Source organism: Gopherus flavomarginatus, chromosome 21 (genome assembly GCF_025201925.1).
Source record: "Gopherus flavomarginatus isolate rGopFla2 chromosome 21, rGopFla2.mat.asm, whole genome shotgun sequence".
NCBI classification, from domain to species: Eukaryota; Metazoa; Chordata; order Testudines; family Testudinidae; genus Gopherus; species Gopherus flavomarginatus.
The window spans coordinates 19927681-19998974 of NC_066637.1; the positions used below are offsets into that span (position 1 = coordinate 19927681).

General features: G+C 49.2%; 1 protein-coding gene across 1 annotated transcript; it reads left to right on the top strand.

The window, feature by feature from the left end:
• The first annotated feature begins 19417 nt into the window (after positions 1-19417).
• On the top strand, positions 19418-46242 carry WNT4 (Wnt family member 4). Its single transcript, XM_050931258.1, has 5 exons — positions 19418-19494; positions 38245-38480; positions 43622-43753; positions 44952-45094; positions 45369-46242. Exons 1-5 carry the CDS (start codon positions 19418-19420, stop codon positions 45834-45836), a joined length of 1056 nt encoding a protein of 351 aa, XP_050787215.1. The 3' UTR covers positions 45837-46242.
• Positions 46243-71294: the final 25052 nt, after the last annotated feature.

The window sequence follows — 71294 nt, forward strand, 5'->3', positions numbered from 1 at the left end:
GGACTTCATGAATTAAATTTGGGGACAGCCTGAGCCAGAGATCAGCCCTCTCCTAAACCCATCTCCAGGCAGCCTTGCAAAGGGACCTCCCTCACTGACAGCTGGGCCCCATCCCTGTACCGAGCAGCTTGTGAAGGGAGCTCCCAACTGCCAGCAGGGTCCCAAGTAGGAAGAATGTGGAACATCTGGGGTTTGCTGTACTTTGTGCCCTGAGCAATACATTATCATGGGTTTTTCAAGGATGTTTCCTCACTGGATGAGTTAAACAACCAGCCTTGCGAGCTATTCCAGGCTGTCATACCCCTGACATACGCAGAGCCCTAACACATCTCACCACACAATGCCGTGTAGCCGAGAGGAATGTTCACCAAACTGGAGGGCCTAACTTCTCATCCCAGCTTCTCCAATGACGGTTAATATTTCTGTGTCCTTCACAGCCCTTATTAGGAGCCAAAGTCTCACACTACTAAGTGGGAATAACTGTCATCCACCCATTTCACAGCTAAGATCACTGAGAGCTCACTGCCGGCAGAGCTAGGACTGGAGCTCTGGTCTCTCAGGTAACAGCCATTTTACCAGAGAGCTGTCAGAAGGATTGTGCCAAATGAGGTGTCCATCTACTGCACAGTGACAATGTGGCTTTGTGTTACCCTGCTGCAGCCAGACCACATTCAGAGGTTAATGGACTCCGACACTGCTTCTCCGCTAAGAGAGCGGGTTCCTTAGCTCCCGTGCTGGAGGCGCAGGCTTTTTCATCCTGAGGTCCCAGGTTCTGTCACCTCAGATGACCCAGCCAGGGACACTGTTGTACTTGGCTCTGCTGGCTGTAACCACTTGACCACAATTAGCTCCCAGAGCTGGGAAGAGAAACCCAGACTCCTGATACCCAGTGTCCCCCTGCCATTGCACAAGTACTTGCAGGGCCGGTGCAAGGATGTTTCGCGCCCTAGGCGAAACTTCCACCTTGCGCCCCCCTGCCCCGCATCCCCACCCTGAGGCGTGCCCACCCCTCATGGTAGCTTCCCCCCTACGCCCTGAGGCACCCCCCTTGTGGCAGCTTCCCACTCCCCACCCTCCGCCCTGAGGCACTCCCCCCACCCCAGCTCACCCCTGCTCTGTCACAAGCATGAGCACCCTGAGCACACCATCACTGCTTCACTTCTCCCACCTCCCAGGCTTGCGACACCTAAGCTGATTGATGCTGCAAGCCTGGGAGGCGGGAGAAATGAAGCAGCCACGGTGTGCTCGGGGAGGAGGCGGGGCAGGGGTGAGCTGGGGCGGGAGTTCTCCTGCGTGCCACCCCCCCCACACTTGCTGCAGGCAGACCTCCCCGCGCTCCCCTGCCCCAACTCCCTCCGCCTAAATGCCGGCGGCGACCAGGGCAGCCGAAGATCCGGCTGCCGTGTCGCTGCTGAAGAAAATGGCGCCCTCCAAATCCCAGCGCCCTAGGCGACTGCCTAGGTCGCCTAAATGGTTGCACCGGCCCTGAGTACTTGTGTAACCCACTGGCACTGTGTGTGCTGGCTCCCTGAATGGGCTACTCCACCAGCAGGACCCTCACGCACCCCCAGCCCAACATTATCCCTGGAGCAGAGGTCTGTGCTGCAGAGCTGAAGATTGTTAGTTGATGGCCCGTGGTGTTGCTGGTGGGGGGAATGACAAGAAAACATCTAGTGTGAGGACCCCGGAGGGAGTGTACCTTGCAAACCATTGTATTTAGATATGAACATGGCTGGTGTGTTGATGTCTAGGTTACTGCTGCATTTTAGTATTTGGTTAATGGGCACTGTCCCTTGAAGAGCCCAGGGTGGTAGATGGAGAGAGTGTTTGAGTGGGCGGGAGATGCTGCCTGTGGCCGAGGAGGGAGAACGGGGCCTGTGACAGCACCACAAAGGGCAGAGTACGATTTCATAAATATATCATTGCACAAAGCAGCCTCACAGGTGTAACATTAGTGCTCCAGGGCACCGCTCATCAGCTACACAGCCTCTCACCTGTAGGTCACACCTGTGAATCCTGCCCAGCTCAGCAAGGGTTAAAAGCTGTTCCCATCTAAGGGATGTTTGGAGTGGCACAGCACCCTCTAGTGCTGCGGGGTCAGCACTGACTCAGAGATGAGAGCACCTCCTACTGAGTAAACCATGCTGCTCCCTACAGAATAGCACCTCCTGGTACCACTGACTGCAAAGAGACAGGGCCCCCTACTGAGGCCCTCACCTACGCTTCCCATCTTTATACTTTCCCAAGGAGCTCAGGAGAGCAGGGAGGAACACAGCCCAGGTCAGAGCCGCAGGCCACCCACAGTACAAAGTTAGCCTTAGAAATAGTCTGAATGAGGCCTAAAGTATTTTCTGAGATGCAGCTGCACCACTTTCAGTGGCTTTATTTTACCCTGCTAAGGCTGGATAAAATCCATATCCTTCCAGTCCTTCACTTCCACACTGTACAGCCTGCTCCAGACAAGAGCAACAGTAATAAATGCAGAGCCCACCATCTGGCTTGTGGCCAGCATTGCCACCCATCTCAGTGCTAATCCCAGCTTGGAGTATGACACATACCCAGATGGAAAGGAGTGATAAGGAGCAAAGAATAACCCCTCTGATTCCCCACTGTCCTGTGGCGTGAGCTCATTCCCAGCTGTGCAGTGAGAGTAGAAATTCTACCCTGGGTGTGAGTGAACAATTCTGGCTGGCTAGCATTTCATACCCACGCTGCACTCGCTTTCCAGTGTGCGAACAGCAAGCTGTGAGGCAATGGCAAACCAGCCCCCAGGCTTGCATCAGTTAGGTCGGGGCAGAAGGATTCCCCATGGAGGAGCTGTAGCACCAGGCTGTGGCACAGGGAGGGCGTGTTCATCCACAGAGATACCCTGCACCCAGCCCACTGCTCAGGCTAGATGCTGGCACACGTGTCCAACTACGAGTGATCATGTCTCCCTCTAGTGGCTGGTCCTAGCAACTGTATAGCCTACTGCCTGAAACACGAGTTAAAGAAATTCTCCTTTTGCTTAAGTGATAGAGAATTGTTGATTTGGCCTCTGAATGTCTTGTTCAATCCTATTAGTGTGATAGAGGAGCTGTTACACTGGCTCCCTAGTGTTGACCATTAGAATCCAGTCCTGCTATCTCCTAACTTCAACAGAAGCAGGATCCCCTGGCTAGCAAAGGCACTGGCCCTCAAGGTGGATTATGGCCATTCTAAGTTACATCCTTTGGTGCTGTGTTTGCGTAAGAAGTATGGGGCTGGAATGTTTTTTCTGTAAGGCCACAAAAATGCATTTTTCCTCACTTTCCAATAACTCAAAAATGGATGAAGGGATTTTCCAGAAGGTCACCATGTGGCCATGCCTGAGCTTGAGAAATATCAGCCCAAAAGGCAAAAAGTTTTACTTTTTCCCAGGAAAATCATTAATCTGGAAAACAGAGGGTTAAACTCAGAATGGAAACTATTTTGCCATTTTAAGTAAAACAGTCACTACTGTCCCGGGCTATCTTATAACAGTTGCCAGGGGGACAAAACTTAGTTAAGGGAGAGCTACAATTGTAAATATTTATTAAAAACTTGAGAAAACACCTTTAAATGTCCCTCACTCCCCACCTCCGTGTGTGCTCTCTATTTCTCAAACGTACGTCGCAGCTAGTTGACATCTCACCTGCAGACATTCACATCTGAATCCACACTCGCCATGATTTACTCATAAGGTGGCTAAGCCAACAGAGGGTACCTAGACATATGGGGCTTAAGGTGACCAGGTTGGGATAATAATGGGTTGAAATGGTTGTAAAACTTCCAGTGGCCAGCATGAGGGAAGTGTATTAGGAAGGTGGGATGGGAGGGTGAACTGGAACCTGTTTTCTGGTGGAGAAGTAGGTCAGTGGTGCCTGCCTTTAGTCCAGTACAGTGCTGTTGGATATGACATGATGCTTTTTCTCCACATACACTGCCTATGTGTTCTGTTCATGACATTAAAGCAACCTAGTATTATGCATCACTATTAATGTATTCTTTTTAAATGAAGGCTTGGTTGTTATTTATTTTCTCCTTTACTTATCATACATATAGGGCACAGTTAAGGTTGTTTGTGTGTTGCATTTCTGTTTAAATATTATGTTTATCTCATATGAGTTGTATGATTTGGCTAAAGAGTGCGTGCTCTATAAGTTGCTGTGGATTGCTTGCTTTGTGTGTGCTAAATGGGGCTTACCTGTTAATTTCATAGATATGTAATGTTTGTTGTGCTGGTTGTTTATCTTGAGCAATCTTAACTGTTACCCAGTGCAGCATTTTTGTGCATGAATATATATTGGAGCAGAGTGCAATTTAATCACAGCAAGAATATTCAAAAGATTAGCAACCATCCAATCTTAATATAAGAACTTTGTTTCGTATAGCAGACACAATATGAATCAGTGTGGCACAGTCACCCTGACATGACAATGTAAGGATATCCACCATTCAGATTCTGAAATAGCAAAATAGGAAGTTCCATGTGTGTTTGTGTTAATGAGCAAATGCAGATAACAGGTGTACAATAGGGTGCAACAGACATTCTTAAAGAATCTGATGAGGTGTTGAACAGACTGGGATGGATTAAGGATATCAAGCATCACGCTGATATATATCCTAGTGTGCTACCAAAAATGTGTGCACTATGTGAAGTCTCATTAGCCCTGAGAGATAAAATATGAGAACTTGATCAGATGATAAAATTAGCTGTTATTTAGTTCATTAAGACAGCAGTTGACTGAGTCAACAATATGGACACAATAATAAAACTAAGCAAGCTAAAGATTTGCTGACATCCAAAAGATCTCAATAAGGCAAGCGAGGCTGCAAAGCGAGGATGCAAACTGAGGCTGAGAAATGTTTTTTGTTCCCATGGAAACTTTTGATAAAAATGAAAAAGATTTTGGTTTTGTTAAAAAATTTCTCCAAACATTTTCAAGTTTTCATCAAAAAACTGGAAACCCCCAAACAAAAAAATAAAAAAATTAAAAAAAAATTGATTTTGGTAACCAAAAATTGAATCAGAAATGGACATTTCCCACAAAAAAATCCATATTGGCTTTTTTTAATTAAAAAAACTGAGCGAACTTTTTTGAGCAGCTCTAGTTTTGGCTGGTCTGATTCAATACAGGAAGAGCAACACTCTGTACCTACATCCCCTCCTTTACTAGCAACTTCCCTTTGTCATTGTCTCTGCACCTGACATGCACCAAGGCATCACATCCTGGATCTTTCAGAATGGGGCTGGGACAGAAGTAACAGTTGGTGACCATGAGAGGAACCTCTACTGCCTCCATTCTCAAGGTACTTGTATGGTTCCCGGCTAGAGGAAGGATGCTACATCTTCCCTCAGTAATTTCTTGTGCAAAGTATGAGGCACGGCTTGGAACTGCCTGTACAGCCTCATCTGAATGTTCCTGGGTCCATTGCTCTCAGATGATTCCACTATGTGCTATGAAAGATAAACTGCCAGATTGCACTAAAACAGAGTACAGAACAGGAAGGCTGTATCTGGGGCTCTCCAGCAGACCCCAGACTTGCTGCTTGTCTCCACATGCACCAGGAGACACATGCATCACTGAGCTAGAGGATACTGAAGAAATCCTCTTTGGGAAGAAACATGGCTTTTCCTTGAGATACTTAGGTGGTCCGTGGTGTGGCCTCTGGGCTGGTTTCTGCCAGGAGGGTCCTGGCACTCGAAGGAGGATGTTCCCCTTCTGCGGGAGTGTACAGATGCAGAGAGCTGAGAATGGCCCTAGAATCATTCCCATTACCAAGGGGAGGCAATAGAAAGTATCACTGCCCTACATCTGCCCTGCAGCCCCCAGCACTCAGCAGCCATGGGAGTAAAAGTGCAGCTCTGTCTGTCTGTCCTGCTGCAGTTGCTCAGCCACTCTCTGCTGGCCCCCTGCTGTATGGACAATGGGGAACAGAGGGGGAAATAGGAGCTCCAGCTGCTCCCCACCTCTGAAAGCCCCAGAGTGAGCAGAATAGGTGCTTCCCTGGCCTTGCCTGATCTGTGGGGAGAGTGCATAGCACAGCATGGCTCCCTCCCCAACACAGGCACTCCTGACAGCATGAGAGAGGGGCACAGTGGTGCTGCCAGTACTAATGACCCCCCTCCCCTGAGGTTCTTTGTAAGTTAATTGTGGGGCTGAGAATCAATTGTCTGGGAGGGGAACGGGATGGGAGAGGTGAGGGAGTGTCATAAACAGAGTGTTAAGGGTTAATGTCTCTTATACCTGTAAAGGGTTACAAGCAGGAAACTGGACACCTGACCAGAAGACCAATCAGAAGATAAGATACTTTTAAATTCAGGTGGAGGGAAGTTTGGGTGTGAGTTCTTTGTTCTTTCTTCTTCTCTCGGAGGGTCTGAGAGAGACCAGATATTACTACAGGCTCTCTAAGTCTCTTTTCAAGTAGTGAGTAAAAAACAGGCGGTTTAGGTTGGTTATTTTTTTGCCACTTCCATCCATTTGGCTCCAATCTCCCCCGCCTCGATTACCGTTTTGGGTTTCCCATCTAGGATGTACCTCTCTATTTCCTCAGGAATACCATCGAAGAACTGCTCCATTTGTATCAGGAGATGCAGCTCGTACAGATTGTTAACCTTTGTTCATGATATCCAGGCTTCATAATTCTTTGCAATGTGGTAAGCGTGTCGGGGGAATGACACATCTAGTTTCCATTTTTGGTTTCTGAACCGCCGACAGGCATGTTCAGGTGTTATCCCCATTCTGTATTTGGCCTTGGTTTGAAAAAGTTTATAATTATTCATGTTCTCCTTAGGCATTTCAGCCGCCACCTCTGCTAAGGGTCCACTGAGCTGTGGCCTCAGTTCTACCATGTACTGGTCTTCAGAGATGCTGTACCCAAGGCAGGCCCTTTCAAAATTTTCTAAGAAGGCCTCAGTGTCATCACCTGCCTTGTAGGTGGGAAATTTCTTGTGATGTGGAACAATCATTGGCGCAGGGTTGTTAGGACTGGCGGGAGCATCCTGCCTGGCCCGCGCCAAGTCCATTTCATTCTTTCTCTCTTTTTCCCTCTCTTCACTTTGTTTTTGTTGTTTTTCCATTTCTTGTTGGTGTTTCTCCCTCTCTCGTTGGTGGGCTGCATTTTTGGCTGCTTGCTCTCTTTTGTAGGTTTCCTCTTTGGCTGCTTGCTCTCTTTTGTAGGATTCCTCTTTGATTTTTTCTTCTCTTTCTCTCAGCGCCATCTCTTTTTGTTTTATTTCTAGTTCTTGTAGTTTCTTTTCCATGTCTCGCTTGTGGTCTGCGTTTCTGATTTGTGCCTCTGCCTCCAGTCTTGCCAGTTCCTGTTTCAGGCCCTTGGTAGTCATGGTTCCTGTTTTCTTGTGCTGAGGCGCCCTCTGGTGTTTACTGCCTGAAATGCAGGTTCTCTGTTGGCTTCCTGGGGTTGCTTAGCAACAGAGTTCTTTTAACTTCCTAGCCTCTCCCGAAAGAGTTAAAAAGCAAAAGAAACTGTCTTTCATTTACAAATGTGTTCTGGCTGGAGTGCGTTGCTGACCACTTAAGGCTGCTTTGTTTAACAAACAACCATCGTTAAACCTTAATAGCCCACCCTATGCACAGCTAGACGGAGCAAGAAAAAAAATTCTCTAGCTGCAGTTTAAAAAAAAAAAAAAACCCTTTCCCTCTGCTTATAACCAGCTAGCAGAGAAGCAAATTAACAATCTTACTGGCTTTTGGATTCTTATCTTTCCCACACGCTGCACACCATGTCATAGCATTCTTTCTCAGATCTGAACCTTAGAGTTCAGAAAATGAGATACTAGCATGAATTTCCCTAAGCTTAATTACCAGCTTAGATCTGATAGGCTGCCACCACCCAAAAATATAGTGTTTTGGGGCACTCTGACCTCCCCAACCTGCCCTGGGGACCCCAAGAACCCAGACCCCTTGGGTTCTTAAAACAAGGAGAAATAAAACATTCCCCCACCTTCCCCCTCTCAGGACTTCCCTCCCTGGGCTATCCTGAGGTACTGATCTAACCTCTTAAATCACCATACAGAGAAGCATCTCCCTTCCCTTCCACAAAGAGGCAAACAGATTCAAGGAAAACAGAGAGAGATTTTATCTCTCCCCCTCCTGTCTCCCCACCCGTCCTGGTAAATTATCCCAATCCCCTGGGATAAAACAAGGGAAACAGAGAAAAAACAATCAATCAGGTTCTCTAAAAAGAAATCTTTTAATAAAAGAAAGGAAAAAGTAAAGAATTATCTCTGTAACTTCAATATGTCAATATACAGGGTCCTATAGCTTACAGATACCAGAAAGAGACTTTCCCCCCAGTACCAATACAAATCAAAATATTCCCAGCAACTACACATATAAAAGTTAACCAGCCAGATCCACAATTGCAAATAGAGTAAAACAATTTTAAAAAAACCCTAAACCGCCTGTTTTTTACTCACTACTTGAAAAGAGACTTAGAAAGCCTGTAGTAATGTCTGGTCTCTCTCAGACCCTCCAAGAGAAGAAGAAAGAACAAAGAACTCACACCCAAACTTCCCTCCACCCGAATTTAAAAGTATCTTGTCTTCTGATTGGTCTTCTGGTCAGGTGTCCAGTTTCCTGCTTGTAACCCTTTACAGGTATAAGAGACATTAACCCTTAACACTCCGTTTATGACAGGGAGGAACTGAGAATCAGTTTTAACAAGGGTTTCCTCAAAACTGTTCTACCACTATTGGTGATACAAGTGCCGTTCCCTGGGTAATACGCTCTCCACATGCAACCCCCCCTCCCCATTCCAAACTCCTCCAGGCCCTCAAAAGTGCTTCAGCCAGGCACACTGAGAGCTTTCCCTGCCGCCCACCCAGACCCTGGCTTGCAAATCTAGACAGATCAAGGAATCGATGCTCTTGGCAGGTATGAAAAATGTAGCAAGACTGTTGGCCCCTTACTGAAACTGAGTGGTGTTTGGTTGGCCCTCCCCCAGTACCAAAAGAAAGGGGAAGGGCCAATGAGAAATCAGGACCCTGAGACTGACAATTCTCAGAGCGCAAGGGAAGAGCCTAATGCTACAGGTCAGCCTGATGTCAGGGCAGGCAGGCCAATGAGGGAGCCAGGAGGCTGCGGGGGTCCCATCCTCCGTGTGAGCTGGAGCTGCCTGGGCCAGAGCAGGGCAGACCTAAGGAGAGAGCAGGGGCCCAAGCTGAGCTGGGTAGCTGAGCCGGGCCAGAGCCAGAGAGGCTAGAGAAGCAGCCCAGGGAGCCGGAGGCAGAGCAGCAGCAGCAGCAGCGCTGAGGCACAGCGGTGGGGTTGGGGCTGGAGCTGGGGCTGAGACTGGAACAGTCCAGAGCTGGGTATGGTGATCAGCTGGGAACAGCGAGGGGGACCCTGGGCAGCGGGCCCAGCACAGGGAGATGCCCCCAGCCAAGAGACCTTGCAGGCCAGACCTGGAGGGGGATCATAACGCCGACGGGGTACGGGTGATGCTGGGAAGAAGTGTCCTGCCACTTAGAGCCTGAGAGCGTGTGGCCACCGCCAGAGCAAGTGTCCGACTCACAGAGTCTCTGAAGCACAGCCAGGGCCTGTGAAGGAGGCCTGCGACGTGCGAGGAACAGACTGAACTTTCCTGACATGCCAGAGACACTGGTTGTGACGGCCCTGTGCCACAGAGCAGGGTTATGTGTTTTCCTTTGACTTTTCCCATTTTTCTTTATTTTTTTAAATTAGTTGGTGTTTAATAAATGTTATTTGCTTTGAACTCTATGCAATTATCAGGGGATCAAGGAAGTGTCCAGAGGGGAGACAGCATCCCGGAGCTGGGACAACCTAGCCCCTGTGCTAAGTGCCCACGACAAGATTGGGGGTCAAGTCCCACAGAAATGCTGGGCCCAGTCTTGTCGGGGTTACAAGGACTCTGCCATCCACGAGTCCTCAAGGTCAGGCAGGCCTCTGGGTAAAGGGAGTGGGAGCAAGGACTAAGATCCTTTTGCTGTCCAGTCCAGTTCCACCAGGGTAGTGTATAAGCCAAGAAAGTTCCCCACAATAGCAGGACCATTCCCCTCTTACATATAACAAGGTAGGTATGAAAAGTAATGAGAATCCTCAACAAAATTTACACCACTGACTCTAAGGGCAGAGATTCAGCTTTCTGATAAATTACAAGTAAATCTGTTAATCGCGTTAGGAGTTAGGGGTGATGCAAATTGCTCCTTTCTGAAATGGAAACTTGCAAGGTGGCACACTCAGCTGCTAACAAAATCTCCCATGGACAATAGTTTGGCTTTTCATCTTTGATTAAAATTTAGAAAGCATTGTCCACCTTAGCTGTTTTATTTATTTTAATGCATCTGTCATACAGATAAGTAAGAGTTAATAGAACAGAAGTACTTCATATCTCTTTTGCCTGGAAAGGGTTAACAAGATCAGTGAGCCTGGCTGTCACCTGACCAGAGGACAAATCAGGGGACAGGATACTTTCAAATCTTGAAGGAGGGAAGTTTTTGTGTGTGCTGTTAGATTTTAGTGGTTGTTCTCTCTGGGTTCTGAGAGTGACCAGACCTGCAACCAGGTTTCTCTCCAATCTCTTTGATACAGTCTCTTATATGTCCAGAATAGTGAGTACTAGGTAGATAAGGTGAGTTAAGCTTATGTTTGTTTTCTTTATTTGCAAATGTGTATTTGGCTGGAAGGAGTTCAAATTTGTATTTTGCTGAAAAGATTTTAATTTGTACTTGTATACTTAGGCTGGGAGGGTGTTCCCAGTGTCTATAGCTGAAAGACCCTGTAGCATATTCCATCTTAAATTTACAAAGATAATTTTTACTGTTTTTTCTTTCTTTAATTAAAAGCTTTTCTTGTTTAAGAACCTGATTGTTTTTTTTCTGGTGTGAGACCCCAGGGGACGGGGTCTGGATTCACCAGGGAATTGGTGGGGAGAAAGGAGGGAAGGGGGAGAGAAAGGTTAATTTCTCTCTGTGTTAGGATTACTTTCTCAGGGAGAGTCTGGGAGGGGGAGAGAGAAGGAAGGGGGAAGGTGAATTTTCCTCTCTGTTTTAAGATTCAAGGAGTTTGAATCACAGTAATCTTCCAGGGTAACCCAGGGAGGGGAAGCCTGGGAGAGGCAATGGTGAGGGAAAGGGTTTACTTTCCTTGTGTTAAGATCCAGGGGGACTGGGTCTTGGGGGTCCCCGGGCAAGGTTTTGGGGGGACCAGAGTGAACAACAACCAAAAACTAACAGCGCACACACACAAACTTCCCTTCCTCAAGATTTGAAATTATCCTGTCCCCTGATTGGTCCTCTGGTCAGGTGACAGCCAGGCTCACTGATCTTGTTAACCCTTTCCAGGCAAAAGAGTGATAAAGTACTTCTGTTCTGTTAACTCTTACTTATCTGTTTATGACAGTGACGAAGTTCATGTAAGAGCTCCGATTGCTGAGAAGGGATCTTTAGTTTCTCCACAGTTAATGCCTGAAAATCTGTGGTACACACTGAAAATCTTTCATGCTAAGCCACCTGCTACCGGGTCAGAGGCAGTGTCTGGAAAAAGAAAAGGTCTCAAAGCATCAGCAACATTACTTTGTCCTTTGATGTGGTTCCTAGTAAACTTATATGGGTGAATTTTCCATCTTAGAAGTTGGATTTTAGGTGATAGGTGGTAGCATGATAGATTAGCTACGATTTAATATTTGAATTAAGGGTTTATGATGAGTCATGTAAACAAATGTACATCCCCAAACACACACATTAAAGTGTCCTATGACCTACACAAAACCAGGGGGCTTCCTGTTCAGTCTGAAAAATAGCCTCTTCACATTTATAGTAATGACTGGAGTAGACCACAGCTTTCCTGGAATCATCATTTTGCACTTGGAACACACCTACGTCAATTGGGCTAACGTCACTTACAGCAAATATTGATTTCATTTGGTTTATAATGTACCAGACACAGTTTATTTGTTAAAGCATTTTGAATCCTTGCAAAGCTGTTGCTGTATGTGAATTCCACTGTCATACAGCACCTTCGCTGACTGGTCATCAGAGTGGCTCTAAAATGTTTGGATAGTTTGAAATAAATTTCATAAGAAAACCACAGTTTACTCTAAAGGAGTGCAATTGTCCTGGCCTCAAGGCTTTAAGAACAGCTTCCCCTTTCTTTGGGACAGACTCAATACTATCTGCTGTGATGAAACCTTCTAATGTTTGTGTTTCATTCAATTTAAAACAACATGTATTTCCACTTTCAATCTCCTTTCTTGAAATTGATCAAAAAGATCTCAACCTTCCCTCCAGCTGTTACTCACTGTCACAAAGATGACACCATCATCCATATGACAGACAACTCCAGGTAAACTACATAGCATTGAATCCATAGCCATCTGATAAGCCTTACGAGCACTGGGAAGTCCACAAGAAATGTTAGAGTACTTGTAAGAGCTACAGCAAGTAATAAACAGCGTCAGATTCCAGGAATCAAGCAATGTTAGACACTTTTTCTTAGCATTAAGTTTACTGAAAACTTTTAAGCACTGCGAAGTGTGGAGAATATTATCACTTGTAGCTAGAAGGTGATGTTCTCTAACTACAGCTTTATCTACTTCTCTTAGTCACCTTATTTTTTGTGCTATCTATTTTATATTCATTTTGGCCTCTCCTGCTCTTCAATAATTCTGTCACCCAGCATGTTATCCACTTGTTGGTTCACAACTTCTGTCCTGGATTGTGGAACACATCAATCTTTGAGCTACTAGTGCAACTTTGTCATCTCCTTGAATTTCTACAAAGCCTTTGAATAATAAATCCTATACCTGGACATACTTATCAAACTGTTCTCTGGGATTTACTGTTTCATTCTCCCACTTCCTGCTGGAGAATTTATACATCAAATCTGGTTTTCTGACCTAAAAGGGCTCTGATGTTCCCTTCAGTAATATACATGTCATCTCTCACACTAATGCACTGATTCAGCAAAGCTTTATGTCAATCGAGCGAGTGGTGTGGGTATGGTTATTATTAATGATGTTTATTACATTAATACCTAAGTCAGGAGCATGGTCTAGAGGCCTGAGCAGTAAACTACCACTATACAGACCTATGTTTTAGCCCTGGATCTAGGGAAATCATGTCACGGCCCCGTGCCTCAATTTCCCCATTGGTAAAATGGGAATAACAATAATGAAATGCTTTAAGATGTGTGGTCACAAAGCACTATGAAATGCCTATGTATAACCATTTATTATACAGGCCAGCCCAGAATGGGCTTTGTGATGCACAGACTGTGCTTCAAAGCATTTACAGTCTAAATCAGTGGTCCCCAAAGCGGTGCCCACAGGCGCCATGGCACACACCAGGGCATCTATGTGCTCACATGTACTGACCGGCGGACAAGCATCCGCCAAAAAGCGACGTCTTGAAGAGGCGTCGCCGCTGAAATTCCGCCGAAAAGCGGCGTCACCAAGAGGCATCGCCACCGAAATGCCGCTGATTTTCAGCGGTGACACCCCTTGACATTGCCGCTTCTCGGCGGCACTTCAGCAGATGCTTGTCCGCCAGCCACGGTCCTCGGTGGCTCGTTGTCTGGTGCCCGCCACCCGAAAAAGGTTGGGGACCACTGGTCTAAATAATAATAATACAATTAAGCCTATATGGTTTCCAACTGATCTGCACTTTGAAATATTCCATACAATGAACTGGTATTATCCAAATATAGAGAATATATTTCTTACTGGATAATAATGTACCAATATACAGACTGGGTTATTTACAGAGACAAAGCTATGAAAGCTTCACTCCCCAGATCAATGACCATTTCCAGCTTTTGTCTGTTAACAGTTATAGTTTCTCTTCTGAGTTTGTAAAATAAACAAACTCCTCTGCCTCTGACTCAGTGTTGTTATCTCCTCAGACAGCTCCCGCTCTCCTATTTCCTTCAGGGACGGCTTTCATTCAAAACTTCTGTGCCCAACCTTTTCGCTATTCACTTTCTTTCAGCAATCTCTAGCCTAGTGCCTCAGCAGCTCTGCTTTCTTCTAGAACAGACAGTTGGCATGACTAGTCCCACATTTATCTTGTGGTTATGCAGACAGTCCCCAACACCAGCAAATGCTGTGATCATTTACAGCAGTAAAATCCATATGCTGTGCATACGCTGAAACATCTTTTGGATGGAAACAATTGGTAGCTATACAGTGAGACTGCACTCTGTAAACGCTCACGGCTGCAGGCACAGCACAGAGGAAGCTAAATTCGGCCCTGCTAAACCACATGGTCACAGATGGGAAATTCAACCAGGGATTTCACTATTAGAATGGCTGCCCTTCCCCTTGTTGGTGGGCAGGCCCAGTCCTTCAACATGTGAAACAGGAGGAGCTCCTACCACCTACCTCCAGTTGGACAAAGGCCTAGGAGCAGGCGGAGGAGTGTGGATTGCAGTAGCAAGGCTGGGTCACACAAGTCAGCAGGGCCCAGTTCAGGGGAGTTGGCGGGAGGGGAGGATTAACAAAACTTTATTTACAAAAACAAAAGATGCCTTTCCATATCCTAGCATTAGCCCATTTACCCATCCAAATCACTCCATACATGTTGCAACAGACCCGGAGTTCTCCATGGGATCTTTCCGCACTAGCCCTACAACTGACTCCCTAGCTTCAAGGGACTCGGAAACCAGGTGCTTTACAGAGGGATTTTATAATGGCTCTGATATCATTACTGCCGCTCACCCTCACCAATTGGGAAGATGAGGAGGGTGAAGATCTTGGTACTGACTTTCACTCACAACCTGGGAGAGTGAAGGGTGAAGATCCCAGATTAGCTCTCCTGCTGCTCAGGGTAGGAAGATGCTGCATTGTAGGTTCCAGGTCTGTTTCACTTGCTCCACCTGGGAGCAGCAGCCCTACCCAGGAAGGGGGGAGAAACCAGGACCAACCCTGCCCCAGTCAAGCCAGCAGGCCTCCCAGGCTAAGGTAAAGGGAGTAGGGGCAGAATGAAATGCTGCGGGAGGAAGATGTGGTTGTAAGGAAGAATGAGATGGGGAGAGAGCATCTCATTGCTTGTTTCAGGCAAGCCACTGGCAGCCTCCCTGGAGGAGTCCAGCTGCACCTTCTATTCTGCTTAGAGGTTGGTTGTATTTAAGCTGGAAGGCAGAGCAGTGATACAGGGGGACTTGCCGTCTTTCTCAAACTTCTTCACCAAACCACTGCTCATTGCCAAACTGCAGTATCAGCGATGATGCAAGGAGTCTCAGGACTCAGCACAATGCCTCTATCACGTCAGCACTGTGATGGATATAGGGTGACCAGATGTCCTGATTTTGAGGTCTTTTTCTTACATAGGATCCTATTACCCCACCCCCTGTCCTGATTTTTCACATTTGCTGTCTGGTCACCCTAGATGGATAAAACCAGATTCAGAGTTGTACTCTGAGAATGCCTAAAGTCCGAAGGTTTGCACTCCAAGTCTCTCCCCTCTACTTCCTCTGGCCTCTGCACTTCCTGACAAATGCAGGCAGTGGCCACAAGATGGCACTGTGTAACATGCTCAGGGAACCCATTGGTCTTCCTGTGCAACACCCCAGGATGTCAGGGGAGATCAGTCATTACCTCCCAGGGCCCAGCTGGCACCCATGAAGCACAGTGGGCAGCTAAGGAGGAAGGAAAACGGCTGGGACTGCTAGGCCAGCTCCCAGTGGTCTGTACCCAGCCCTGCACCTCCTGTAGAGCCACTGGGGTTTCTCTTACTATAGGGACTGTGTGCTTTTGGTTTGGTTTGGTGGACCCCATGAATCCCACAGTCATCCTTGTAGCTCCCTCTTCCTTCCTTTTCGCCCTTAAAATAGGTCTCACCTTCACAATGATGCTACTCAACGCTGAAAAACAGCCACAAGTTGTAGTAACCCTGTATTTCTTTAATCTTGTCTTGAATGAAGAGAGGGATTAAGCATCTCTGATTGCAACCGGCAGGGAACTATATAGCTGGGGCACCTAGTTACAAAATGTCCTACTTCGCATGTATTAGCAGAGCAAACCAGATAAGCTGCTAGTTCAGATCCAGAAATATAAAGACAGAAAGTGGCTGGGCAGAATCAGGTAAAACTGTTCAGGATCTTGAATATAAATCATAGACTCATAGAAGATTAGAGTTGGAAGAGACCTCAGGAGAATTTTGAACCTCTTTGAAAATTAACCAGTTTTGAACTCAAATACTTGATTTGACAGGGAATTAATTCAAAGACTTTGAAATAGGAGTAATATGCTCTGACAAACACGTGCCTAGAAGGATGTAAGTTGCTGTATTTCGAATAAGTGCATCCTGCTGCTATACTGCAAGCAGGCGCTCCTGAAAATTGAGTTGGAAAGACAAAAGAGGGTGTTCCCCCCCCCGCCCCCCAGTAGCTCCACACCAGCTTGGCAAGGTTTTCTCGGTGGTACAAAGAGGTTTCTGCAATGGACCTAAGTAATGTGTTCTCTTTGAATGCTCTTGCCATACCAGATGATATTGGCCACTCTGGATCTTGGATTTCATGTTAAGCAGACAAGGTTGCTTTGTGGTGATCTAACATCCCTACCACCACCTCCAATAACAGGCCGCTTATATCTGTGCTGTATGTAAGTGATGTGGAAGGACATAATGAATGGACAGGGGGCTTCTGCAGATGAGACCCAGTCAAACCAGGTTGTTGGGGATTCCTAGCTGGATTTTGAACCATTCCCTTCCCCAGACAAGTTCAGACTCAGATTTAATTCTTGATACCTGATTGACAATCATCTTCCTAATCTCCCTGGGAGCAGCACTCCCTGTACAAATGGGACAACTCAAACCTAACAGAGCATTCTAACACAAGAATTTTAACCGGTTGTTGGACATAGTGATAATTCTACAGAAACACCTGGGTCATTGGTGGTACTGTGCAAACAGCCAGCTTGTATAGTTCTTCCCTGCTGCTAAAAACACCAGAGTTAGCTAATTTTTCCCAACTCCATTTGGTTGTGAACTTCTAAGCCTATTCAAATACAGAAGATGAAAAACTGACATTTGATTGGCGGCTGTAACTAGATGTGAATTGCCCGCAAATGTCCCAGGGGCTGCCATTAATTTATTCCCTCTACTTCAATGACAATGAAAACTTTCTATACTCAAATATTCTAAGGACAAGTTCCACCTTCCTGCTCCAATAATCTCACACTATTCTTCCCCTCCTTTCTTCCAGGATCTGCCTTTAACATTAGTTGAGAGGCAGTCTTGTTGTCATACTTAAGATTTAGTCCCTGGGTGCACCATAAACCCCTGTTATTGGAAGCTTAGAATATAGCTATAAAACTGTCAAAAAGAGGAGAGTCTTATCCTTGAACAACTGTCAACTGTATTGCTAACAATCTCTAGCTACTGGCACTTGGCAATTTACAAACCCTACAAAGGTAAAAGCACAAGTTGGGAGTTCTAAACGTAGTTTTGGAAATTTCTGAAAACAGTGGGGTTAAACTGCTTTAAGGCCTCTTCATAACAGTCCTTGGAAACAAAAAGGGAATTATTAGACTAAAAACCAAGCATTACAATTTTTCACAGATACATAAGAATTGTTTTTACATCCAGAAATATGGCTATTGTCTGTCTCCCTTCCCTTAAGAATTCTCTGCACTTATTCTCCCTACAGTCAAGGTCTGTCCAAAGCCCATTCAAGTCAGTGGAAAGTCTCCCATTGATTTTCATAGTCACCCCAAAGCCCAGAATATTCCCACATTTTCTTCACTTTCAGGGCTAAACAGAGATTCTAAACCCCCTGACACCAGAAATCATCAGAGCAGCAGAAGAAAGCCATCATGATCTGGGGGTTGAATTGGGGAAGAAGGTAATGGTGTTTTCCAAGGTCCACCCACAACATATGCTCTGCCCACTTGACACAAAAAGTGGTAGCATGTGCGAGTGTTCAAAACTGATAATAGGGGATCTCTGGAGTCCTTGATTTTAGCTCTCCCACATTCAAGTGTGAATATACCATGGCTGAGCTTCTTGACAAGCGGGGCAAGAGGCTCAGAAAGAGAAAAATAAAGGGCCATATCTCCCAAGCTCACCAACTCAGGGTGCCAAAGTGAACTGCCACCATAGAACGTGTAGCTCTGGAAGCAATGGGGTCTAGTGGTTAAGAAACTGGATTGAGGGATTGTCTACACAGGGAAATTTACTGGTATTATTTCTGTGTAAACTCCCCCTGTGGGCACCCTTATTCCAGAATAAGAGTGTGCATACAGGGGGTTATACTGGTATAAACACAGTCGTATAATTATGCTGGTAAATTCCCCACCAGTCCTGGCAGTGAGAAGACCTGGGTTGTAATTTTGTCTCTGCCACTGACCTGCTGGGTGACCTTAGGTAAATCCCTTCATCTTTGTGCCCCTATTTGTTCCCATCCTCTGTCTGTCTTGTCTACTCAGCTTATTGTCTCCTTGGGGCAGGGTCTGTCCCTGACTGGGTGCATGCAGCGCCCAGCACAAAACGGTCCTGATTGCACTTAGTGCCAATAGGTGCTACTGGAATGCAAATAATACTGCATAAGATCCTCATGGTGCGATTGTCCATTTTCTCACCTGCTTTGAGCAGTGACAGTGTTACAGGGGTGGCATGTGCAGGCTCCTCACTGGTGTCTCACTCAGTCTCCCTCGTGAAATGACTGGGGCAACTCAGAGCTGCTGTTTCAGGCTCTCTGCAAACTCAGGCAGATATCTCCCCTTCAGCTGCACCAGCTCACATTTTCAACATTTGCAGCTAGCCAGTGACTTTGAATGCAGCTGAGATGCGAGAGCAAGAAGCCAGTTTAGGAGAGGTCCCGGAACAAGGTACCAGGGCACTGGTCCAGGTCGAGCCCCGCCAAGAACCATGCAGCGCTAACCCTCCTCCCAGCCTTCCCGCTGGCAGGGCTCTGGCTCTCTCACTCCCCGCAGGATGAGGACTGGGGCTCTGGCCTGAACCCCGCAAGGGTGGAGAGACCCGCCGAGGAGCAGGGCTGGGAGCAGACGCAGCCGATGCACCGGCCCAGCGCGTCCCGTCCGGCTCGCTGTGCAGCCCGCAGCGCTTCTCCGGAGCCGTTCCTGTCCCGCCCTGGGGCTGTCCCCGGCCAGCGGACCCGCCCAGGTAGCCGCATCCTGGGGCCGCCCCTGCTCCTCCCCCCGCCCCCGGCCCGCCCCCCGCTCGTTCTCCCCGCGGCTCCATCCCGGGATCGCCCGGCCGAGCTGACAGTCTGGCTCAGCTGTAGCCGCGGGCGCATCAGCCGGGCAGCGACCCTGCTCTGCGCCGCACCTGCCCTGCCAGCTCCGGGGCGCCGAGGATCGGCTGCCCGGCGGGGCGCCCGGCAGCCCGGAGCAGGGGGTCCCCCAGCCGCCGCCGCCGGGGCTCCTGGCTCGGGCAGGGCAGCTGCCCCGCCGGCTCCCTGCCCGGCTGCCCTCCAGGATGAGCCCGCAGTACTCCCTGCGCTCCCTGCTGCTGGTCATCCTCGCCGCCTTCTCGGCCAACGCCAGCAACTGGCTGTAAGTGCGGGGCCGGGAGCGGGCTGGGGGCGGACCCGCCGCGGAGCAGGTGCCTCCGGCTCCCTGCCGGCGCCCCCGCGCTGGGCTCCGCGGGGGCATTTGGCTGGCGGGCGCCGAGCGGCTCCGAGCAGGGACCCCGGGAGCCGAGCCGGCCGCTGCCGGGCAGGGGAGTGTCACTGCGGGAGGCACTTGCTCCGAGCCCTGCGGAGCCGAGTCCGCCTGGGAGCTCGCTGCCTTCAAGGAGCGGGGCCGGAGGGGGAACATGCGCTAGCCTGGCCCCACGCTTGGGGGGCGGGGGGGGCCATCTCCCCCTTTTGTTCCCCCTCTAGGGCTGGGATTCCCTCCGCCAAGCCAGCCGCCCCTCCTCTTCCCCACGGAGGAAAGCCGAGGGGGGCAACCGATTAACCCTCCAGGGAGCGGGGCTGCCAGGCTCACGAAGTGACCCCCAGTGGCGGTGCACGGTGCTTTCTTTCTCTTGCTCCGTGCTCGCAGCGGGGCTCTACCTGATCGGCAGCTGCAGGCGCTGACCCTGGCCGCCCGTTGCACTCAGCTTCGCTGCAGGAAACGTCCCAGGGTCGAGCTGAGCCCCGTCGCTTGCTTATCTGTCCCAGTCCCAGCATGACCGCTGTCTCCTGCACCGCCTCAGGCAACCCTGCTCGCAGCCCTCCTGGGCTGGGACCCCCCTTTCCTCCTGGTGTCCTAACCAGTTAAAGAGCAGGACTGGTGTAATCTGGGTTTCCATGAAGATTGGGAGGGGGCTGGACAATTTCTCCACCTGGGGAGGAAAGAACAAACGGCCCCTATGAATATTGCCCTACCTGTCCACCCTGCTGTTGCTCCGAGGTCATGACCTGCTTCCTGAGAGACTCCTTTTGGGTCATGGTGTCACTAACTGGGGTGAACTCCAGCACTTGGGTGCCCAACAGAGGCGAGGCAGGACTCTTCCCCTGAGGAATTATTATTTATTGTTTAGGCTAGTTATAGTATAACTTTATGGAAGCAGAAGCTACATCTGCATTTGTTCTTAAGTTACTAATCTGTGTAGCACCAAGGCCTTGAGGTCAGAGCTCAGGTCAAAATGCAGCCTGGGTTTTGCTGCTGTTATGATAAGCGAGTAAATGATCAGGGGGACAGGATTGGGTGAAGTGGGGAGAGAGAAAATGGCAAAGTTACAAACCTACAGCCCAGTTTAGCAGCAGCCTTTTCTCTTCCCTACCCCTCAGGGCCTGTCCGTGCTGATGGACACTGGATCTCTCCTGGCCCTAGTGAGAAGAGTAGGGGTTTGCTTCCCCTCCTCCTAGCGTTCTCCACCTGGCTGGCACGCTGTGTCCCAGAGCTCTGGAGATCCGTGTTGCCATGGGATGAGAAGCTCTAGAAATGCAAATTCTGAGGGTATGATGTGGAGGAGCCCAGTTAGATTAGGAAGACCTGGAACAAACACTGAGATAACCTGTAAGGTAAACACCGAGGGGAACTGCTGCATGTTCTAGAAAATTTCTCCAGAGCTTTGCCAAGGCTGAGGGAAGAGCTGTCTGACACCGGCTCTTTGGGAGGGCTCTGCTGGGGGGAGAGGCAGCATCTTTCTCCATAACTTTGAGTTAAGTATCAGTTTGACTAATTAATATCTTCTGGTGGGTGAGGAGGCTGCTGCCGCTCCAGCTTTTATCGGTCCCCAAGGCTGTGATTGAATTCTAATTAGAGCCTAGTTCAAGGGTTTAACAATCTAGTCTCTGGAGCAGAGTGACTGTTGCACTGTCAATGGCTTGAGTTACAGCAGTAGCACAAGCCACCATGGCTACATTTACCACTTGTAACGTAACAATAAATCTAAAGGGCCGGTTTGCCTCTTCCTCTGCACCTCAGTCTCCCATGGGCATGAACAGGAGTGATGAATGTGTCACGAAAGGAGATTAATCTCCAGAGACATTACATTTCAGCTATCACAATGAATAAGGTAGGACCTTGTCATTTCTGCCTCAACTCAATGCTGTATGTCTAGCTTATGCCCCCCTGCAGACATTTCCATTGTCCCAATCAGCCACAGCAAATCCATGCCCCCTATTCCGCTCTATAGTCCACAGGTGCCAATGCTTTATCTCTTGTTTAAGCCAGTGGTGGCTGAGTGGTTTTTAGAGGATGCTACTTAGCCCAAGGAGACCAAGGTGCTGACCAGTCTGTGCCTGGAGTGACCACTGTCGTTCATCAAATAGCCAGCTGAAGAGAAGGGTGCTATAAGGAGCCTGTTTGCCCCATGCTCTGTTACTGGACTCCCCTTTTTTTCCCTTGTCAGGTGGAAAGACTTTTGTGGCAAGGGTCTCTTGCAAATGCTAGGTGGGTTAAAGCAGACAACAAGGCGGCCTTTAACTGCCTCACATTTGGTGAAGACATGTCATGGATCTATGGTGGTGGCTTCTGCAGTGGGCAGGACTGAAAGGGGAAGTACTGGCTGAGGATAGTGGCCCTACCAGGAACATTGCAGAGGAGTTGGCACAGATACTTGCCAGGCTGACTTTTGGGAAAAAGGGAAAATTCTGTCGGTGGAATCATCTTAATATTTAGGGATTTTTACAGGGACTCTGAGCTCTCCAGCACTTCCAAGCTTCTCCCTGCACTCTGTTTTGATGCAGTACCAAAAGAAACTGCTGACCTGGGTTTCCCACATCCACCCAGTCATTTGGCCCATCACACAAGGTTACCAAAAATTGAAGGGGCCAGGGAATGTGTAGCTGTTTATCTGCCAGTGGGTGGGGTTTGTGTGTAACAGGAAGGTTGTCGTTGTGTAGTAAAAGTAGATGTGTGTAAGAGGATGGCAGCGTGGAGATGCAGCGGTAGGCGTGGAGGCTGCTTTCCCCAGGGCTGTCCTCTGGACAAAGAGGGTTTGACTCACAGGAGTAGCGGGCAGGAGAAACTGTGTTGTAACCAATGAAAATGGCCTTCAGCAAAACCACCCTGGGGAGTAAGATTTATTTATTTATTTTTTTAAATAAGGGTTGGCTGTACTGAGAGGGATTTCCACTGGCTGGGTGGGATTATGCATTAACTTGTGTATTTGTATTACAGCAAGGCTGAAAAATGCCTTATTATGATATGTAGTCCTGGTACCTAGGCCTCTATACACTGCGTTACTGGAGCTGAGTGTGTTGCAGCATTGCAGCCCCCTTGGTTCTTGTTTGAGAAAACAGAGCATAGGCGGCATTAGTTGCCAGCGACTGGGGACTTGTGTGCAACAGTTTGTACTTTCTAGGTTATAGTGGCTCTCTCTGAGAAGATGAACATGTGGGGATGAAGCTCTGTGGGAGTGGAGGGCTCATTCCAAGCACTTACTTCCAGGCACCAATTCCTGCCAACAGTGTGGAGGGAAAGCAGAGATTCATTTCACTGCTTTTGGAAGAAAAGAATGGAGTCTGGCATAACAAATGTAGCTAGTCCAATAAAAAGACAATTTGCAATTTGGTGTTTTTATTCTTTGCCTATTGGACTCAGGCAAATCCCACTTCTGACATCAAAAGAAAGGGCAGTAAACCCAGAAAGAAGCTGGAGCTGGAGCTCTCAGAGAGTCTGAGAATAAGTATGTCCTGCATGTTTCCCACATACCATGTGTATTCTGTGCAGAGCTCTAGCGCTCTGCTTTATCGTAGTGTTGTGTCTTGCTTCAGGCCTGTGCATGCTGCATGTATGTGTGTGTACAGCACATGTGGCTCGTGACCATTGCATTCAGCCTGGGCAGGCAGTGTGTGGCTCTTTTTGATATGTGTTACCTTATGCCCAGATATGTCGTATTTTTGTGTGCATGTTTCGTTAGGCCTCTGTGTAGGTGTGTATGTTCAGTGGCACAGCTCTGTAGAGAGTTTGCTTTTCCAGAAACCTGCTGGATTAGTGATTAAGCTCAGTGAGCGTTTCACAAGACAAGAGTTTTTCTAAAGCTTCTTTTAACCTGTTGGAACTCGCATTCCCCAAACGCTTCAGAGACAGACAGCTTGTAACAGTTGAATTGGACATTTTCACAAACTCCTTGCTTTGCATGGAAGAGCTGTAAGGAGGTAGCTGGGGAAAGGCTGTTTAGATTGGTTCGTATGCCAGTGTTTATGCGTTTTATAATCTGTAAAGGAGAAGCATCTTGGGATCTTCTGGAATGACTGACCTGCAGTCCCTCAGAGGGATCACTGTGCTACAGAGACTTTCAGAGTTGGAAGCAAGTTTCCAAAATCTGATCATTAAACAAACCAAGATACTTTATATCTGGCTAGAAAGTAAACCTCAGGCATATTTTGTCAGTGTCTGGATGTTGGGAGTTGCTGCTCGGTTTGCTGCATGTCCAGGAAATCTCTGCCCTTAAGCCATTTCCAGATTTGGAACTAGAAACTTTTTGATTACACCTGTAGCCTTGCTTTTCCTCCTACATTTCCAGGATCAGTGGAAGCTTCATACCAAACACTATATTGAAGTGAAAGGTTAGTGCCCAGTAGATCTTAGCCCCAGACTGAGGGTATGTGCCAGGGGAAGGGAACATCTCCTTTGGCCTCTGTGTGCCACTCACAGTTGGCCAAATATTATCTCCAGCAGTACTTAATTTGTGCCAGGGCTTGCCAGGGATGAGCCCTGCTATCTCTAGGCTTGGCAGTTCATAGCCCAGACACCTCTAGGCTTGGCAGTTCATAGGCCCAGCGCCTCTGGACTTGCTGCATCAGTTATGAAAATAAAAAAGTTGCATGAGCCCTGACACCTCTTTCATTACAAATTTAGCACTGATCTCCAGAGGAGCACAGAAGCTTGCTGCACGCATAGGAGTTTCACTCCTGGGTAGTCCATGGCTTGTGTTACTTTCCAACGCATTGGATTGCAGGTGTTACTGTGACTGGCTTATAGGACTGAATTAAATTCTTGATTCATTGCTATTATTGCGCTAAAATATTCCAAACCCTGCACTCAAAAACATGGCTTGTATGTGCCAAGGCGTTTTCTAGGTGGTGCAAATGGGATGCATGTCCATTTTTCCAAAGGGGCACTGCAGTGTACTAGCGGAGTACCTCACCAAAGTGGAATAGGATGATCAGAGTTCTGACTCTAGGTGGGCAAATGAAATCATCACCGAACAACTTTGTTGGCAATTTCCAATACAACTGGGTAACTGTAGCCAGTAAACTAACAGGCACTACGAAGCCTGGTTTCTCCTGACTCTGTATTTGACACTGTTGGCTTTTAAGATGTGACTGGTTGTTTGGATTATTAGGATGACTTTCTTGAAGCTCTAGAAAAAAGATCGCTTGTGTGTGGAGAACCTTGGGCACCCGCTCATCCAGAAATCATTAGCGACTGCCTTCATTTTCATGCTGTTATCTGGATAAAACTGTGTTGGTCTCTGGGAGCTTTGCAGGAGGCTCTCCATGTGCTGTAAATATTCTGAGATGTGGTTATGCTGCTATATAGCAGGGTGTGCCGCCAACAGCTCTTTAACCCTTGTAAATAGTGGGTAGAGATGTGGCAGTAACATTTCCCTCTGGGCTGAGATTTGGCTTAAAGGGCCAGGAGCACAGTTGTTGGGGTTTTTGTTTGTTTTGAGGGGGAGGAAGTGGGGAGGTGTTTAAACTTTAAGAAAGTGGATTTGACTGTTCTATGAATACTTAAAAATCTGTGACTTACAAAGCGAGGCCTGCTGGAAAGTTGGTCTCTGTGGTCTCATTCTGTTGGCGTTAGAGGGCCAGAGATGAAGGAATAATGCTTTGCATTTCTACAGCCCCTTTCATCCGGAGATCTCCCAGTGCTTTGCAAACACAGGGCCTGATTCTCCTCTGCCTGGTACCTAGTCTCATGGACACCTTTGAAAGTTGGAGTTGAGTGCAGAATTCTAATTTGGTAGTGCTTACTCTGCTGGTGCTGGTGCAAATGGCTATCCACGGTGCAAGGCGATGGGGAACTGGGCACTGGGCTGATCATTCTCCCTCCCGTGACTGTCTGGTTGGCTCTGCTCTTACAACTACCTTGATGTGGATGACAGAGTTCTCTTCAGCTAGAGGTTCCCAGCTTTCACAATAGCAGCAAGAGGTCCGGATTCTCAGGTCTGGCTAAAATCCACTCATTGTGGATTTTACCTTTACATCATCCTTGTGGCTCTAGATTTTCAGCCCAGCTGTGGCCTGGTCCAGCCCAAAGCTGATGTCTGGCTGCCAAGAGCCCCAAGGTGCTGGTCTGGCGCAGGTGGGACTGGCTGGAACACAGAGGCACTATTGCCATGTCCCCTTTACCCTGGTCACTCTCCCTGTTCCAGACCTTACGTAGTGGACATTCCCAGGTAGCCAGCCTATGGCAGCACAACACAGACAGACCAACACTGCAAGCTAGAACCACAGTCGCTTTGCATGCTGAACATCTTGTGAGCGCGGTCCTGGAGGCTGACTAGGAGTATTCCACGAGAGGAGAGATTTGAGGACCCAGATTTAGGAACAAATTCTGTGAGCGGGGAGGGGAGCTCCCTTGTGCTGCCCCAGGGTTCCTTTGGAGACCCACCATCAGTGTTTTGTCACTTCATATTTAGCTCTCTAATCCTGAGGTAGGCATTGGGTTGTCCATGCAGCAAGCTCTCTCCAGAGTCTCATGCAGCAGGGGACACCCTTCCATGGAGGGCAAGAGGAGGAAGAGCTAAAAGCTTCAAATTATTCTGTAGGACATTTGTATTTTGAAATAGATTAAAAAATCTTGCAACAGTTTACAACAAGCCCAGCCAGCTTTAGTTTTCCAAAAAAAAAAAAACCAGCAAGTGTCTTAAAGGTTTGTATCTTGGTGGCAGAAAAAACACTTTGAAATCGCCCAGACCTTGGGATTAGCTGGGATGGGCAAGGCCCTGATCTCGGGCTCCTTTTAGATGCTAGTAATGCCATCGATAATCAGGTCCTAGCTGGCCAGGAATCTCCAGGACTGTTTGTCAGGACAGGAGGTAACTTGATCAGCAATATTCAGATAGCTAGTGATGGGGAACATCCTTATTTGGGGCTTCTTGAGCAGGTGATAAATGGATAGCTTGGTGGGTCATGGCAGGCGGAACCACCCTGAATCTGGGTGTGAAGGAGGGTATCTGAGAAGTGAAACTGAAATTAAAAAGTGCTGCCTCCCAGGCTGAGAAGGGGAAGATTTCTGTGAGCTCCAAGGCCAAAACAATGGCAAGGAAAGTGGACTTCTGTCTGCCTCGTTCCTGGTACTGCATGTGATGGTAGTTTCTGAGCCTATAATGGACCCTGCAGTTATCTGAGCTGTCGATGACTGTTACAGTTGCTGCTGTTTGTGTCACTCAGCTATAAGATTGTCACATGGGGCTGGAACAATTTTTATAGTGAAGGTGCTGGGAGCCATTGAACCAAACTGTAAACCCTGTATATGAAGGAAACCACTTCAAGCCGGGGGTGCTGCAGCGCCCCTCCCCACCCCTACCTCCTCTTCTAATTCCAGTATCTCTGGTTCATTGTCATCCCCTTCACGAACTTGTCGTCTTGGCTGGCGTACGTGGAAGCAGTCTATTGACTTTCTTAAAAGTGATAAAAGTGACAAACAAACTCAAGAATCTGTTTCTGACATGTTTTCATATGTCTTTACCAAGGCAGGTTCCCTAACTTTCATGATATTTTGTGGATATTTTTAAGCCTTGGATCCTGGAGTCATGTGAATACAAGGGAATCTCAGCTTTCACTTAAAAAGTTTCTAGTCCTCTTGGTTGCAGAGAGAAGCTTGAAAACTTGACCCAAGTGTTCCCTAAAGGCTCAAGCCAGAAGGTAAATAAAGCCCCCAAATGTGCTAGTTTTTATAAAAATCCGATGACCTGGGGGGCCCTGACTCAGGATTTTTAGACACTCGAGTTGGCAATATTTAAGGCTGTAAGAAAACTGTGGGCAGCGGTTTTGTGGTGGCAACTGCAACTTTTAGCAGACACAGCAACTTCGTATAGTTGCTACAGATTTCAGCACTGCCAGCACTTGGATGCTGCAGCCAGCAGAGGAGCAGTTTCTCTTCATGTATTGAGGAAGATACAGTGAAGAGTTAATATTGTGAGTTTGTGCGTTTATATTCAGTTAAACCAGTTCATGAACTCCTGTAAGTTCTGTGCAAGTTAGTGCTGCCCCTGAGGTCCTGTCAGCCTGCCAGTGTGCACATTGGGGTAATGGCGTTGTAAAGCTGGACTGTGCTGCAATATGTTTCCTGATTTGAAGGTTGAGCAACAAGATCGAGTCAGTGCCAATGGCACTTTTCTCCTTTAGAATAATAGCAATTGGACCGTATTCAGCATTGCATGACAGGCTAGTGACAGTGTCAGCAGCACATAGAGAGTCAGCAGTGACAGCATTTCTCAGACTCTGTGACTGTTGTGGCAAAGAAACCTTGGCACAGAGCAGTAATGTGTGGCAGAGCACGTCCGTGTGTACCAGCATGCAGCAATGGGTTTGCAAGGTGTGCAGCATGCGGCAGTGCTTGTGTGCCATAGTACAGAGCAGTGTTTCCCAGCCTTGTGCCTCCCCACGTGGGTCTGGGCGAGGTTCTAGGTTTGGTCTGGCTGATCCCCCATTGTGATGGGGAGTGGGACGGTCAGCTAGGCCAATTCTGAGGAGTGGTGCTGCAACTGGCATGGGGGGGCAAGTGGTTAGTGCGAAGCCTAGAGTGGCAGAAGCTTGTAATTGTGTGGAAGTGACACACTGAGAGACTGACTTGGTCACTTTAACTAGAGGTGGAAATTGGGAGGTGCAAAGCCAAGCCAAGAGAAGAACAAATGTGCGGCCGATGTGACAGGAAGATTGAGAAAGAGACACATCCTAGTCCAGTGCCCGAAACAGAATCAGTTCAGGGATGATGCTTTTCATTAAAAAACAGTTACGGAAAACAGTGTCTGACTAGCGGGAGATGGCAAAGGGCCTGTCTCGGTAGGATGCTGCATAGTGAGATGTTGCCACAGAGCCATGAATGACAAATGGCCATGGGTGAAAGCTCCCAGACTTACCTCCCAGCCTTAGGCAGATGCTTGATGTATTGTATCCACCTCTGACAAATCCCTGGATTTTGTACTCCGTTCTCTGGCAGCACACACAGCTGATTGTGCTAATCAAGGATTGCTGAATTGTGTTAGTGCATGACATGGTATGTCATATTGCAACATGCCCCATATTGTGCAATACACTTACTGCTACACCACTGCAGAGTTTGTGTGTGAGCTGACATGCTGGAGGTGTGTGGCAGGACTGGCTGGGGCAGTGACAGTGGTGCAGTGTGTGGCAGTGCAGAAGCACATGAGTGTACCTAAGGAGTGTGTAGAATACAAACGGGGGGCTCTCCAGCTGTTCACAAGGACACTCTCTCTGCCCTCTCTCCACTGTCAGATAAAGGCCTATCAGGAAACCACAGGAAGTGGATTCCCTTCTCCCTGTCCTGTAATTCACTCCTGAAAGAGTCATGGGGGGGAGGTAAGGGGGGGGAATTGCTCCATCCCCTTCTCCCTGAGTGAGAATGAGAGAATCCTCAAATTGCCCCTCTTCCTTCCAGGTGTATCCAGTCGGGAGCTTTCTTTCCCTCTGGCAGCAATGCTCTGAGCTCCTTTCCCCTTCCTGGGGAGCCTCCTCTTTCTCCGGGGAAACTGCTCTGCTTGTGCCAGGCCCTGGGGAAGGGGGGTAAACCCCTGTGTCCTAGAAGACCCAGAGGCCAATGTGGTGTGATGTCTCTCTTTGTTGAGGAGGGAGCTCCTATTACTCTGTGCAGATGCTGGGGGGGGGGGGCTATGGTTAACTCCCCCTCCTCGCCAGCTCTGGCAGCCTCTAGGGCTGCTCCAGTCACGCTCCTTTGATTCCAGAGGCCAACGTCTCAGTCTCTCCCCTGCATTCCATGGGGCATCGTCCCTGAGGCACAAACACCTCCCTGCTCCCCGGTGCTGCTGCTTCTCCCCATAGCGATCGTCGCTATGGAGCCCTCAGGCTTCAGCGTCCCGTCCAACGCGTCTCAGTTACAGCAAGAGCCTAAAGAAGCTCCATCGATTTGAGTTTAGCCAAGAGAAGAGTCAAGAGGTGACCTGAGCAGGCTGTAGGTACATGGGGAGAAGATTTCTGATGGCAAAAGCCTCTTGAATCTAGCAAACAAAGGCAGAAGAAGAACCAGTGGCTGGAAGCAGAAGCTAGATGCGTTCAGACTGGCGATAGGGGCAGATCTTTAACTTGGAGGGTAATTAACCATTGGAACAGCTTAGCCAGCAATGTGGTGGAGTCTCCATCGGTTTAAGTCAAGATTAGACAAATATCTAATTGAGCTAGAGCAGAAGTTCTAGGCTTGATGCAGGAACTGCTAAGTGAGAAATTCTTTCGCCTGCGCTGTGCAGGAGGCCAGACTGGATAGTCATAATGGCCCCTTATGCCTTAAAAGCTGTGACCTGCCCTTTTTAAACTCACACAAATACATGTAAGACAGACTGCTTGAAACGGTCACTTTTAGAGGGCCTCAGCCTTTTATAGCAGTGCGACTGTGACCTCCTGTGCCGTAGTCCAGGAGGATGAGAGAGTGGTTGTGTGGATGAGGCTATATCAGGCAGGAGGAGCCATAGCCAGTGGAAACACAGGCCACTGGCTAAACAGAGGGCAGCTTTTGTGCTATGGCGAGAGTGAAAACCAACCTGGCACTGGAGCAGGTTGTTGTGTGCGAGGTCACATGAGAGATTAGAAAAGGCAACTTTCTCCAGCATTTTGCAGAGTGGGGAGGATGGAGATAGGGCAGTGACTAGAGAAGGTGTCTGAGTCAAGGAAAGCAGAACAATTAAACCAAAAACAATCCTAGGCCCCATCTAATCCCAGCCAGTGCTGTCCATTGTACGCTTTCTAGTGTTTTGCCCAGTCTTTTAAAAAGTTCTGGGACCTGGTCTGCTTCTCCTGCCCTAGGCGAACTGTTCCACAGCCTAACTTAGCTCACTGTTGGGGTGTCTTTCAGACTGAGTTTTCTGTTTAATTTTAAGCCAAATTATTCTTAATCGTTCCTTGAGCCATCCACCCTTCTGCTAATTTTCATGGTCTTTGGAGCTCCCTCCAGTTTGTTGGTATGTTTCTGGCAATCAGGTCTGGTGGCACTAGAGACACAGAGATGGCCTTGTGCTCACTACAATAGTGTCAAAACAAGAACATCAGAGGTACCAATACACCCAGAGCAGATTTGTTTAAAAATCCAAATGGTTTCTTCTCTGCAAGACATTTGCTATGTCTTCCCTGATCGCTCTCTTTATTGAACATCTCAATGACTCAGATTCTCTGTAGTGGGAAATGCAGAAGTTTATCTCCCCTAATTTCAGTTTTATCTGCCAACCTGCATGGGCTGTCTTGTTCTTGCTCCAGGAGGCTTTCTCCCCTGAAGTTGCTATTATCCTTGGGTATATTTTAAACAAAAACAAGATTAATTTTTAAAAGAGCCCTGGGGTTAGGAGGGATCTTGCAGTGTTGCAGACAAAACAATTGCAGAGGGGATGAGTCGCAGACGTTTTTAAATTGTGAGGTTTGGCCTAGTCTAAACACAAAGTTATACTGCTATAACTAAGGTGTGTCTTTATACTGCCGTAGTTAAACCAGTGCAACTTTTGTGTAGAAGAGACCTTTTTGGTTTTTAAACAGGGAACTAGAGTTGTGGACAAATTCCTGAGACGTAAAGGCTAAAAGAAAGAGGAGTAACAGGCACTACACTGTGAGCAACAGTGTCACTGAAAGAAAGCCAGCCCACTACAAATGAACCATGGGACTAATTGGCTCCTTTGCTGTGTTCTAGGCCCAATATGAGAAAGGAAGGAAAATACCTATCTAAAGTAGGATCTAATGCCTTCTCTGTGGTGCCTTGCTGTTTGCTTATTGTGCTGAGGGACTTGGTAGAGAAATAGTTCCAATGGAAACAGTCAATATGTAGGTGTGGAGAACTTCAAGGAAAGTTTGAGAGACTCTGGTTCTGATTCTGTGCAATCTTCTAGCCCTTGAAGGGCTTCCAGCTGGTTACTTGGGGAAACAGTTTGAAGCAGAAGTGACTTAGAGAGTCCCTTACTTTGGGAACCAAATGATGCTTGGGTTATGCGTATTCTTCTTCATGGTCCACAAAGGCCCAGCGCCTGTACTCCGGTGGGTCAGTTTCCCCGTAGAATCTGACTTCCTGATCTTCATAGGATCCGTTTGCTAATTGGATCCCTAAACACATCTTACTCGAAAGGAAATTCATAGATTCCAAGGCCAGAAGGGACAATTATGGTCATCTAGCTTGGCCTCCTATATAACACAAGCCAGAGAACTGCCCAAAAATAATTCCTAAAGCAGATCTTTTAGAATGAGATCCAATCTTGATTTCAAAATTGTCGGTAATGGAGAATCCATGACAAACCTTAATAAATTGTTACAATGGTTATTTATTCTCACAGTTAAAAATGTACACCTTATTTCCAGTCTGAATTTGTCTAGCTTCAACCATTGGATTGTATTACATTTTTGTCTTTAGACTGAAAAACAATTATGAAATATTTGTTCCCCATATTGGGTATTTAGACTGTAATAAAATCACACCTTAACCTTCTCTTTGTTAAACTCAGTAAATGGAGTTCTTTGAGTCTATCACTGTAATGCAGGTTTTCTAATCATTTAATCATTCTCATGGTTCTTCTCTGAATCCTCTCCAATTTATAAACATCTGTTTTGAATTGGGGGCACAAGCATTGGACACAGTATTCCATCAACAGTCTCACTAGTACCAAATCCAGAGGTAAAATAATCTCTACCTACTCAAGATTCCCCTGTTTATGCATCCCTGAATCCCACTGGCTGCAGCGTCACACTGGGAGCTCAGGTTCAGCTAACTTTCTGCCATGACCCACAAATCTTTATCAGAGTCATTGCTTCTCAGGATAGAGTCCGCCGTCCTGTAAGTAGGGCCTGCATTCTTTATTCCTAGATGTAGACATTTACATTTTGCTGTATTAAAATGCATATTGTTTGCTTGCACCTAATTTACCAAACGACCTAGATCACTCTGAATCAGTGACCTGGCATCTTCATTATTTACCAGTTCCCCAGTTTTTGTGTCATCTGCAAACTTTATCATTGACAGTTTTATGTTTTCTTGCAAGACATTGATACAAATATGAAATAGCATAGAGCCAAAAACTGATCCCTGTGGGACCCCACTGGAAACGCACCCACTCAGTAACAATTCCACATTTACAATTACATGCCGAGACCTGTCAGTTAGCCAGTTTTTAATCCATTTAATGTATGCCATCTTAATTTCATATTGTTCTAGTTTTTAATCAAAATGTCATGAAGTCTAAGTATACTACATCAACACTATTACCTTTATCAATCAAACTTATAATCTCATTAAAAAAAAAGAGATTTTTGGCAGGTTCTAATTCACATAAATCCATTACCCTCCTTTAATTCTTTATAACTCAAGTCCAATATCAGCCACTCCACTATCTTGTCTGGGACCAATGTCAGGCCGACAGGCCTATAACTACCCAGGTCCTTCCATCTCAACTGTGTTTGTTAGTTGTGAGTTTGCTGTCAGGGAGGAAGAGTGGATATTTACCTGCTTCACTTCCTAACCTGTGTCTGCCAAGGATCAGGAGAAGAGCAATGTGAGATGCACCTGTTTTTCTTCTACCCTGCCCCACCTTGAAGGGAAAGAGGAGCCCCCACCAGGGCCAACATCTCTCATTCAGTTTTGTCTATGTGGAGACATAGAAGTTTCCCGATGCTTTGGGGTGCTGGCCTGCTGACAGCACCCATGCTTGACACTTGCCATGCTTCGCTGGCCATGTAACTTCTCCTCCCACTGACTGCAGTAATCGCCCATCAGCAGTCACAGGTCTCTGCAGTTCCTCTCCAGTAGGGTGACGCAAAATGGCCCCTTGGCCTCACTTCCAGGCTCCGGAAAGCAGCACTCAACCTGCTCCCAAGTGGCTGCTGGAGCCTGGCTTTCTCTGTAATGGCAATACCCAGAATGCTTTCTATGCAGAAGACAGAACAGAGGTGGAGTGGGATGGAATACAAGGAGACCACCCCCATCTGCTAAAAGGCAGAGTAAGCCTGCTCTCCAGTACCTGAACAGAAAGGGAGAAGGGTAGTGAGAGCTAGAGGGTATAACTGGATTTACATTGGAGAGGGAGGCTGGAGAGCTTGTCAGGCTGGAGTCAAAGCAGGGGAGACTAGAAAGATCAGAACAGCCTGCAGAGGCAGGGACATGAGCTGAGCAGGCAAAGGCATCCCCAGTTCAACCAACTTAGCTCACATAACCCACCCCCTCTCGTAGCTGTGATGCGATGGCGACTTTCCTGGCACCCTGGAACATTGCTGTGCCATGACCCCCCAGAGCCCAGCCCTGACAGGAACCAAGTGTTTCCAGAAACGTCTTACTGAAATGTGCATGTGTGTTTGGTTTTGCTCTCAAGAGAGGAGGCTGTTTCCCTTGGGAAGAGGCCCCTAGGGTATCTGGAAAAGTGACTGGGCTGTACACATCCACAACTGAGGCCGTGGTTACGTGCCATAGGCCCACATGACTTGTGGCTGCCAGGGTTGTGCGGTGTGATTCAGGACACTGGTTGGAAGTTATAGAAAGAAGTGCTCTGTTGTCGCCTGCCGGCAGACCTTCTCCTTGGCTTCCAAGAGGCCCCCTAGTGGACTGCCTGTGGCAGTAGCTCAAAGCACCACACTTCACAACTCCCCTCCTTCCAAAGAGAGCAAGATGTTTTTTTCTTGTTCATCTCTTCGGTTTCTCTGGCTGGCTTCTTGGGGACCGTCTTGCGCTTTGGCAAGGATTTTTTGTTGCATCAGTGACCTGGTTGGATTCCTTCAGCAACAGATCTGGTGCTACAGCGAGGTCTCCTGAAAGAGCTACAGAAGGAGATGCGTTTGGAAAGCAGGTTCTGTGTAACAGTAGGTGAAGCCATCCTTGAATAGAGCAGGCCCATGTTACATTGGCAGTCTGACTGTGCTGTCGTCGGCAGCGGGGGTGCATGCTTGTGTTTGTGTGCTGTGCATGGAGCAGTGCTGAACAGCATTGAGGGATGGGTGCATAGACGTGGTGAGTGGAGATGGAGGCATGTGGCTAGCCCCCAGGGTGGAGGGAGTAGTTATGAGCATTCTGGATACCTTCAGCTAGCCTGTGTGTCTTGTGCATCCAGTTAACTGCTCCTCTCTCGGTAATGGATGCAGTTCTCTGAAACATCTTTTGTCTTTATTTTATCTTTTTAAACTGTACAGTAATAAGTATTTGTTTGGGAAGCCTCTTATCTGGAGCATCTGCTTGGAAAGGTTTGAAAGGGCCCTGTCCCACTTCTCTTCCTACGCTGCTTTGAATTTCTGAGTCCCCATCACCTGGAGAATTCTGCTGAGCTGGAAAGAACATTGGGTCTCTGAAGCAATTTTCTCCTCTCCCATTTGCTAAATAGAGTTTCCCCATGTGCCAAACAGAGCTGACACTAACATGACTGCCTCCAGCAGCTTCTTCACCTGTGGCATCACTTCCTCCTGCCAGCTTGTTTGTGTTCAGAACAGTTGCAGAATCGTCAGTGGTGCTGGCTACACAGCTGTGAGAAGTGTTAATTCAGGGGGTTCTCTGAGTCCTAGGAGGTGCCTCAAATACTGCATTTGTGGGCATGGTCCAAGAACCGGGAAAAGGAGAACATTCTCCTGAAATGGGTTAGGAGCCAGGAGTTCCGTACCCCACTCTGTGGCCCTGATCTGTACTTTTTATGGCACTCTCCCCAAGGAGATAGCAAATACCGTTTCACAGAGGAGAAAGTCACGGCACAGACATACTGCATGGAGTTGGTGCTGCAGTTAGAACCCAATTTTCCTAACTCCTACTCCCATGACTAATCCACCAATCTGCAAGGTCATTGTGCAAATCTCTTAACTCTTCTGTGCCTCTATTTCCATATCTGTAAAACAGGGATGATAGTTACTGAACTCAGGGGGAGGTGGGGGTTTCAAGGTAGGTTAATGTTTTATCTTCCCCTGTCATCTTGGAGAAGCAGAGAGCAGCTTTGCATGGGAACCGCAGACATCCCTCCCAGTGTCCTAGCCTGCCACAGATATCTCAGGACCCTGGCTTGGTGGGAGGAGGTGAGGCTCTGACAGAAAGATGTCAAACCTAGATTTGGCCACAGTAGAATTTCCAAGCCAGTAATGTACATTAAGGAGTCACTGAGCTGTTTTTACATAAGCAAGTAATTGTCTTAAAAGAACGTAAATTCTTGGACAAGTAGATTTAACTGGGGTTAAGGTTGTAAAAGAGTTTCACTTTAAAAGTGTGGCAGCAAGACACTCCATGTTTGTCTGTGTCTCATTAGCTCCCTATCAAATGTGCTCAATTTACAAGTGAAAATTGCATGCTTTTTCTAACTGCCAGCACTCCCCTGGGACCTGAGAGTCAAGCTGGGTTCTCGTCTTGCACATCATTAGTAATAGGGATTCCACAGGCCAGATTCTTCCTTCAGTGACACCTGTGCAGCCCAGACACCAGAGGTGATTTTGTACAAGTATAACCGATTGGAATTTAGTGAACAATTCTCTTGATGCGCAGGAGGGAACAGAATCCAGCTCCCTCCTGCTGAGCTGGCTCCACAGAGCTAACAATGAAAACTTATGTACTGCTGAAGTCAGCAGATTTGACGCCTGAGACCCAAGGGGAGCAAACTGTGCAATAAGGAGTCACTCCTGTGTAGTCCCATCTCAGAACAGAGCTTCACTTTGTAAGGGCAGGATCCTTAACAGAACGTTGTAAGACGCAAACTCCTGAAAAATCATGAAATTCAAAGACAAGATTCTACTTTCAAAAACAAATTGACCTGAGGTGCTTCAAACTATTTTAACTCTGCCCTTGCTGCTTCATCTTGCTGTGCCAGGGTAGCTAAATGTAACTTAGAATTTTTCTGACTGTCAGCTATTTTGGGGGTGATTTTAAACTGTCTGTCCAAGCACTGAATGGTGGTAAGGATTCCCCCCAGGTTCATTGACACATATTTAGTCCTAATGCCAGTTTCAGAGAGTAACTTGTCTGGAACTCTGCCCTAAGCTGTAGGAGCTCCCTACCCCTAAAGGCAGCACAGCACTTTACTGGCAGCGCCCTCTCCAGCATGTCAGCAGGGGCCAGCAGCTACAGACAGGAGAGTGCTGACGTTAGCCCTGGGCTGTGTGAGGGCAGAGTTGGCCAAGGGGTCCCTGCCTGAGTCTGCTCTGGCAGGCACACGGGTGCAGAGGGTGTGGGATTATCCAGGGACCTGTAGGAATAATGTACCAATGTCCTGAGCTACTCAGAAATAGTGACCGAGGGGATCAAAATGCCAGGGCAGGAGGTTGGGCCTTGGGAAGAAGATCAAATAATGGCTCTCCAAGAAACCTAATGAACCTCCCCTCACTGGACTGAGCTGGGGTGGGATCGCCAGCCCCTCCCTTCCAGAGTCTGTGAGCAGGCGCTCACACTTCTCTCCTGAGCACGGGGGAGCCCAGGCAGGGGGATAACCCTCTGGAAGCCCATGCAGTCTTGTGGGGGAGTGGTTCCAGTAACTGCCAGGAAGTGGAGAGTGGCAAGGGGATAAATCGCTGGAAGTTCAGGTAGTGAGGGGGTTACACTGCCACGCGCACCTCTTCCCCAGAACATTGTCACTAAGTACCCTCAGCCCCAGGCTGGTGCAGCAGCCTCAGTCCCGGAAAGCAATGTGCAAGGCAGCAGGAGAGTGCACCCTGGGGTGCCCTGGGTGCACAGGGAAGCAAAGGCAGCGTTTTTCAAGTTGGTGAGCCCTGGAGCCCATGTTTGTGAGTGGAGACCTGGAAGGTGCCACAAGTGGTTCTGCCCATGACGGGCTCCTGACTCCAGCTTCCCCACTTCAAGCCCCACTAGAATTCCGAGTGGTGAAAAACCCAGCAGTCTCCACCCCCAACCACCCGCCAGGGCTGGATGCCCACGTGAAGGTGGGCCCGGCAGCCTCCACCACCCACCAGGGCTGGCTCCCCACACAAAGGTGGGCCCGGCAGCCTCCACCACCCACCAGCGCTGGCTCCCCACGCGAAGGTGGCTGAGGAAGCTAAAAGCAGGACTAAGAAGGGAAGTGGTTTGAGGGAGATGTTTGTCATGAGGAGAACACAGCCAGCGCTGAGGGAGCAGTGTGGCAGCTGCAGCTGGCAGTCGAGCCGCTGCTCTGCTTGCTTTGGCTGACTTGAGAGACCTCTGGCTTTTCCTAGTAGCACTTGGATGTGCTGGTACTCGGGAGACTTGACAGGGCATATTCAGAACATGCCTAGAATATCCCCCTCTGTGCTAGGCAGACAGAGCAGTGAATGCACTCCATGCTGTAGCTGGGCAGGAGGGCCATACTCTCCCCCAGTGTTGCTCTCGGGACCCTTGCTCTGCTCCAAGGCAGAAGGGCCATGCTGCAGAACTCCGACAGCCAGCCTGGCAATGCAGAGGGACCCAGTCAGGCACTAACCTCCAGTTCCAGTGAGGAAGGAAGGAGAGGAGAGCAGCCTGTGTTTTTAGCTAGGCTACTGGAAGGGCCACGTGGGTGGAGATCTCACCAGCTCTCGAGGTTGTCAGTGCAATGGCAAGGGGTCTTTCCAGCCTCAGGACCGCAGGTGTCTGTGCCCAAGGCTGCCCCTGATATCCAAACAGCTCCTGGGAAGGGAAATGAAGGGGCAGCATTTCCCAGAGAGAGGCTGGGACAGTTCTTTCTCCTGTGCAACAAACCTTTCTAACAGATTTTGCTGGGTGTGCTGACAGGTACCTGGCAAAGCTGTCCTCAGTGGGGAGTATTTCCGAGGAAGAGACCTGTGAGAAACTGAAAGGGTTAATCCAGCGCCAAGTGCAGATGTGCAAGAGGAACTTGGAGGTGATGGACTCGGTGCGTCGGGGAGCCCAGCTGGCCATTGAGGAGTGCCAGTACCAATTCCGGAACCGTCGCTGGAACTGCTCCACGCTGGACACCCTGCCAGTCTTTGGCAAGGTAGTGACACAAGGTGAGCGAACTGTCAAGAGGCATGTGCTCATCTGGGAAAGGGAGGGAACTTAACTGAGGCGTGAGCTTCCAGGTGGGAGGTAACGAGCATCCAGCTGGGGCAGTAGCAGTGACGCAGACAGAGGCAGATCTTGTGGGAAATGGCTGCATCTTGTAGACCAGGGGTTCTCAAACTGGGGATCGGGACCCCTCAGGGGTTCGCCAGGTTGTTACATGGAGGGTCACGGGCTGTCAGCCTCCACCCCAAACCCTACTTTGCCTCCAGCATTTATAATGGTGTTAAATATATAAAAGGTGTTTTTAATTTGGGGGGGGGTGGGTCGCACACAGAGGCTTGCTGTGTGAAAGGGGTCACCAGGAGAAAAGTTTGAGAACCACTGTTTAAAGTTTGAGAACCACCGATGCAGCGTGTGCACACTAGTACTCCAGTGTGGTGTCTGATTTATTTGGCAGCATCAGAGCTACCATGTGGTGAAGGGCAGGAGATGGCCCAATGCTTTCCTTTCACTTCGGCCAGAAATGCCACCTTTCCCTGCCACACACCCGTTTTACAGAATGGTAATGTGCTGCTCTCCCAAAAGACAGGCATATGAATGGGAACAGCATTGTTTTGCTGGGTGTTGGTGGCGAGCAGTTGGGGATTGGAGATGGCAAGTAGCCATCACTGGGGATTACCAAGGAGTGCAGCCATGGGATTCTGTTTGTGGCTCTTGGACTGGCTCAGTTGACTGTGGAGGGCCACAGGAAGCTGTTGAGGATGTAGGCAGAGTGGTAGTAATGCATGTGGTACCACCTGGTCCTGGGACCCTCATACGTGCTGTACAGGAAGGTTCGTTGGGGCTGTTTTTAAGCTTGCCCAGTTCCTTAGCTGCTGTCTGCGTTTCTGTTGTGAACCCCAATTTTCTTGCCCGTGCTGCAGAGCCGGCCCTCTGCCAGCATAGCAGGGCTCTCCATGTACCTGGGCTGGGCACAGTGGCGTGGGCTGGCCACGGTCTCAGCCTGAACTCTGCCTTGCAGCATGTTTGAGGTGGAACTGGCCCCATAAAGCTACTTGGGTAGTTCTGCAACTTCATCTGCCTCACCAAGAAGCTCCCCCTGGCAAGGGCCTAGCAGCAGCAGCACTGGCAGGAGGATGCTTTATTTATTTGGTCTCTTCTCTGGTCAGTGAACAAGCCCTGAGCTAGGCCAGTCAGCGAGCATGGCTGGACCCTCTGTGACTCCGGAGTGAGCCCTTGGGATGATGCCCTCTGCTGCCCAAAAGCAGTAAAACACTCATCGCTCTTTGCATGCTGCTATGCTGGCTCTGGTTCTCATCCTTCCAACTACAGAGACTCCAGAGCCATCCATCGTAACGAAATGATCTCTGGCGTGGACTACCCCGGCTTCCTACATTCTAACCGTCTGTGAGCACCGTGCTAACCTCCTGACAGTGCTGGGACCAAAAGGAACGCGGCCCATGCGGGTTGTAGAGCAGGGAGGGCGCAGAATATAAGAGCTGGGGGCGAGTAGGGCAGAGAGCCGTGTCAGGACTCAGATGGATTTGTAGAGCTGAGGGGGACTAGAATAGCATGGAGGCGCATCAGTACTGAGATGCAGTGGCAAAGCTGGGGGTGCCCAGGACCATAAGCACTGACTTTTATTTCCCCTGGGGGTGCTCTGCCCCCATTCTGCCCCTTCCCCCCAGGTCCCGCCTTCCATCTTACTCTTTCCCATCCTTACTCCGTTCCCTCACCCAAGGGCCTCACCCACCCCCTCTAACATGCATCCAACGAAGTGGGTATTCACCCACGAAAGCTCATGCTCCAAAACCTCTGTTAGTCTATAAGGTGCCACAGGACTCTGTCGCTTTTTACAGATCCAGACTAACATGGCTACCCCTCTGATACCCCTCCTCCAAGACTCCACCTTTGCTCCACCTCTTCCTGTCCCCTCCATGAGGCCCCTGCCTGCTCGCTGCTCTCCGCCCTCCCCCATGCCCCTCCCCAAGCTGTCAAACAGCTGTTTGGTGGTGCTCCCAATTAGCTGTGACTGATGGGTGCTGAGCACCCATTCGTTTTTGTCCATGGGTGCCCCAGAGCACCCACAGAGTCGGTGCCTATGACCAGGACTAGAACAGCAGGAGGGTACAGGGCAGAGCAGATGCACTTTGGAAGAGCTTGGGAGGAGTGATGAGTTTTCTCCGTGGCTGACTGCATGAGGCCTGTTTCTGGAGCCCCGTTGTTCTTTCCTGAAGGCAGCACTAGTTTCTATGGCAGAGGGAGCTGCAGTGACTTCCCTTTGCTCAGATCTCCCTCTCTCCTTGCAAACTAGTGACCAGAGGCATCTCCACTCTGACCCTCTTTCCTCCATCTAATTGCTCTGTGGGTTAGATTAGCTCCTGGGTGTCCCCTACTCTGGTGTGACTCCTGCTGTTCCCTCTTCTCTGAAGCTCTGGGCACTCTCTGCTCTGACACACCAGGACCTGCAGGTCCCAGCCGCCCCCAGTCCAGCCTCAGCTCCTTATTTAACTTTCCTTCCCTCAGCATGGGGGTGAAGATTTGTGCTTGTGAAGGTTCAGGACTGGAAATACCAGAAATACCAGAAACTGAAGTCGTCTCTTTTTAGACAGCCACAGCACAAACCAACCAACATGATCCTACTATTAACCTCGATTAACTTGGAGGTGATTCCACACTGGCTGGGTTCTAACCAGCCACTGCCGCCCAGGCCAGATTACAGCCTTGGCCACCAGAGTCTGAGCTGCGACCACCAAAGTTGCTCCCCTTTGTCTGACCAGTCAGTTGTGAGCAAGGGCCCGAGAGGTGAAGGGCAGATCTCTGTTCACAATGGTACGCTCCAGCTGCCATTGAAGTGATCCTGGGGCCTCTTGCCCTGAGCTTCCAAGTAGCACAGCCTGGACTTTAAATGCTGATCCCTTCAGTTTACAGCACATGTTCTGAGACAGAAGGGCCTGTTGTGTCCTAGCCGCCTTGGCTTCAGAGCGTGACAGGAGCCAGGGAATTGGGTGTTGCAAGATTTAATTGATGACCACTAAACCCACAATCACCACACACATGCAGAGAGACACTATCGGTGAGAGAGAGAAACACACACACACATGGGCACACCCCTTATATGCACCTTTCCAAAGCTCCCTCTTCTTTTGCAACTTTGCTGTAGCTCTGCTTTCACACAGGCCAATCTCTGCTGGCACAGTGACCGGCCAGCCGAAACCTGGCCATGTGTCCTGCATGTTTGCTCTCTCCCTCGGAGAGGTTTGGAGTTCCCAACAACTGCTTCCTCAATTGGCAGTTAACAGTCTGGTAACCATAAAAAGCAGCGTGAAAGGGGCTCTGTCCCCAGCTGATGAAGGGGTAGGGTCCTGAGAGTGGGGCAGGGTTCTAGAGCAGAGCAACGTGAGAAGGATTTTGCAGGTGGGTTTTGAGGATGGGGTGCAGGCTAATACAGGATTCTGCTTAGAGCTGTTCGGGCAGAGGGAAGCTTCTTAGGCTCCAGGGGCAGCTCCATGTGGGTTTTTTTGTGAGTGTGGGATTCAATCCGGGAGGAAGTGGTTTGGGTGTGAGGGCTCTAGTTGAGGATGGAGGTTGGATTGTGGCTGAGATGTACTCAGTGCAGGGGTGGGTGGAGGGTAGGTAGCGGTGGGCCTGGTGTCCTAGGCCTGTCTGGGGGCTTGGCTAGACCTTGCAAAGCTAGAGCACCCTCAGGGTTGATCTAACTTCCCCATGGGCTCTCTCAGTCATGCTAGCTGGACCATAGCAGTGCTTCAAAAAGCCCTGGCTGGGATGATTTAGTTGGGGACGAGGTTGCTCCTGCTTTGAGCAGGGAGTTGGGCTAGATGACCTCCTGAGTTCTCTTCCAACCCTGATATTCTGTGATTCAACTCAGCTCCCAGAACTTCCTTTACAGCTTGGGCTGGAAGGGGATTTGACCAGAGCCACTCAGGCAAGGAGCCCTGCTATGCACTTTTTCATTCTGTAGGGGAAGAGAGCTGCTGCCTGATGATTATTGATTTGCACTGTCATAGCATCTAAGTGTCTCCATCATGGACCAAGACTCCTTACACTAGGCTCTGTACTACAGCCCCTTTTGCACTGCTCCTGAGTTCAGTGGAGAATGGGGCCCTGGAGGTTCTGCGGGACTGTTCAGGGTGTGAGTCTACGTGGGGCTGCTCTCAAAGGGCTGTTGGGGAAGGGGTGGGGGGGTGGGGTGGTTGTGGCTGATCTCCTCTGGGAGGCTGGGTACAAAGGGCTGAGGAGAGCTCTCACCATTTTAATGACAGGCCCCTTCGCTTTGATTCTCACGGTCAACTTAAGCTGGCTTGATTGTTTGTTTCAAATGCCTAGGCCCCAAACAGCAGGTTTGAAATTATTAATCGTAAAAATTCGTTGTAGTATGAAGTCTAATTTCTTGGGGCTGCATCAGGGTCTCCAACTATAGGGTTTCTGTGCAAGGTTTGGGCTGCAGAATGTTCTGTGCTGGGTTGCTACGTGAGGGGCTCTGAGGGTGGTTCTCTGTCCCAGACTTGGGCTGAGAGGGAAGGGGTCTGCATACAACATCTGCATTTGTGGTTTTGTCCAGGAAAGTCTCTCTGCGAGTTTCTAGGCAGCGTTCTTTGGAAGGGGTTTCTGTGCTGGGTCTCAGGCTGTGGGGTATTATGCTTGGGAGGGGGAGAGGTGTGAGACTCCCTCTGCCATGTTCTGCATGAGGATGGGAGGACTCAGGATCCATGGCTCTCAGAGCTGGGTTCTGCATACTGTGTGTATTGGGTATGGGCAGAAATTCTGCCCGTAGGATCAGGGTACAGGCATGCAACTTATATGGCCTTGTGTGACAGGGGAACTGTAGGTAAGTTCTAGGTACATGTATTCAGGATGGGGCATGTGATGATAGGAGTTTCTGGGTGCCAGTCTTTTGATTGGGAGGAGCTGATTGCCAGAATCTCTGGGTCAGGTAGGTAGCATGCAAGGCTCCTCTGTGCAACACAACTGCATGTGGGGAGGGGTCTAGATCAAGCAGTGGCATCAGTCTGACACACACATGTATGAGTGTGTGGGCATGGGCACCTCTGACTGGAAGGGGAGCTGCCCTCGGCTGTGCGTGTGAATTTGAAGCGATTCCTGACTGCAACTTTTGTCATTCCAGGGACACGGGAAGCAGCGTTTGTGTATGCCATCTCCTCAGCGGGGGTGGCCTTTGCAGTGACTCGAGCCTGCAGCAGTGGAGAGCTGGAGAAGTGTGGCTGTGATGGGACTGTGCATGGTGTCAGTCCTCAGGGTAAGTCCTTACAGGAGTATGATACAGGAGAGCAAGAGTGGAGGTGCCAGGCGGTTGCTAGAGGTCTTCTCTAGGCTAAGCACAGGATTGCACAAGATCCACTGGGCTTGTGCCTGCCAACTAGAGGTGAGAGAGGAAGAATAAAGACAAAGGAACAAAACGGATCCCTTCCCCAGTCACTCCCTGCATGTCCCTTTCAGACGGGGTGGTGTTCAGGTCACCCATTTGTCTGGGTGTCACTCAAAGGGGCTCCTAGGCAGCTTCCACATTTTCAAATAACATTGGATGGTTTTCTCTTGAGAGTGCCACCCCCATGACCCAGTGCCCCAGGTGTGCCTGGGTAAAGCACTCCTGCTGCATTGCCGATCTTTCCAGGTGTGCCTGCCACACTGCCAGTTGTTAGCTCTGACTGGGCACAGCACGGTGCGCCCTGGGAGAATCCCTACGTCCTGCTGAACACACTGCCAAGCCCTGCAGGCACCTTTCGGCTGAGGGACTCCTCCGCCCTGCAGGGTCATCAGAGTACATAGGCTCATCACACAGCTGTCAGAATCCAGGGACCAATGGGGCTTTGGGGAAGGCTGCAGCCCACCAGGCAGCATGGCAGACCAGCCACACAGGAGATAAAAATCAGATATTAGCTTCTTGTCGCAGGTTATGGCTTTGCAATTTGCCTCTGGGCAATGTTTTTCCTTTGTTTCCAAAGAGCCCCAGCAATTCTGGGGGGTGTTGCTTATTTCCCTTCCCTAGAAGGTCCTAGATGGCAGAGTGCTAGTTCAGGAGCTGCTCTTTACAGTAGCAGCTCTGGCTTATGAAGCCCTTTCACTAGACACTGGAGGCAGGAGGTTACAGCAGCTGTCATAAAACCATAGAATATCAGGGTTGGAAGGGACCTCAGGAGGAATCTAGTCCAACCCCCTGCTCAAAGCAGGACCAATCCCCAGCTAAATCATCCCAGCCAGGGCTTTGTCAAGCCTGACCTTAAAAACCTCTAAGGAAGGAGATTCCACCACCTCCCTAGGTAACCCAGTGTCCAGTGTGAACTCAAAGGAGACAGGAAGTGGCCAGCTCCTCTGTAACTAGACTGTGGGGATTGGAGAGGACAGGCCGAGGAGCCGACTGATTGTTCTGTTCTCCAGCTCTGCCTCGCCCCCATTTCTGCTGCAAATCACTCTTTCCAATCCCTGCTGTGCTTTAGGCTTCCAGTGGTCTGGCTGTTCTGATAACATCGCCTACGGAGTGGCCTTCTCACAGTCTTTCGTTGATGTCCGGGAGAGAAGCAAAGGCGCCTCCTCCAGCAGGGCGCTCATGAACCTCCATAATAATGAGGCTGGAAGGAAGGTAATAGCTCCTCAGAACACCAGGGCAGCTGGCAGACTGGCCACCGCCCAAGCTCCATTTCCCTTCATCTGATAATACTAATGGCTCCTGCACTTCATTGCTCACTGTCATGTCTCTTCACCTCCAGCAGGCACCTCCACTCACTGTTGCGCTAGGTCACACTTGCATCACACTTCCTGGTCTTACTGCCGTGCAGCATGGTGTATACTAATGGATCTGAGTGCGGGTGCCTCCTGCAGCAGCTGACAGCTCTCTTCTTTGTGTGCTCTTTCAGGCTATCCTGAACAACATGCGAGTAGAGTGCAAATGCCATGGTGTGTCAGGCTCATGCGAGGTGAAGACCTGTTGGAAAGCAATGCCTCCCTTCCGCAAAGTGGGCAACATGTTAAAGGAGAAATTTGATGGGGCCACAGAAGTTGAGCAGAGAAAGATCGGCTCCACCAAAGTCCTGGTGCCAAAAAACTCCCAGTTCAAACCACACACGGATGAGGACCTGGTATACCTGGACTCCAGCCCTGACTTCTGTGATCATGACCTAAAGAATGGGGTCCTGGGGACCAGTGGCCGTCAATGCAACAAGACTTCCAAAGCTATTGATGGCTGTGAGCTTATGTGCTGTGGGCGGGGCTTTCACACAGACGAAGTGGAGGTGGTGGAAAGGTGCAGTTGCAAGTTCCACTGGTGCTGCTTTGTCAAATGTAAACAGTGCCACCGAGTGGTAGAAATGCATACGTGCCGGTGATGCCAGGATGGTAGCTCCCCTCTATAACTGACCCTTCCTCTCCCCTGCCTGTTGCCCAGGTCTGGAGGAGGTGATCCAGATGCCTCAAGGAGAGGGTTGTGTAAAGAGACACCGAGTGCAAGAGAAAGATATTTAAAGTTCCAAAAGTGATTGTTGTATTTTTGCCTTTATTTATTGCCGAAGCCAGAGCCCTCCTGAACTGCATGTGCTGGAAGGGTCGCACATGTGCTCGATGCTGCTGCTGGGCTGGGGCCAGGCAAGGGACCTTTGTGGTGCCTGCCCCCAAGTACCTGCCTCCGTCAGACGAACTCCCACTGACTGACCAATGGAACATTTCGGTCCGCGTAGATTTTAAACTGTAACAAAACCTAGCGTTAGGCACTTTTATATTGGTCTTTTATATTACAGCTACTTCAGACTAAAAACAAACTGCAGGCCTGGCCTGAGGCTCCCGAAGTCTTTGTTCTCGTATTGGCTGGTTCTGTACCACGTCAGGAGAAGAGAGCGGGCAGAGCCAGCGGAGCATCCCAAGCTGCCCCGGGGATTGTGCTATTACCAGAAACTCTGCTGCTGAGCTACTGGGACCAGCTGATTCCGCAGACCAGAGATCTTTGTGCAGAAGTTAAAATGTGAGGAAGGAAAAAACTCGTGGTCTGGTTCCAAGCCCCTGGCTTTTTCTTCCTGTTGTTATGTGGTAGGGTTTTCCCTTTGGGTCTAAGCCACTGGAAGCGGTGGGGGATGCTGTCCACCACAGAAGCAGGAGTCAGGAGAACAGAGACCCAACTGCACAGAAGCTACTTCATCCAAGGTGGAATCTGCTTCCCCAACAGCCCCCCATGTGCCATGAGCCCATATCCACTCTTGCTGTTCAGCTCCAACTGCCCTGTGAGGCTGGCGGCCTGTCATCTCTTCCCATTCCCAGCTGATGCCTGTTGTGGTAGCAGTCTCTTACTTAGAAATAAAAGAAAAAATAATCATGCTGATGAGTAAGTCCATGAGCGCTTCCCAGGCCCCCCACCCCCTCCATAGCCTTCACCCACAACACAGCCCTTAGCCCAGCCTCTCCAACACTGTTGCAAGCTTCACCTCACGCCTTGCACACTTCCTGCCCCCGAACCCTGCCTAGTGCACTGCAACCGTGGTGCCTCCTGGGCTCCTGACCTCAGACGTCTGAGCTCCTCTGGCTGCCAGGCCAACCCACAGCCTCCACCCCACATGTACCTGGGGCTGCTTAGAGTAATGGTCCCTTTCCTCTTACAGCCTTTGCCTCACTGTGGGCTCCTGCCCAGCTTATTAACCACCCTGGTCTCCTCTCTCCACACCTCTTCTCAGCAAAGCTCGGTCCTGAGCCTAGCCATGTCCACCCCTCCCCATGCCCTCTGCTTCATACAGGGCTCTGCTCCTCCACAGCTGGGAAACCACAGAGGGCTCCTAGCCCCACCCCCATCCATTACCCCACAGAACAGGCCTGACCCCAGCAGGTCCGGACCCTCCCCCCAACTTTTGCCACGGGGCCCTGGCCTGACCCCTCCCCTCTGCTGCTCCTTCCCCCACACCCCTGAGATGCCCCCAGACATCTTATCCTGAAGCCCATGTGTATCTGCTGAGCCTGGACCAATTATCTGCAAAAGGACCCAGATTCTGGGTGCTGCAGGAGCAGCCAGGACCCAGCTAGGTTGGAGCAGCTCCCAGAACTGCTTTGCTGTCAGCCTAGCTAGAGGCAGGCACTCTCATACCCTCAGTAAACATCCTCCTGTGGCCGTTTCCCCAGCACTGTGCACTGAGGGCTGTGCTGGGGGAAGGATACAGCCCAGCTGTGCTGGAGCTATTCCCTGGGGGCTGTTTCTATCCCTTTCCAACACCAGAGCAGCATAATGGGTCCTTACAGGGGTCAGAATTTGCCCCAGTGTTTTAGCAGGAAGTCACTTGAGATTTCTTCAGTTTTTCCAGTTGCTGCATCTGCATCCCCGGTCCCCATCTGCAGGGTCTCAGAGACCTGGCCTACCACTTCACACTCTGTCTCTGCTCCCCGAGGAGCCCATTCTCCCTGGCCTCTCCGATAGGGACTCTGGAAAGAGGAATCTGGATGTGTTCGGTGTGGCCAGAACCACATCCATGCTCAGCCTTTGGGTCGTAGGAGGGTGAAGTGATTTCCAAGGAGGGAGAAATGTTGCTGGAGTAGTACATGCATGTTGGCCTTTGCCTGCTGCTGCTGTCCAGCCCTAAACACAGGCACTGCAGAGGAGACGAGGGGCACTAGGCTGTCCTTACTGGCAACCATTTGCTTTACAAACAGCATAATGAAATGAACACACCAGGCAGCTCAGTTTGTCTTAAGGCAGAGACCTGAATGCTCCTCCTCCCCCCAGCCTTCACCTTGAAGCCGGGCTGGTTACGCTCTCTCTCCTTCCTCCCAGGGTTAGGGTAGTACAGAGCCCTTGCTGCCACTCTAGAGAGTGAAATATTTGGAGAATTAATAAGCCGTGGGGCACTGAGGGGAGGTGGCACATGAAACAATCTCCCTCTCACCTAGTGATGTGCAGAAGGAAAAGGTGGAAAAGGCAGATTAATCCCCAAAATCACGCCTCCAGGTGAGCGAGAAATCTGCTGGTGGTAGAGACCAAGGCAGGACCCTGTCACTTGCTAACAGTTCCTCCCCTGCTAGCTGAATGGAAAACTCTGTGCTGATGGTGCCAACTCTCCATCTCGATGGAGTGTGGCCAGACAGACTGTCGTTCCCAATCCAGAAAAGTCCGGACTCTTCTGCTTGCCCTTTATCCATTCTCTTTAAGAGAGAGATGGAGGTTTAAGAGCTGAATCCATGCAGACCTTAGACCTATATTTTTTCCCTCTTCTTCCCCTTAAAGAAGAGAGGGGAAAGGTTAGAGGGAAAGGCAGACATACGTGAAATCCCGTCTGTGCTATGGCAGTGATGGGACGGGGGAGCGGCTGTGGTCGTTGGAAGGACTCCAGACACCGTCCGGCTGGAACTTTTCTGACAACTGACTCGGCGCAGCAGCAGATGCTCCTCCAGAGGCTGAACTGTGTGCCCAGAACGGGCCCCTGCTCACTCTGCATGCTACACTTCTGCTTTCTGCACAGTGTGGGACAAGAAAGGACCCCATGGAGTGAAGCCACCCAGTGGGGCAGAAGAGCACTTCTCCCTTCAGCCAACTCCACTGTAACCTCTTGGTTTGTCTTGTAACAGCAGATTGCTTCAGTGCCCTGCGGAGGGGCTAAGCAGCAGTCTGCAGCATCATTGCCATCCCCCAGTAAGTGCAGGCCTCCTAAAGGCAAAGAAGAAACCACCTGGTGGACTCAAGCCCCTTCCAACCTGGAATGCAGCACCTCTTGCACCAGTTCATTCACTCTGATCTAAACAGGAGCCATTAACTTGAGCAACACCAGCTCTGTCCTGCACTGCGGGAGTGATTTCTGTTCTGCACCGCTTTGGTTTACATATGCTATGATATTGAATCACCTTTTGCAGGTATATGGGCTTTAACTCCCATGTCAAGCTGCTGCCTCAATTCTCTGGGCTCCAGTGTGTTAAGACTGTGAGTTCTTAAGTGCCTTGAAGATTCTTTCTACTATTTCCCAGCTAATGCAGTGGGGGCCGCTGACCTCAGGACGTTGGCCAACTTTTCTACTCGTTGTCCAGCTAGGCCGAGGGCCAAAGCTGAACGAGACAATCCAGATCAGTGTGGAGATAATCTCTCTGCACAGGGTTTTTTCAAACTGCAATGAAAGCTGATCCCTGGAAATGTCACCCCCAAGGTCCCCTGGCTCTGCAGCTCTCTGGCGCGTCTCACAATTGTACATTTCGGCACCAGCACAGCACCGTTGCCTTTTTCTGATTTACTTTGTCTTTTAAATGATGATTTTGTGCTAAATTAGCATAGGGCGTCCCCTCCCTGCCCCCACCAGTAATGGAGCTGCACTGTACTATGTAAAACTAGTGCTCTCTGCAAACAGCCCTTCCTGGCTGTTCTGATGTGCTGGGATTCCTGCATTTAGAAGGGGAAGAACCCCTGTGTGGGTGAGGTCTCGGTGCCCATCTCATTGAAATGCCTGGGAGGAAAGGCCTTCAGCTGTCACTTGCTGAGCATTCCAGGGGAGGACCTGCCTGTGTCTCACACATGAATATTCTGGAGGTCGGAGAGGATCCTGATCTTCCGGCTAGTGGCTATCTCCTCTAGATACTCCCATCATGGATGTTCAGTCTGGGCCTCTCATCGGTGCGAATTCGGTGTCTGCGATCACAAGTGCACTCACATCCTTCCTGTTATCAGAGCACCCCCCCCCCAGTGCTTTAGAAAGGCGGGTGGGTCTTATCCCTGCTTTACAGGGGGAGAAACTGAGGCACAGGGCAGCAGTGACTTGCTGCACCTGGGAACAGAGCCCAGTTATCCTGACTGTTAATCTCCCACCTTAACCACTAGACAGGCTGCCTGCTCAAGAGCAGCACGTAGCTTAAATCTCGGTAACTCTGCAATGTCGTGTTGTCAAGAGCATGGGGCTAACGATCTGTTTAAACCAGTCCAACCTTCTCAGCCCACAGGCAGGGTCCCAGCTGATGCTTTGCAGAGTCTCTGCCCTACTCCTCACCCTTTGTGCTACACAGGCTGGCAAGGGAGCCAGAAACCCCACCCCTGCCTCCTGTTAGGGAGTCCCTGGGTGTGGAGAAGTCCCCAGCTGGGAGCGCAGAGCCAGTGCATTTAGCTCTGACATCTCCAGCCCTTGGAGTAGGCGCCATTGGGATCTAGAGGTAGAGTGGGGGTGGCTGGAGTGCACGGCCCTCTACCCATGTCCAGCTAATTCAGTCTCTTGCTGCTCTCGTTTGTGCTGGGGCAGAGATCCAGGGGCCAGAGCTAGGTGCTATTTCTCAACATCTGCTTTTCTCTTCCCTTGTGGTTACCTGGATGGCTGTTGGGGAGGGAACCCATCCTGTGTGAGGGGCTTCCCTACACTCACGGGAGCCAGTCAAGCTCCTGCTCCTCCCTCCCATGCGAAGCAGATGGGGGTTGGGGAGGCAGTGCTGAGCAGGTTGTAGCGGGGAAGGGGCTGCAGCTGTTCCATGCACTCCTGAGATGCAGGGGAGGTCATCTTGGAGGTGGTGCCCCCAGTTTCTTCCTGCATCAACAGTGCTAATTCCCATGTGGCTCAAGGCTTTGCTGTCAGCTCAGAATCAAATAGATATTAGCTCTTTAACCCAATTGTCCTGTGGGCTATGAGTTGGGAACCCCACCAGATTTGAAGTGAGCACTAAGGTCAGAATTTTCAAAAGGACTCAGTACCTGCAATCGGGTCCAGATTTTTAAAGGCACATTGGGTGCTGAGGGCTTGAAAATGGCTTCCTTCTGTGGGTCCCTGGTGTCCACGGTAACGATCTGCCACGTTCCCTCAAATCCTGAGATGTAGTAATTCCTGTGCTCAGGGGGACGTGAGGAGGCCTGTTCCCATAAACCAGAGAACCGGCCCAAGGAGTTATTGCTCCCTGCAGGCACCAGGCCACCCAGCTCCTTCCCTTGCATGAGTGTCTTTGGGTCTCTTTTCAGGAGACATATGGCACGAAATCCTTGGCTGTTTACCGAGGCCGAGCCCTAGGAAATCGGAAGCTGTCATTACACGGGATCCTTACACGTAAAGAACTAGCCCCAGAACAGTGTTCTTGTTCTACCTCTCTTCATACGAACACCTGGGCAATAGCACAGATGAATCCTCCCGAAACCATGGCATTCCCAGAGGGCCATGCACTCTGGGAATAGGCTCTGTTATCTCCATACACAGGTGGAGCGGTCTGTCAGGGCTCAGATTCTGGATGTCCCCATGATCAGCATCTCTGATCGACACTGTCAGACACATACATAACCCTGGAAAGATGTCGATCTGTGCTGCCCCAGGCCAAAGTCTCTGTGTGTCATGGAAATGTAGCTAGAAACCACTTCCCATGTGTGTTCCCCCGTGCCCTGGCTGTCTGGCATGGAAGCTGGGTTGCTGTAGGATATTGGATGCTGCTATCCCAAACTGTGTGGTACTCTGACTATTATTTTTGAATTTTAGTGTCCTATTTTTATACTATGTAATTGGCTGTAATGTTTCCATCACATAGTTTGACTCACATTTTGGTGGCATTCACTATAAAAATGATTACTTCTTGCATTCTGGCATCTGTGTGTGGTTTGGTTTTTTTAAGCGTGACCATTGTTGCAGAAATAGAACATCCAACAAATGCGGATTCTGCAGGAAATGGCCTGAGTCCCCTCCTCCTTCACGTCTTTCCAAGCGGCGTTATTTCTCCTCCTGGAGCCTGGCTGACTTCTGTTTCCTCCTGGAACCCCTGTCTGTCCCACTGGACTCCATCCTTGCCCACTTCCTATGCGCCTTCCCTGATTCTCCTCATTCCTACTTTCTCTTCCTCATCTGCTTCCTTTCTATCAGCCTTCATACATGCCACTGCCAACTGCCTGAAATCCTCCCTTGACTCCTATCTAGATGTGCCACTTATATGCCCCCTATTACCGTAATGCCTGAGCACCGCCCCATCTTTATTTTATTTGCCCTCATAGCACCCCCATGAGAGAGGTTTTTATCCCCATTGTACAGAACTGAGGCATGGAGAGACTAAGGGCTGGATCTTTAATGGTGTTGAGGCACCTGAAGAAGCTGATAGGCATCCAGAGGGATTGTCAAAAGCACTTAGGCACCGAGGCACTTCAAAGTACCTTTAAAAATCTGGCCTTAGTGACTTGCCCAAGGTCCCCCAGGGAGTCCGTGGCAGAGCAGGTCCCTTGAGATCCAGACAACCACCACATTCCATCTTCCTCCTCCTTCCTCTTGCTGTGCAGGCCAGTGACTGCCCGCTGAGGCTGCTCTTGTCATGGCCAAGCCTCACTCTTTCTGGCCATGTCCCTTCCACGTGAGTTTCCAGTGGATCATCCTCCTTGTGAAGGCCATGCACAGCTCTCCTCAGCAGCTGGCTACCACTCTCCTTTTTTTGGAGGAATTAAATAAGCTTCTAATAAATAAATAAATGGTATTTTGATTAGCCATTTAATTACTACTCCAACCTTGTCTTCCCTTTAAACAATAAAATAAAGCAAATGCTCTTAGTTACTCGGAAAGAGCAAGCTCTGATTGTGGCACACACACAGCTCCATAACTTGTGCATGCTCCCTTCTTGTTACCAATTTGATTATAAGTAAGGCCCTACGTGAATCGCAGGATGATTGTCAAATAATTGCAGCTGAGTTGCAGACAAGACATGGAAAATCATGAAAAAGTACTAATGGACCTTTATTAAGTACGGTAATTGGAAAAGCCAGAGAAGGCCTATTTGTTTAAGAAAAAATTGCTGGCCCAATATAAACACTCAAGTATTATGTCTGCTATTTTTTTTTAATAACCAGGCATTTTGCTTCAACAATATTAGTTATTAATGCATAGGGCTGACAGCCCAAGCCCCAGCTGCTGTCAGCTCAGATAAATGGGGTTCTACTGTACTAAAGGGGAAAAAAGTGTGTTGCAAACCTCAAAATATATGCAAAATTGTGGCCTGTGCAAAGTGAGCTAATTAAAATCAAAATTGCGGTAGAAGCCTAGTATTGCGAGATCCACAAAAACACAAAATGACGTAGGGCCTTTGGAGCTCAGACTGTGTTCTTACTTGCTATGTCCAGTCCCATGTACATGCATGGTGCTATCGGCAGAGGATGAGTAATGGTAATGAGGGCTGTGCTCCAGCATTTGACAGAGTAATGCCTGAACTCTGCTCCCCTATGTAATTAATGTTCTCCAAATTGGTATTCAGCCACCTGGAATTTAATGGGGCATCTACGTACTTATTTATCACTCAGTAGTTGAGGACTCAGGAGTTGGAATCCAGCAGGCAGCGGGGACCCTAGGATGTGTGTGATGAAGGGCGGATTCGTGCAGTGTCATTGCAGGCCAGGAGCCTGTTCCAGAGGGATCGTGTTGGTTTTGTTGGCTCTGACCTACACCTTCCTGGCTCTACACAGAAGATGGTTGGTAAAAGCGTGTTCTCTGGCCCTTCCATGTTATCTGATTTGACATTAATAGACCAGATTCATCCCTGCTGCAACTCTGCTGAAGTCAATGGACCTACACCAGAGCTGAATTTGACTCAATGTTACTATTGGTTTCTGAAGATCCCACCTTGCACTTTTCTCATCACCAGAGTTTCTCCAGCAGGCGCAACAGCAGCACGCAGGAGGGCAGCAGAAATGCCATGAGCAGGGCTATAGGTCGGCGCAGAACCTTTGAGAGTAATGAGGTCTCCTAACAGCAACAGGGAGCTCAGCCTGAGCTCCTCAGAAAGGCCTCCGCCAAACCCCTGCCTTAAGTGTAGAAAAATAAACCGTGCCCCCTTGCATTAGCGGAGCCTGGATTCTAACACCGTCGGTCCATGGTGAGGGGAATAGGTGCAAGAGCTGGGAATGTACTCGGAGAATGGTCAGCAGCCTGTGGTAAGATTTGGTATTTGGATAGTACTAATAACACTCTGGTGAGCTGGTTCACCAAGCCCGGCCCTGTTACCAGAGCAGCTGATTAGTGCATTTCTCCTACCCCTGGGAAATGCTACTCTCCCCTTTGTACAGAAGGAGAAGTAAGGTCCAGAGAGGCAAAGGCCGGGCTGCACAAACGGAGTCAGGCACCTGGGAAATCCCTGCAATTCACATAGCCAGAGTGTGGGGCCCAGGCTCCCTAGCCCACTAGTGGGGAGAGAGGCGCCGTGGACTGTGACCCACCATGCAGCACGCTGGGGAGGAAGCCATCGAAGTTAGCCAATCAGAGAGGCTGATGAGAGGAGTGTGTGCTAAGCCCCGCCCCTCCTAGAGAGCTATGCACCTGTCTCTGCTAGTGAGTCACAGCTGGGAACTCTGCTGCTAGGGGCCTGTGCAGGTTTTGCTGGGAAGGCAGAGGCTCCCTCCTAACTTGTAGCCTAGTGGTCAGGGTGCTCACCTAGGCTCTGGGTGACCCTGCCCCAGTTCAAAGTCTCCCTCCACCTGAGGGGGAGACGGGTTTTGAACAGGTGTATCCTACGGCTTCGGAATGTGCTCTGACCACTGGGCTCTGGGATTGTCGCTGTGGGCCTCCCTCAGTCTCTCCTGTTGAAATGGTTACACTGGATGAATAATGATAGTATTTGGGCCTGAGAAAGAGCACACATGGGATAGTAATGCTGTAGCCTGGTGGTTAGCACGCTCATCCAAGATAAGGGCGCCCAGGGTCCGGCCTCCTGCTCTAATGAGTCTTTAATTATTTATGCAGTGTGCAATCAATAGGAAAGACTGAGGAATGCTGCCTTCAGAATATCCCATAGCTCAGTGGTTAGGGCAGAGAGGGATGTTGAACTGGGGCTCACCCACATCCCAGGTGAGTACTGGGCTAAAAATTATGTGGGAGGGCCCCTCCCCTCCTGGCTGCTTTGTGTGAACTTGCCTGAGGAGCCTGAGCAGGTAGGTGTGCTCAGAGGGCATCTCCTGGCTCTGGCCCTGCATGTAACTGAGGCAGCTGAACACCTATTTTCCCTGGTTTGCGAATTGCTCTGGGGCTTAGGCAGGCGTCGAGATGCCTAGAGGGAGGCAGCCGTGTGCGTGACCACAGGCAGAAACATACGTGCCAAGGGAAATTTTACTGCAAAAAATGTAGGTGCCAAGTGAGTTTAGGGCCTACGGGGCTCAGTGGAGTTTAAAACTGGGACTTAGGCACTTAAGTACTTTTGTGAACCTGAGCCGAAGTGACTTGCCCCTGGTCACACAGAAAACCCATTGGAGAGCAGGGAACTGCATCAGTTGAGGCAGTGGGCTTTTATTTTATGACACAAATATATTTTTAAAAACATCCCAAAAAATTTCAGTTGTGCTGTGGGAGTCTCCTTAGTAACCAGGTCAGCATGCAGCTGTGTCCACTGGCTGGTCTTCCTCCAGGAGCCACTATCCCATTGTCTTGTTGAAAACTATTGAGGCACAAACTCTGTGTGATTAAATTACTCCCAGCCATAATGCAAGAGTGATTCAGCCAGCCACCCTTGAATTACATTGACACCAGCAAATTCCCAGTCCCAGACTTTTCCCCAGAAATGTGCATCTTGTACTGTCCATGCCTCCTGGGTGACACAAGCTCATGTAAAGTCTGTCATGTCATTAATAGAAAATGATAGGCACATATCTTGTTATCTCAAATAAAGTTTCCAAACACTTCAATCCAAAACATGCACTGGTTTAGATAAACATATTTTATTGTTTTATTAACTACAGATAGATTTTAAAGTGATTACAAGTAACAGGACATAAAAGTCAGAATTGGTTACGAAGAAATAAAAAGGTAAAACAATCTAATACCTAACTTATCAAGCTAAGTGAATTCAACTCAGAAGAGTGTCTCTCTCTCTCTCTCTCTCTCCACATGCTCTTTTGCAGTCTTACTGGCTGGGTGGGTGCCTGTCTGCCAGGACTCCTCCTCCAGTTCAATGATGCTTTCTTTATCTTTCAAACATTGTTGATGCCGTGAGTAGAGATGAGAGCAGAGGCCTCAAATCACCTCTCTCCCCATTTTTATATATTTTCTTCCTCTGAGAATTATCTCCAGCCAGGGTTCAGGCAACAGCCAGTCTGTTTACATGGGAACCTCCAGTTGTTCCATTGCCAAGATGTAAATTTCTCACTCAAATGCTTCTTCCTGCTAAAGAATGGCTGCTTAACCAGGTGATGGCCCATTTGATTTTGCTGACACCTGGCTGAGGCATCAGTTTGCCTTTTATCTCTGAGGAACTGGTTTGTGCTGCATTTCTACACTTGGAGCATGTCTCAATATAGTCACACAGTAGAATTGTATAATTTTACTTGCGATGTTGCCACACATTTTACCAGCACAGTAATGACCAGCAAATTATGAGTTTTCAAATGATACCTCACAAGGCACACTGTACAATATTGACCATAGTCTTGCAAAAAGAGTGACCATAAGGGCACAGACTGTCACACTCTTCTTTTACCCAATGGGCTCTGGACCCCAACATTTTCCTTCCAGCACCTTCAGAGAGGCCAGCTGACCTGCTTCTCCCATCTTGGAGCTCACTGGCTGCCCCCATTCACTCTAGCTTTTCAGGGGAGTGGCTGCTTTCTTGTTTGACCATTCAACAGAACCAGAAAGAGCTCCATCTGCTCTGCTATTACCTCTCCCAAAAGCCGTAGGGCTTGAGACATCCCAGGTGGTGACAGAGATGGAAACCTTTTCCTGTTACCAAGGTTCTTCTTCGAGTGCTTGCTCATATCGATTCCAGTTAGGTGTGCCAGCGCCGCGTGCATGCTCATCGGAAGATTTTCACCCTAGCAACGCTCAGTGGGTCGGCTGGGCGCCCCCTGGAGTGGCGCTGCTATGGCGCTGGATATATACCTCTGCCGACACAACGGCCCTTCAGTTCCTTCCTACTGCCCGTGTCGGTCGTTTGAACAGTGGAGGGTGGCTTAGCTGATCTCCACCTCCCTAGCTACTCATAGTTCTTTTATTAATTCTCGTGTATATAGTTGTAAATTCTATAGTTATAGTTAGTTTTATTCATTCTTTGTTATAGTTAGTGTATATAGTTGACAGGAGTTAGGGGATTAACCCCTTCCCCGCACCCAGTACCGGGCCCCATGCCCGGTTCACCGGGCTTCAAACCGTGCTCAACCTGCCACAGGCCGATGCCAATGGGAGATCCCCACGACTCTTGCCTTAAGTGCCTCGGGGAATCCCACCTCTCGGATAAGTGCCGGATCTATAAAGCCTTTAAGCCCAGGACGAAGAAGGAGCGGGACTTTTGTCTGAAACAGCTCCTGATGGAGGCAGCTCTTACTCCTCCACCCTCGGCACTGAGCGCTGGACAGTCTGTATGAAGCAGAAGCGTCTCCTCGGCACCGGATCGAGCCAGTACCACTAAAGCCCCTCAGCACCAACCGTCGCTGGCACCGTCATCTGCTCGGCACTGTTCCCTCTCTCCGTGGGTTAAGAAGCATAAGACTCCTGCGACTTCCGTGCCACCTGCACCACAGTTGGAGCACCCACCTAAGTCAGACCACCCGGCACTGACACCTGCCGCGGCATTGACAGTTTCAGCACCGTCAATTCCAGTCCTGCAAGGGCCATCGAGTCCGGCGCCTGAAAGCTCCCCGGTGCACGCCGTGGTTGAGATCACAATTCCCTCCACGCCGGAGACCTTTTCTACGGTGAGGGAGCTGATCACCCTGATGGAGTCCGCGCTGCCTCAACCCCCGGCACCGCCAGTGAGGGTCATTCAATCAATAGGCAAGCCTGCCCTGCTGAGGCCACCCTCTGTCAGCACCGTCGAGAGGCACCGATCACGATCACAGTCCCACCTGCACTCTCAGTCCCATCACCAATCCCGGTCCCAACGCCGCTCACAGTCCCGGCACCGCTCTCCATCTCGGTATCGGTCGCACTCGTGGCACCACTCAGCGTCCCGTTCGCCCGCCCGCTACTCTCTGCACTGATCCAGCTCCCAGTACCGTTGCCAGCACCGAGCCTCTCGCAGCTGCTCTCGACGTCGAGCCTCCAGATCCCGGTCGACCTCCCGGCACCGCTCCGGTCTCAGGTCCCAGTCTTGTTCCCGGTACCGGTATGGTAACCGGTACTGCTCTCCGGTGCCAGACAGGGAAAGGTTGTTTAGAGATCATGACCCTTCCCAGGGGTTTTCAACACCTCCTTGGCCATCTCGTCACACATCTGTGTCTTCTCACGCGGACAGTGCTTCCTATGCACAGGACCGTGATCAGATGTGCCTGGCCATGTCTTTCAGGAGACCCAGATGCAGGAACAGGGACCCCACCAGTGGTCATTGTGGACATGTTGGGCATACCATCAAGTCTAAGGTGCGCCTCCAATGCCATCCCGCTCCGCACCATCAGAACACCGGGTACCGGAGGCAACAGTCAGCCACCCCCGTCCCGTGGGTACAGAGGAGGCTCTCATTCAGACGACAGTGTGTCAAGTTCCACCCGAGACTGACGTTGCTCAAGAACAGGAGCCCACGCAGGACCCTCTTGTCCCTGGCCTTTCCTCTTCCTCCTCTCCAGATGAAGCGGTGGCAGGGACATCCTCCTCGGGCCCTCCTCCAATTGACCTGCGGGCACATCAGGACCTCCTGAGGCAGGTGGCCCTGAATATGAATCTTCAGGTGGAGGAGGTCCCGGAGATAGAGGAACCTGTAGTGGATATCCTGTCAGCTGACACCCCCACAAGAGTGGCCTTGCCGTTTATCCATGATACAAGCAAACGCCGATACCATCTCGCAATCTCCAGCATCTATTACGCCCACGGCCAGGGGAGTTGAGCGGAAGTACATGGTACCCTCTAAGGGATGTGAGTACCTGTACGTGCACCCTCCTCCCTGCTCCCTTGTCGTGCAATCAGTCAATGAAAGGGAATGCCATGGCCAGCAAGCTCCTGCTCCAAAATCAAAGGAGGCTAGGCGCATGGACTTATTGGGCCGCAAGGTATACTCTACTGGGGGCCTCCAACTCAGAGTGGCAAACCAGCAAGCCCTGCTCAGCCAGTACAATTATAACACCTGGACAGCGGTGGAGAAATTCAAGCAGTTCATTCCCCAAGACTCCCGCCCAGAGTTTGCTGCCCTTTTGGAGGAAGGGAAGAAGGTGGCGAGAACTTCTTTCCAGGCCTCCCTGGACACAGCTGACTCTGCAGCCAGGACGCTGGCTTCAGGTGTCGCCATGAGGCGGATATCAAGGCTTCAGGTCTCAGGCCTTCCACCTGAGTTACAAAGCACCATACAGGACCTGCCCCTTTACAGTCAAGGTCTATTCTCTGAAAAGATTGACCCCAGGCTGCAGAGCCTTAAGGACAACAGGGTCATCATGCGCTCCCTCGGGATGCACACCCCAGTGACTCAGCGCAGGTCCTTCCATCCCCAGCCTCATAACCCTTATTCTCCGCCTAGACTGAGACAGGACTTCAGCAGAGGATGCGGCCGAGGCAATTGTAGACAGCGGTCTGGACCCCAAGGGGGCCAGAATCAAGGTTCCTCCAAACCACCTATGGGGCCAAAGCCAAATTTTTGAAGGTGCACCCGAGGACGGCATACCAGTTCCTTTCCAGGATCCTTTACCTCCCTTTTCCAACCGCCTCTCCTTTTTCCTCCCTGCATGGTTCCAGCTAACTTCAGATCGTTGGGTCTTACGCACAGTGGAACTTGGGCACCACCTCCAGTTTATTTCGCCCCTCCCTTCCACCCCCCACCTCGTCCCTCTTCAGGGACCCCTCTCACGAGCAATTCCTCTCACAAGAGGTGCGCATGCTCCTTACCATGGGAGCCACAGAGGAAGTATCAGAAGACAAAAGGGGGAAGAGGTTCTACTCCCGCTATTTCCTAATCCCCAAGGTGAAGGGAGGTCTCAGACTTATCCTAGACCTGCAAGAACTCAACAAATTCATGATAAAGTTGAAGTTCCACATGGTATCCCTGGGGACCATCATCCCATCCTTGGATCCTGGAGACTGGTATGCCACCCTCGATATGAAGGACGCGTATTTTCACATCGCCATTTATCCTCCACACAGGTGGTACCTCCGATTTCTAGCCAACATCAGCATTTCCAGTTTACGGTCCTACCATTTGGCCTCTCTACAGCACTGAGAGTATTCACAAAGTGCATGGCTGTAGTCACCGCCTCCCTCTGCCGCCGTCAGATACACATCTTTCCGTATCTCGACGACTGGCTCATCAGAGGGGCCTCCGAGACACAAGTCACCCATCATGTAGGCATCGTCAAGGACCTATTCATATGTCTAGGCCTGATGATCAATACAGACAAATCCACTCTGATTCCCACACAGAGGATAGACTTCATTGGGGCCATCCTGGACTCCAGTCTCGCCAGAGCCTACTTACCACCGACTTGGTTTCAGGCGATGGTAACAATTATCCAAAACCTACAAAACTTCCCAACGACTTCAGTTCACACTTGTCTCAGTCTATTGGATCACATGGCTGCCTGCACATTCGTGACCAAACACGCCAGGCTACACCTCCATCCCCTCCAATCTTGGCTCAACTCGGTATACCACCCGGGCAGAGACGCCATAGACATGACAGTCACATTCACCCCAGCATCCTAGGCTCCCTCGACTGGTGGCTGACGCCCTCCCTAGTGTGTGCAGGGATGCCGTTCCACCCACCCCAGACTTCCATGGCCCTGATGACGGACGCCTCATCTCTCAGCTGGGGTGCTTACCTTGGACATCTTCGCACTCAAGGCTTTTGTTCATCTCAGGAGCTGGCCTTGCGCATCAATGTCCAAGAGCTGAGAGCAGTCTGCCTCACGTGCCAGGCATTTCAACAGCACTTACAAGGCCGCTGTGTCTCAGTGTTCACAGACAACACAACGGCCATGTATTACATAAACAAGCAGGGAGGGGCACGGTCCTGCCCCCTTTGTCAGGAAGCCATCCAGCTCTGGGACTTCTGCATAGCCCACTCGATAGACCTGGTAGCGTCTTTTCTCCCAGGTGTTCGGAACACTCTGGTGGATCGACTCAGCAGATCCTTCCTGTCTCACAAGTGGTCAGTTCGTCCGGACATTATTCATTCTGTTTTCCATAAGTGGGGCTTTCCCCGTATAGACCTCTTCACTTCCCGCGAGAACAGGAAATGCCAGATGTTCTGCTCCTTCCAAGGCCTCTCCCCGGAATGGATCTCAGATGCTTTCCTGATGCCATGGACGAGCCAACTGCTTTACGCCTTTCCACCATTCCTGCTGGTTCACAGGGTCCTGATAAAGCTCTACAGGGACAGAGATCACTTGATCATGATCACTCCAGCATGGCCCAGGCAGCACTGGTACACCATGCTGCTTGACCTGTCAATAGCCAACCCAATTACCCTGCCTCTCCGCCCAGACCTCATAACTCAGGACCACGGCAGACTTCGCCACCCAGACCTGCAGTCCCTTCACCTCACAGCATGGCTGCTGCGTGGTTAAACCAGTCCGAGTTATGTTGCTCTGTCTCTGTACAACAAGTACTCCTGGGTAGCAGGAAACCTTCCACTTGCTCAACGTATCTGGCCAAGTGGAAGCGTTTCTCCTGCTGGTGTGAAACACAGAATGTCACACCCACCGAGGCCTCAATCCCCACCATCTGGTATCTCAAACAGCAGGACCTAGCGATAGCATCATTGAGGGTGCACCTGGCGGCCATCTCTACCTTCCACCCAGGGGAGACTGGCTGCTCTTTATTCTTGCATCCTATGGTTTCTAGGTTCCTCAAGGGCTTGGAGCACCTATACCCGCAAGTACGACACCCCGCTCCAACCTGGGACCTCAACCTGGTTCTAACCAGACTCATGGCTGGTTAGCAACCTGCTCACTACTATACCTGTCCTGGAAGACAGCTTTCCTCGTAGCCATTACATCGGCCAGACGAGTCTCTGAGCTTTGGGCTCTCACGGTGGACCCACCGTATACAGTGTTTCACAAGGACAAGGTGCAGTTGCAACCACACCCGGCTTTCCTTCCTAAAGTGGTTTCGGCCTTTCATGTAAACCAGGACATCTTCCTTCTGGTCTTCTTCCCGAAGCCACATTCATCACGACGAGAGCAACAATTGCACTCCCTAGATGTCTGTAGAGCGCTCGCATTTTATATCGAGTGCACAAAATCCTTTAGGAAAACGCCCCAACTCTTCATCTCAATGGCAGACCAAATGAAGGGCCTACCTGTCTCCTCCCAGAGTATCTCATCTTGGGTGACGGCGTGCATTCGTACTTGTTATGACTTGGCTCATGTTCCCTCGAGCCACCTCACCGCTCACTCTACCAGAGCTCAGGCTTCATCTGCCGCCTTCCTGGCTCATGTACCCATCCACGAGATATGTCATGCAGCTACCTGGTCCTTGGTCCACACCTTTGCCTCTCATTACGCTCTGGTTCAACAGTCCAGAGATGATGCAGCCTTTGGCTCAGCAGTTTTGCATTCTGCAACATCTCACTCCAACCCCACCGCCTAGGTAAGGCTTGGGAATCACTTAATTGGAATCGATATAAGCAAGCACTCGAAGAAGAAAAGACGGTTACTCACCTTTGTAACTGTTGTTCTTCGAGATGTGTTGCTCATATCCATTCCAAACCTGCCCTCCTTCCCCACTGTCAGAGTAGCCGGCAATAAGGAACTGAAGGGCCGTTGGGTCGGCAGAGGTATACATCCAGCACCATAGCGGCACCACTCCAGGGGGCGCCCAGCCAATCCACCGAGTGTTGCTAGGGTAAAAATCTTCAGACGAACGTGCACGCGGCGCGCGCACACCTAACTGGAATGGATATGAGCAACACATCTCGAAGAACAACAGTTACAAAGGTGAGTAACCGTCTTTTCTCTCACTCATTGCACGGAGGGACTGCAGAACTCTGTGGCACAGAACAACAGGCAGGGCAATCCTGTCTCCTCAGCGTGTACATTGATTTTGTTAATAAGAATGTAAAGAGATAATCCCTGCTTATCACATACTGTTTAGGGCACCTCATCTCCCAAAGGGTGGCATAGCCCCTAATTCCTCCAGCCTCGGGGGCTTGGTGACGCACATTCGGGCCAGAAGACTCTTCTTTGTGCTGAGTTCCTCCAGCTAATGGCTGGGTGTGTGAGCTAGCAGTCCCTATGGCCTCAAGGACATTGCAATTTATAAATACGGGAAGGCAAGGGTCTGCAGACAAAGAGGGGTAAATAGAGGGGAAGGGCAGGAGGCAGGGACCAGAGCAAAAAGCCGGGGAGTCAGGGTAACATGTAAATGAGTGGCTAACCAACTGCAAGGCAACAATTAAACACAACCACCATCAAAGGCCCCACAAGTAAAAGGAATGGGAATGCCCCATCGCCCAAGGGTGCCCACAGGTGTAGCTGGCTGGTGGAGGTGGAGCTCAATGAGACGGGCTGAGTCCCTTGCTGGGAAGCCCACACTTCTCCCTTTGCAAGGGAATGAGTCCATGGACTCCACAAGTCCTGGCCGTCCCCTGGCTGTCAGTGCAGGGGGTCCTACTGGGCCCAGCAGGCGTCAGTCTTCACAGGTGCAGTGGAGCCCTTGGGCTCAGGCTCTTTGTTATGGAGCTGGGAGCACCGGGTCAGTCTGAGAGAGACAAAATGGCACCTCCTCATCTGCTGCAGGGACCATCTCCAGGGCTGCCTCTCCTCCGGCTGCTGGAACCAAGAGCCCTGGTGCCGGCTCTCTCCACAAGCACAGCCAGACTCAGCACGAATCCTGGGAAGGTCCCAGCCAGATGTAGACTATGCAGCCCTTGCAGTGGGTCACCCAGGCATGTCAATCAGGTTCTGGCCTGGTAACGCCTCCTCCCAAACCGGGTGTCTGAGGTGGGTGGCCCCCACCATATGCAGGCAGTTTCTGGGACCTGCAGTGGGTGACCTGCTTGTCAGTCAGACACCTGGTCTGGTCTCCACAGGCAGCCGCCATTTCATTCCAGTGTCTGACTGTGTGCTGCTTTTGGGGGAGCTGCTTCTCTCACGCCCCCAGACTAGGGAGGGATCACTGGTTCAGATAAGGGAGAATGACGTAGTTGTCATTTCAATGGAAGTCACTCTTCCTGGTCAAACAGCCTGTGTATAAAAGGTTTGACAGAAGGGTCTACTTATATTTGCCTTTCAGAGCACAATGCTTTTGATGGAAGGTCACAAAGAAGGTGATCTCATGTACTAGGATCATTGCTTCATTAACTATGAGCCAGGCTTACATGCTAGCTGGCTGGCTCACTTTATCTTGCTGCTGAACATGTAGTTCTGTTCCAAGTAGTAACATTGTGTTTTCATGTCTGAATAGCTCTGCAGTAACATAGACAAGTGGGGAATAAATAGGAAAGAATGGGCATGCACAGTAACAGGGCTGTGTTCTGTGCACAAGGAAAGTTCTGCATTGCTGCTGAGGTTTTTCAACTCCAGCAGAAGAGTAGAGCAGATGGAAGGAAAGGACCCAAAATCTAGAGGGCTCAGGAAATGCAGAGAGCGTGAGAGACCTGGATGTGGTCTATTGGAACTTGTGTCTGATGAAGTGGGCTGGGCAGGGAGACGATCCACTACCATGAAGATTAAGAGCAAGGCCTGTACAGAAGCATTCGCTTTACATACACAGTATGTCAAGGGATAGGATGGGTGCTCATGGTGGCTTCTCCACCACTGACCATTTTCAAACCAGGATTGAATGTGTTTCTAAAAGATCTGCTCTAGGAATTATTTGGGGGGGAGCTCTATACGATAGTCCCTTCCTGCTGGAATCTATGACTCTATAGGGCCACCACGCCTAGAATATTGTGCTTCTTTCTGGGCAACTTTGTACCAGAAAGATCCTGACAAACAGAGACTTCCAAAAAAAAAAAAGAGCACATAAATGGCTGGAAGGGCTTGACCTACAAAATGTGTGTCTAGGTTGGCCAAATGACTGTCTTAGGTGCTAGAAGAAAGATGACCACCACCTCTGAATATAGAAAGGTTGCAAACCCCAAGAGGGATTGTTATTTGGCATAATAATAGGAAGCATAGGATGCAATTATGAAAGGTGAGATTTAGGTTGAATATCAGGAAGAGTTTCCTGACAGTGCAAAGTGTTTGGCTGTAGAACAGTGGAAGGGTGGAAACTACATTGCCCAGACATCTAATACTAGCCTGGTTGGGTCTGTACAATGTGCAGGAGCCAAGACTCCACAATACGATGGAACTCAGTTCTGTAGGGAAGCCCTCAAGCTTTGTGATAGGCTGGAAATTCTGCAACAGTTTGATTATCATTAACAATGGGGGGTAACAGGTCTTCAGGATCTGAACCAAACATGAAAATGAAAACTACAATCAGCCAGCACCACCTTGTGTTACTTTTTGTGTTCAATTCAGTTTCACACTATCTCACATTTCCAATTTTGAACGTGCTGTAGATTTTTGCACTGATAGGGCAGAACAACCTGGTAGAATTTATGAAAGGAGAGAAGCTGCAGGGTTTGGAAGTTTGGGATTGTGGGATAAACACCTTAGCTGGATGTATCTACTAGAAAGATCAGCAGTGAAATAGTAAAGTATCAGAGGGGTAGCCGTGTGAGTCTGGATCTGCAAAAGCAGCAAAGAGTCCTGTGGCACCTTATAGACTAACTGACGTTTTGGAGCATGAGCTTTCGTGGGTGAATACCCACTTAGTCAGATGCATCATTACTATAGTGAAATAGTAAAACAGTCACACTGAGATAACTCCTGTTTCAGGCTGCCTGCAGACTCAGGCCTGCCAAGCATCAGCTACGCTCATGTCTTGTTTCTGAAGTTTTCTTAGTAGCCAAAAAGGATGGAAACATTTTTTAAAGCAATAACACTTGGATTTTGAAACACAATCCTGTGCAAGGAGTGGATTGCCTGGCCAGTGCTGCAGTCATAGAATCCTAGAATATATTGGCCCTTGACAAGATGGAGCAATCCTGCACTGGCAGAGGAACCATCCAGAGTCCTGGGAGATGGGGAGGAGCTGGGAACTACTAAAGACTTCAAAAGGGAAAGAGAGGTTGGCTGCCATCATGCCTACCAGAGATATCTAAATATTAAGTGGGGGGATGGTAGAAGAAAATGGAGGATTCAGAAGCGTGAAATGCCTGGAAACTGCAAAAACTATTTTAAAACACTGTACTAGAGGCACAAAGTAAATGTGTACCCCAAATTAAAAAAATACACTAAGAGGACCAAAAAATGTCATGGCTAAACAGCAGAGGGAAAAGAGCAGTTGGGGCATAAAGGCATCCTTTAAAAACCAGAAGTCAAATCCTACTGAGGAAAATAGAAAGGAGCATAAACTCTGGTAAGTCAAGTGTAAGAGTATAATTAGGCATGCCAAAAAAAATTTGAAAAGCAACTAGCAAAAGTCACAACAACTAACAGCAAAAAAATATATATATATAAAGTACATCAGAAGCTGGAAGCCTGACAAACACTCAGTGGGGCCCCCGGACAATCCAGGTACTACAGGAGCACTCAAGGAAGACAAGGCCATTGTGGAGAAGCAAATGAGTTATTTGCATTGGTCTTCACAGCAGAGGATGTGAGGAAGATTCCCACACCTGAGCCATTCTTTTTAGGTGACAGGTCTGAGGAACTGTCCCAGATTGAGATGTCATTAGAAGAGATTTAGAACAAATTGATAAACTAAACAGTAATAAGTCACCAGGCCCAGACGGTATTCACCCAAGAGTTCTGAAGGAATTCAAAATGTGAAATTGTAGAACTGTGATATGCAACTTACCACTTAAATCACCATCTGCACCAGATGACTGGAGAATAGCTGTGTAACACTGATTGTTTTTAAAAGGCTCCAGTAGCAATCCTGGCAATTACAGGCCAGTAAGCCTAACTTCAGTACAAGGCAATTTGGTTTAAACTGTCGTAGAGAACAGACTTATCAGACACATAGATGAACACAATATGTTGGGGAAGAGTCAACATGGTTTTTGTGAAGGGAAATCATGCCTTGCCAATCTATGAGAATTCTCTGAGGGTGTCAATAAACCGTGGACAAGGGTGATACAGTTGATATAGTGTACTTGCCTTTGATAAGTTCCCACACCAAAGGCTCTCAAGCAAAGAAAGCCATCATGGGATGAGAGGGAAGTTCCTCTCTTGGATCAGTAACTGGTTAAAAGACCCAAAACAAGGAGTAGGAATAAATTATCAGTTTTCACAATGGAAAAAGGTAAATTGTGAGGTCCCACAGGGATCTCTATTTGGACCTGCGCTGTTCAATATATTCATAATTCCCTGAACCAGGGAATAAAGAGTGAAGTGACAAAGTTTGCAGATGATTCTAAATTACTCAAGATAATTAAGTTCAAAGCTGATAGTGGAAAAGTTAAAGGGATCTTGCTAAACTGGGTGACAAAGTTGTAGATGAAATTTAATGCTGATAAATGCAAAGTAATGCACATTGGAAAACATAATCCCAATTATATGTAACCCTTCCGACAGGTGGAGTTGGCAGCAACAAGGGGTGGGTGCAATATCATGAGGTTCCTTTATAACACAACACAGAACTGTCTTGATCCCCTGCCCAGTAACCCCTGGGTACGTCTAATAATACTTCCCCTCTTGCAAGCACTGGTCTGTGTGTAGACCAGAAACTTTTAATAAAAAGGGGAAAGTAACCCAGAATTAACTTGTGAAACCACAAGCAAAATTCATAAGCACAAGACCACCAGCAAGATACCCACCCCAGAGTAGGTTGGGCAGTGTCCTTCTGCCTCAGGTTCTCACTTTGCAGTGAGAAAGTCCAACAAATAAATGTTCCTTTAACATGCCCCTCTGCCTCCACCATACCCCACTCACAGTAGTTGTCCTTGGCAGCAAAGATGCAGAGTTCAGAGATGCATTCTCATGAGTTCACCTCCCACTCATGGGGGGAAGGCACCTTGCTCACTCCACCAGCCAGTCACTAGCACCACGAGCTGCTCACTCCACTACAATATCTGGGATATCTTGAAGTCCCACCACTTAACACAGCTCTGTGTGATTTCAGCTGTTAGCAGAGGACCCTCACTGCTAGTGCAGACTAAGCAGTCTCTTGCATCAGAGACACTGCCTCAAAGCAGATTTAATGCTTAGACCTGGTTATCAGTGACTTCAGCTCTATTGATCTGCAACAAGACTCTCAGTTTAGTCTTAATCAGCTCTATCAATAGAGAGTAGAAAAGAAGAAATCTAGAACCCTTAGGTACAGCCCACACCACTAGATACACACACATCTACCCCCAACCCTCTCTCATCTTCTCTGGGCTTTGGCACCCCTGCCCTCTTCCTAGCAAGTGCAGTTAAGTTGAGGGTGAGTCCCTCAACAAGGTATGCCAAGAACAATTCTGCCCTTTATTCACACAACAAGGGTAATACTTTATTACCCCTGCCTCCCAATAACAAAGTGACTTGTGATCCAACACCAGCCAAAAGTGATCAATTGGGCAAAGCAGCTCCATCATGCTGCGCACCTAGGCAGAGTGGGCATGACTTCAGGAACTGACCTTGTTTGCATAGACTTTTCCCCCAGCACATCACTAGATGTCAGGGGAGAGCTCATTCAGACTCTACTTACATAGACATACAAAATGATGGGGTCTAAATTAGCTGTTACCACTCAAGAAAAAGATCTTGGAGTCATTGTGGATAGTTCTCTGAAAACATCCACTCATTGTTCAGCAGCAGTCAGAAAACAACTGAATGTTAGGAACCATTAGGAAAGTGATAGATAATAAAACAGAAAATGTCATATGATGTTAATCCATGGTACACCCACACACTGAATTCTGCATGCAGTTCTGGTCGCCCCATCTCAAAAAAAGATATATTTGAAGTGGAAAAGGTACAAAGGGCAACAAAAATGATGAGGGGGACAAGAGGGGATGGATCACTCAAAAATTGCCCTGTTCTGTTCATTCCCTTTGAAGCATCTGGCATTAACTGCTCTCAGAAGACAAGATACTAGGCTAGATGGACCTTTGGGCTGACCCAGTATGGCCGTTCTTATGTTCTTATAAGCTTTTGGGAAGGAAGGAAGTTTTACTGGGTAGAGGGGAGATCCAAAGGCATGTTTGTGAAGGAGACTGTAGGATGGAGGAGGAGGATCCCTGCCCAGGTCCTCTCCAAGATTCACTTGAATCTGGATCAGATTGCACAATTCACCATGTAGAGGGGAGATCCAAAGGCATGTTTGTGAAGGAGACTGTAGGATGGAGGAGGAGGATCCCTGCCCAGGTCCTCTCCAAGATTCACTTGAATCTGGATCAGATTGCACAATTCACCATGTCTTGAATTCTGCTGCACTTGGCTGCAATGGGCCAGGGTGATCCTATTGGCAACCAGGAAGTGGGCAGGCAGAGCCCAGGATAATGGAAGGTAGAAATCTGTTGTACTTGGGCTTGTGACAGCTTTTGCAATGTCTAGAGGGCATCTGCTAGGATAGTTTTACAGGGCTTTATTACAGGAGGACTGGTGAGGAAGTCAGGAGTCTCACCTATTGTGAGAATTAGTCTCTAGTTCAGTAATCAGTGGCCATTAAACTTTCAAGCATGAGGGAGTTTCACCATTGCAAAGTAAGGCTGTCCTTGTCTGCATTAGGGGTTAGCACCAGGACAGCTACTCCAGCTGCTTGTTGCCAGTGGCTGAAATCAAGGCAAAGCCCACAGACAGACAAAGGAAGACCCCAAGAGAATAAAGTGCTAGTGTTCTCTGACCCTGTAATGTGATTCTGAACTAGAGTAGCAAGAACTACGGGCCAGAAAGCAGATGAATCTTGGTTCATAACAGATAGCTTATAAAGAGAGTGAGAATATTAAAGGGACTGGCACATGAAATTGCAAGCTCATTAGCAAGAATTTTTAATGAATCAGTAAACTCAGGGGTTGTACCGTATGACTGGAGAATTGCTAACATAGTTCCTATTTTTAAGGAAGGGAAAAAATGTGATCCGAGTAACCATAGGCCTGTTAGTTTGACATCTGTAGTATGTAAGGTCTTGGAAAACATTTTGAAGGAGAAAGTAGTTAAGGACATTGAGGTCAGTGGTATTTAGGACAAAATACAACATGGTTTTACAAAAGGTAGATCATGCCTAACCAACCTGATCTCCTTGTTTGAGAAGGTAACGGATTTTTTAGACAAAGGAAATGCAGTGGATCTAATTTACCTCGATTTCAGTAAGGCATTTGACACGGTTCCACATGGAGAATTATTAGTTAAATTGGAAGAGCTGGGGATCAAAATGAAAACTGAAAGGTGGATAAAGAACTGGTTAAAGGGGAGACTACAACGGGTCGTACTGAAAGGTGAACTGTCAGGCAGGAGGGAGGTTACTAGTGGAGTTCCTCAGGGATCAGTTTTGGGGCCAATCTTATTTAACCTTTTTATTACTGACCTTGGCACAAAAAGCGGGAACGTGCTAATAAAGTCAGCAGATAACACAAAGCTGGGAGGTATTGCTAACATAGAGAAGGACCGGGATATTATACAGGAAGATCTGGATGACCTTGTAAACTGGAGTAATAGTAATAGGATGAAATTTAATAGTGAAAAGAGCAAGGTCATGCATTTAGGGATTAATAACAAGAATTTTAGTTATAAACTAGGGACACATCAGTTGGAAGTAACAGAAGAGGAGAAGGACCTCAGAGTATTGGTTGGTCACAGGATGACTATGAGCCGCCAATGTGATATGGCCGTTAAAAAAGCTAATGCAGTTTTCGGATGCATCAGGTGAGGTATTTCTAGCAAAGATGAGGAGGTGTTAGTACCGTTATACAAGGCACCGGTGAGACCTCATCTGGAATACTGTGTGCAGTTCTGGTCTCCCATGTTTAAGAAGGATGAATTCAAACTGGAACAGGTTCAGAGACGGGCTACTAGGATGATCCAAGGAATG

Excerpts from the sequence above, each read along its gene's own strand:
- WNT4 (XM_050931258.1), top strand. The coding sequence starts at position 19,418 with ATGAGCCCGCAGTACTCCCTGCGCTCCCTGCTGCTGGTCATCCTCGCC. Across the intron at positions 38,481-43,621 it reads TGGCAAGGTAGTGACACAAG|GGACACGGGAAGCAGCGTTT; the intron begins GTGAGCGAACTG and ends TTGTCATTCCAG. Across the intron at positions 45,095-45,368 it reads ATAATGAGGCTGGAAGGAAG|GCTATCCTGAACAACATGCG; the intron begins GTAATAGCTCCT and ends GTGCTCTTTCAG.